This window comes from Budorcas taxicolor, chromosome 2, assembly GCF_023091745.1.
Source record: "Budorcas taxicolor isolate Tak-1 chromosome 2, Takin1.1, whole genome shotgun sequence".
Classification (NCBI taxonomy): Eukaryota; Metazoa; Chordata; class Mammalia; order Artiodactyla; family Bovidae; genus Budorcas; species Budorcas taxicolor.
The window spans coordinates 90,803,982-90,876,070 of NC_068911.1; the positions used below are offsets into that span (position 1 = coordinate 90,803,982).

The 72,089-nt window shown below is 37.8% G+C and overlaps 1 protein-coding gene across 1 annotated transcript; it reads left to right on the plus strand.

Moving 5' to 3' along the window:
• Window positions 1-28,101: 28,101 nt before the first annotated feature.
• On the plus strand, window positions 28,102-45,280 carry MMADHC (metabolism of cobalamin associated D). Its single transcript, XM_052663469.1, has 8 exons — window positions 28,102-28,187; window positions 28,702-28,761; window positions 31,768-31,912; window positions 36,191-36,408; window positions 38,719-38,824; window positions 39,372-39,502; window positions 43,761-43,847; window positions 44,761-45,280. The coding sequence occupies exons 2-8, from the start codon at window positions 28,753-28,755 to the stop codon at window positions 44,953-44,955; spliced, it is 891 nt and encodes a 296-aa protein (XP_052519429.1). The 5' UTR covers window positions 28,102-28,187; window positions 28,702-28,752; the 3' UTR covers window positions 44,956-45,280.
• Window positions 45,281-72,089: the final 26,809 nt, after the last annotated feature.

Below are 72,089 nucleotides of genomic sequence, written 5' to 3' on the forward strand. Positions count from 1 at the left end.
TTTCAAGCAGTTTGCTGTTAGTGTATAGAAATTCAACTTCTTTTTATATGTTTATTTTGTTTCTTGACACTTTATTGAATGTGTCTATTAGTTCTACCAGTTTCACTAATGCAGTCTTTAGAATTTTATATATATATATGGTCATGTCACTTGCAAACAGGGACAATATAATTTGTTCCTTTCTGATTTTGATGTTGTTGTCTTTCAGTCATTAAGTCATTTCCAACTCTTTGTGACTCCATGGACTGTAGCCTACCAGATTCCTCTGTCCATGGGATTTCCCAGGCAAGAATACTGAAGTGGGTTGCCATTTCCTTCTCCAGGGTATCTTCCTGACCAAAGATCAAACCCATATGCCCTGCATTGGCTTCTTTACCACTGCATTTACCATCAAACCCGTATCCACCTGCATTGGCTTCTTTACCATTACCTTTCTGATTTAGATGCTGTTTATTTTTCTTAACTGATTGCCCTTGCTATGACTTCCAGTACTTTGTTGAATAGAAGTGGTGAGAGTGGGCACCCTTGCTTTGTTCATTGTTTCAGGGGAAAAACTTTCAGCTATTTACTATTGAATGCCATGTTAGCTGTGGGCTTTTCATATATGGCCTTTTTAATGATGAGGTGATTTCCTTTTATTCCTTGTTTGTTGAGAGTTGTTTTTCTTAATCATGAAGAGATGCTGAACTTGAGCAAACATTTTCTGCATCTATTGATATAATCATGAGACTTTTACCTTTTATTCTGTTTGCACAGTATTTCACATTAATTGACTTTAGTAAGTTGAAATACTCTTCCATCCTAGAAATAAATTCCACTTGATCATGAGGTTTGAGCTTTTAATTTGCTTTTGAATTCATTTAGGTAGTATTTAGTTGAGGATTTTTCTATATTCATTAGAAGTGTAAGTCTGTAGTTTTTCTTTTTTTTTAAATTAATTTATTTTAATTGGAGGCTACTTTACAATACTGTATTGGTTTTGCCATACATCAACATGAATCCGCCATGGGTGTACACATGTTCCCAATCCTGAACCCCCCTCCCACCTCCCTCCCCATACCATCCCTCTGGGTCATCCCAGTGCACCAGCCCCAAGCATCCTGTATCGTGCATCAAACCTAGACTGGCGATTTGTTTCTTATATGATATTATACATGTTTCAATGCCATTCTCCCAAATCATCCCACCCTCTCCCTCTCCCACAGAGTCCAAAAGACTGTTCTATACATCTGTGTCTCATTTGCTGTCTCACATACAGGGTTATTGTTACCATCTTTCTAAATTCCATATATATGCGTTAGTATACTGTATCAGTGTTTTTCTTTCTGGCTTACTTCACTCTGTATAATCGGCTCCAGTTTCATCCACCTCATTAGAACTGATTCAAATGTATTCTTTTTAATGGCTGAGTAATACTCCACTGTGTGTATGTACCACAGCTTTCTTATCCATTCGTCTGCTGATGGACATCTAGGTTGTTTCCATGTCCTGGCTATTATAAACAGTGCTGCGATGAACATTAGGGTACACATGTCTCTTTCAATTCTGGTTTCCTCAGTGTGTATGCCCAGCAGTGGGATTGCTGGGTCATAAGGCAGTTCTATTTCCAGTTTTTTTAGGAATCTCCACACTGTTCTCCATAGTGGCTGTACTAGTTTGCATTCCCACCAACAGTGTAAGAGGGTTCCCTTTTCTCCACACCCTCTCCAGCATTTATTGCTTGTAGACTTTTGGACTGCAGCCATTCTGACTGGTGTGAAATGGTACCTCATTGTGGTTTTGATTTGCATTTCTCTGATAATGAGTGATGTTGAGCATCTTTTCATGTGTTTGTTAGCCATCTGTATGTCTTCTTTGGAGAAATGTCTATTTAGTTATTTGGCCCATTTTTGGATTGGGTCATTTATTTTTCTGGAATTGAGCTACAGGAGTTGCTTGTATATTTTTGAGATTAGTTGTTTGTCAGTTGCTTCATTTGCTATTATTTTCTCCCATTCCGAAGGCTGTCTTTTCACCTTGCTTATAGTTTCCTTTGTTGTGCAGAAGCTTTTAATTTTAATTAGGTCCCATCTGTTTATTTTTGCTTTTATTTCCAATATTCTGGGAGGTGGGTCATAGAGGATCCTGCTGTGATATATGTCAGAGAGTGTTTTGCCTATGTTCTCCTCTAGGAGTTTTATAGTTTCTGATCTTACGTTTAGATCTTTGATCCATTTTGAGTTTATTTTTGTGAATGGTGTTAGAAAGTGTTCTAGTTTCATTCTTTTACAAGTGGTTGACCAGTTTTCCCAGCACCACTTGTTAAAGAGATTGTCTTTAATCTATTGTATATTCTTGCCCCCTTTGTCGAAGATAAGGTGTCCATAGGTGTGTGGATTTATCTTTGGGCTTTCTATTTTGTTCCATTGATCTATATTTCTGTCTTTGTGCCAGTACCATACTGTCTTGATGACTGTGGCTTTGTAGTAGAGCCTGAAGTCAGGCAGGTTGATTCCTCCAGTTCCATTCTTCTTTCTCAAGATTGCTTTGGCTATTTGAGGTTTTTTGTATTTCCATACAAATTGTGAAATTATTTTGTTCCAGCTCTGTGAAAAATACCTTTGGTAGCTTGATAGGGATTGCATTGAATCTATAGATTGCTTTGGGGAGCATACTCATTTTCACTATGTTGATTCTTCCGATCCATGAACATGGTATATTTCTCCATCTATTAGTGTCCTCTTTGTAGATGACATGATCCTCTACATAGAAAACCCTAAAGATTTCACCAGAAAATTACTAAAGCTAATCAATGAATATAGTAAATTTGCAGGATATATAATCAACACACAGAAATCCCTTGCATTTCTATACACTAATAATGAGAAAATAGAAAAAGAAATTAAGGAAACAATTCCATTCACCATTGCAACGAAAAGAATAAAATACTTAGGAATATATTTACCTAAAGGAACTAAAGACCTATATATAGAAAACTATAAAATACTGGTGAAAGAAGTCTGTAGTTTTTCAACGATGTCTTTATCTGACTTTGGTAGCAGAGTAATGCTGGTCTCACAAAGTAATTATTCCCTTCCTTTCAATTTCTGGAAGAATTTTAAAAGGCATAAATTCTTCTTCAAATATGTGGTAGAATTCACCAGTGAAGCCACCAGGTCCTAAGCTTTTCTTGGTTGGGAGGTTTTTGACTATTGATTCAATCTCCATACTCATTATTGATCTGTTCAGACTTGTATTTCTTCATGATTCAGTCTTGGTAAGATGTATGTTTCCAGGAATTTATCTGTTTCTTCTAGGTTGTTCAGTTTGTTGGTGTTCACAATAGTCTCTTCAGATTTTTATTTCTGTGACATTAGTTGTAATGTATCCTCTTTCATTTCCAATTTTACTTGTCTTCTTTTTTCCTTAGTCTCTAAATTATCAATTTCATTTTTCTTTAAAACACAAAATTTTCTTATTTTCAATAATTTTATATTGCTTTTCTATTATGTATTCTATTTCTGCTTGAGTCTTTATCATTTCTTTCTTCCTGCTAATTTCGGGATTAGTTTTTTTTGTTTGTTTGTTTGTTTTTTTTGCGAGTTCCTTGAGATGTAAAGTAGTTTATTTGAGATATTTATTTTTTAATGTAAGCATTTATTACTAATAACTTCCCTTGGTACTGATTTTGCTGCATCTCATAGGCTTTAGTGTGCTATATTTTCATCAGTCTCAAGGTATTTCCTAATTTCCCTTTTGATTTTTTCCTTTGACCCACTGGTGGTGGTCCAGGAATATGTTGTTTAATTTCATTTGTGGATTTTCCAGTTTTTATCTGTTACTGATTTCTAGTTTTATTCCACTGTGGTCAGAAAAGGTATGTAATATGATTTTAATCTTCTTAAATTCGTTAAGACCTGTTTTGTAACCTAACGTGAAATATCCTGGAGAATGTTCCATGTATGCTTAAGGGGAATGTATATTCTGCTGCCGCTGGGTAAAAATGTTCTCCAGGTGTTGATCAGTTCCATTTGGTTTACGCTGTTATTCAAATCTGCTGTTTCACTGCTTCCCTGATTTTATTTGTCTATCTGTGTTCTCTTGCGTATTATTAAGCTTCTTTAAGATGATTATTTTTAATTCTTTGTCAGATAATTTATAGATATCCGTTTCTTTGGAATTGGTTATTGGAGTTTTAGTATTTCCTTTGGTGCTGTCATGTTTGCCTGATTCTTATGATCCGTGTAGCTTAGTGTTGGCGTCTATGCATTTGAAGGAGCAAACTCTCTTCCAGTCTTTATAGGCTGGTTTTAGTAGATAAAGACCTTCTTCTGCTGGGTCCCTGGGCTGATTGTGTTGCCCCTAGAATTTCAGTTCAGTGGAGTTGGAGCCAGGTCACATCACTGCTGCTAGTTTCACAGTGGGGTCCATGTTGTCAGTCCTATTAACCAGGGACTCAGGTGGAATGGGTCCTGTTTGGTCTCTGAGTGTACAACACTGTTCACAGGACCATGTCATTAGGGCTAGCACTAGGACAAGGGTCCACTTCAGGGTCTGCAGCTGGATCCACAGGCTTGTTACAAGGTGCATGGACAACTATACTTCAATTTAAAAAACTTTTGTACATCAAAAGACACTATCAAGAATAGGAAAAGACAACTCCAGAAGTGAAAGAAAACTGCACATTATACACCTCACACGAGATTTATATCCATAACATAATAAGAACCCTTGCAACTTAACAACAGAAAGATTAAATAATGTGATGGACAAAGTAATTGAATAAACATTTTTCCAAAGAAGATATAAAATGGCCAATAAGCACATAAAAAGATGCTTGACATGATTATTCATTAGAGAAATGTGTGTCAAACCATAATTAGATACCTGTTCATAGATACTAGGATGGCTATAATATAAAAGACAGGCAGTAACAAGTATTGATAAAGATATGGATAAATTTGAACCCTCATACACATTGATAACAGACACACAAAATATTGCACCTACTTTAGAAAATAGTTTGGTAGTTTCTCAAAAAGTCAAACATAGACTTACCCCCTGATTCAGCAATTCCACTCATACTCCCAAGAAACAAAAATATTCAAAACTTTCACATGAACGCTTATAGCGGAAGTATTCATAATAGCCAAAATGTACAAACAACACAGAAGTCTATCAACTGATGAAGGGATGCAGTGGTGGTTGTTGTTGTTCAGTTGTCCAGCTGTGTACAACTCTTTGCGACCCCATGGACTGCAGCATGCCAAGACTCCCTGTCCCTCACCATCTCCCTGAGTTTGCCCAAGTTTCTGTTCACTGCATCAGTGATACCATCTAGTCATCTCATCCTCTGATGCCCTCTTCTCTTTCTGCCCTCAATCTTTTCCAGCATGAGAGATTTTTCCAATGAGTCGTCTGTTTGCATCAGATGAGCTAAATACTGGAGCTTCAGTTTCAGTATCAGTCCTTCCAACGAATATTCAGGGTTGCGGTATATCCATACAATGGAATACTATTCAGTTATAAAAAGAAATAAATACTAATACATACTACAACATCAATGAACCCTGAAAATATTAAGCTAGGTGAAAGAAGGCAGACATGAAATGACTATATTATATGATTAATTTACTTGAAGTGTCCAGAATAGGCAAACTCGTAAATATAAAAAGTAGATTGATAGTTTCCAGGGATTGTATGGAAGAAGTAATGCAGAGTGACTGTTAACATTAGGTGGCTTGTTTTCAGGGTGATGATAATGTTGTAAAATTAATGATGGCTGCACAATTTTATGTACATCTAATAAACACTGAATTTTGCAGTTTAGAAGGATGAACTTCATGGTATGTGGACTATAGCTCAATAAACATGCTATCAAATTTTTTTAAAGCCTGCACAAAAGCTTTTAAGTTTAATTAGGTCCCATTTGTTTACAAAAATATCAAAAATTTTATTTGGCATGTAAGCTTCTCAAGAAGCTACTGTAAAATGCACTCCTCTAATAAAAGAGAGTAAATTTAAAAGAAAGAAACATAGGAAACAAGGGATATAATATAAGAAAGAGGAGGCCCATGAAGGAAAATCCCAGGATGACACTGTGCTATAGAGCTAGAGAGCAACTGGGATAACACTGGAGCAGGTAAAAGGTATCAGGAGAGATTTATTCAAAAAGATGAATGTGATAGAACCCTAAAAGGCCTGAAAATTTTGAAATGATATTTTCAAAATCAGGGAAGAGTTTGGTCTAAGTTAAGAGATAAAATCATAGAAAAATAAAAACAATAAAACCTGACTTCAGGGAGATCAAAATGTTGTTTGGAAAAAGAAAAGTGATCATGGTACACTACTTGGCTCATCCATGAGTATTAAATAACATACTCATAAAAATATAAAGGTATAAATATACCTTGATTACTGATCTAATCAGTCATGTTAAGAGACAGGCAAGACTAGAAAAGGACTAAAGTATGGTCAAAGCAAGTAGCTGAAAAGCATTAATCCTCATCCTCCAGAGTGGTAAGTCAAAACATAATGCTAAAAATATTTTCCACTTAAAGTCTCTTTCCCTTGACTTTGTAAGTACTCATACCTTCTTTGTGTTCCTATAGTTGGAGCACAATGTTGACCATATTAAAGATACTAAGGAAAATATTTTATGGTAAATCATTACCTGATTGTTTATTTGAAGAGGGACTATATAACAATGCTAAAATGTTTGATACTAACTTTATGTAAAAGCTTCCTTAGAAGTAGTTCTGGAGTGAACAAAATATATTTTGAAAGTAGATGTTAAAATCTAGAACTACCTTTTTCAATTCTGCTTATGGTATTCTCTTCACAGAAGAATTATAATATAATATGTAAGAAAACATAAGCTTTAAATATAATTAAAAGATTGTGTCATCTGACCATGTTTTCTGGTGGACAGTCAAAAAAAGAAAAAGAATTTAGTATGAAAGCTACTGAAAATCTCACTATTCTTTCTATTTACAAGCATTTGTTTGTATCAAACACATTTGCATCTTCACCTTTCTTTATATGGAAGCTCAGAATCCAACACTTTAAGACCATGGAAAGACTGTAGGAGCATAGCCCATACACTAGAATTCTGAGTGCAATGGCTATCTGAATCATTCCTGTTTCTCTATCATCAAATCCTCTGAAAAGCCTTAGTTGTTATCTCTCACTGCCCCCTTAGAGCTTTCTAACTTTCTTTCCTTACAAATAAAAAGTCTCCAGAGATGTGAAAGATAAAGTATAAGCCTAATCAAAGGAAGACTGATTACTTTTTTGACATTCTGTAAAAAGAGCAATCACATCTTAAGCAGCTAAAAAGCTTTCTTTATTCATTTTTAAAATAAACCTGTTTATTGGATCATTTGACTTTAACAACTCCTTTGATTTAGAGAGGCAGATTCATTATAATTGGTATATAGAAATTCACGTCAAAGAGAAATATATTAAGAATCATTGTTAAAAATTGCAATTGGCCAATATAACAATTTTTTTCTATTAATCCTAAGATTTTTCTTTTGAAGAACATTTTAAATATTATTTAACACTAACTTATTGTGACTGGGGATTTGAACCATTTTTTCATGATAGCAAAAGCTACCACAGAACAGAAAAATCCTCCCAATATACCATTCCATATAACATTGGGAAACATTGGGAAACAACTTCTGAAGAAGCAAAGAATTTACATATTATTTCCTAGAAAAATATCTCAAGATGAATAATAATAAGGAGCAGTTTTATTTGAAAATTCAAGATACTTTCAAAGATAAATAAAAGAAAATGTTAAGATTATAATCCTTACAGAGTTTTAAGCTATCACATTCACATGTATGCACATTTACATCATTTTGAATGGCATTAATATGCTCATAAAAAGGTAGTACTCTCTTTAAGGGTGATTTAGATACTAAGTTTTGCACTGAATCAAAACTAAAACAACAAGCCAAAGTAAAATTCTAAGAGAAGCTGTTTTTAAGCAAGTAGAATTGAAAGGCAATAAGTATTCATCTATTAGGAAGTTAAACGTATAAATCTTCTAAAGTGAAGTCAGAAGACTAAAGATGCTTTTCATTTACCTATACCACTGGACACATTATTAAGGAAGTTGGTATGTTAGATATACTTTCTGACCCTTCCTGCCAACTGTTTGCCAGAGAGAAAGGTAATGAATGAACTTTTTGGACCTCAGTTATTCCATCTAAAATAAGGAAAGCAATACATTTTAAAATTCTAAGACTTTGTAGAGATTGTAGAAGAAAAGGACTCCACATTTCATGATATTTTTCCACCATAGTTGATGTACAGTTGAAAGAACAACCTAATTCAGAGGATCTTTGTGATTCTTTTATTTATCATTGCTTGAGAATTACTGGACTACTCATATATGTGCTGGTCTCATCATTAATTTTCTGGATATCCTCTTCTATCATAAATTCTGGGGCATTCATTGGTCTTTAATAGCAGTGTGTCAACAAATAAGAATCATCTTCCAACTCCATCAGTATATATACAAACACTATTGTCTTCAAGCCAAAACGGAGATTAAAAAAGGATGGATTCACCACAATAATCACCCTCTGTGTTAAAACTAATTAAAAAATCAGACAAAATTTAGGAAACAAAGACTTACAAGCATTGGAAAAGAGGCAGTATAAGACTGTGACCTGAGAGGAAGAAAGCATGCAATGGAACCGCAACGTTCATCAGCTTACTTCCCGGATGCAGTTTTAAGGCAACAACCCAGACTCAAGCAGTCTTCCTGAGCTGAAGACGCAGAGATCAGACTTCAGGTGAACCAAGAAAGTTAGAACTTGTGGAACATAATACTTCAGAGAAAGTAGCTGCAAACAAAAGAAGTCCAGAGATCTGCAGTGGGGTCCACTTGAGACTTTGGCTACCCATCTGTGCATACATCTGAAGAAAAGGGTCACAGTTAGAGAAACAACCACAAGAAAGGAGGAGACAGAAATACCCCTGTGAGTCACAGAGGGGTCTGTGAGAGATGAAATAGTTCATCTCCCCTTAAGCCTGAATGGAACACACACACACACACACACACACACACACACACACACACACACACACACAGCATCAAGTAGGATTCTCAGAAGGGTACTGCATGTCAAGGCACAATGTAACCAAACTGCTGGAAAACTAATGATAAAAAGAAAATCTTATAATTGTGCAGGAAAAATAAGACACTCTGTGACACATTACCTACAGGGCTTTAAAGAAAAGAATAACACCAGACTCTGAAGCCAAATAGAGTGGAAGAAGGAAAATTAAAAAAAAACAAACAAACACTGTATACCTACAGTTCTTTATCAAGGAAAAATAGCTTTCAAAAACAATGAATAAATATGTATTTTAAATGAATAAAAGTGAAGAATTCATCACCAACAGATTCACCAATAGAGCAACACTCCAAAAATGGTAAAGGAGGCTTTGTAGGTATACCTAAAATAACACAAGATAGGAAGCTAAAACTTCATAAAAGATAGAATAAAGCCATAAATGATAAATATGCAGAGGAATGTAAAAGAAAACATTCTTACTTTTAAACTATCTGAAAAATATAATTGATTAAGGATCATAAGACTACTACAAGCAACTATACGCCAATAAAATGGACAACCTGGAAGAAATGGTCAGATTTCTTAGAAAAGTACAACATTCTAAGACTGAACCAGAAAGAAACAGAAAACATGAACAGACCAATCCCAACCACTGAAATCAAAACTGTGATTAAAAATCTTCCATCAGGCAAAAGCCCAGGGCCAGATGGCTTCACAGGTGAATCCTACCAAAAATAGAATGAGCTAACACTTATCCTGCTCAAATTCATCCAGAAAATTGCAGAGGGTGGAAAACTCCCAAACTCATTCTATGAGGCCACCATCACCCTGATAACAAAACCAGACAAAGAAATACAAAAAAAAAGAAAACTACAGGCCAATATCATTAATGAACATAGCTGCAAAAATCTTCAACAAAATTGTAGCAAACAGAATCCAACAACACATTAAAAGGATTATACTTCATGATCAAGTGGGCTTTATCCCAGGGATTCAACATATGCAATCAGTATATGCAAATCAATCAATGTAATATATCATATTAACAAACTGAAAGATAAAAACCACATGATCATCTCAATAGATGCAGCAAAAGCTTTCAATAAAAGTCAATACCCATTTATAATTTTTAAAAAAAAGCTCTCCAGAAAGTAGGTGTACATGGAACCTACCTCAATATAATAAAGTCCACATATGACAAAATGTTATTCTCAATGGTGAAAAACAAAGCATTTCTTCTCAGATCAGGAACAAGACAAGGGTGCCCAATCTTACCTGTACTAATCAATACAGCTCTGGAAGTCCTAGCCACAGAAGTCAGAGAAGAAAAAGAAAGAAAGGGAATCCAGATTGGAAAAAAAGTAAAACTTTCACTCTTTGCAGATGACATGATATTATACATAGAAAACCCTAAAGATACTATCAGAAAATTACCAGAGCTAATCAATGAATTTAGTAAACTCACAGAATACAAAATTAATACATAGAAACCCCTTGCATTCCTATACACTAACAATAAAAAATCAGAAAGAGAAATTAAGGAAAAATATCCCATTCACCACTGCAGCAAAACAAATAAAATACCTACCTAGAGAAACCTATATGCAGGTTAGGAAGCAACAGTTAGAACTGGACATGGAACAACAGACTGGTTCCAAATAGGAAAAGGAGTACGTCAAGACTGTATATTGTCACCCTGCTTATTTAACTTATATGCAGAGTACATCATGAGAAACATTGGACTGGAAGAAACACAAGCAGGAATCAAGATTGCCGGGAGAAATATCAATCACCTCAGATATGCAGATGACACCACCCTTATGGCAGAAAGTGAAGAGGAACTCAGAAACCTCTTGATGAAAGTAAAAGTGGAGAGTGAAAAAGTTGGCTTCAAGCTCAACATTCAGAAAACAAAGATCATGGCATCTGGTCACATAACTCCATAGGAAATAGATGGGGAAACAGTGGAAACAGTGGCTGACTTTATTTTTTGGGCTCCAAAATCACTGTGGATGGTGACTGCAGCCATGAAATTAAAAGACGCTTACTCCTTGAAAGAAAAGTTATGACCAACCTAGATAGCATATTCAAAAGCAGAGACATTACTTTGCCAACAAAGGTCCGTCTAGTCAAGGCTATGGTTTATCCAATGGTCATGTATGGATGTGAGAGCTGGACTGTGAAGAAAGCTGAGTGCCGAAGAATTGATGCTTTTGAACTATGGTGTTGGAGAAGACTCTTGAGAGTCCCTTGGAGTGCAAGCAGATCCAACCAGTCTATTCTAAAGGAGATCAGCCCTGGGATTTCTTTGGAGGGAATGATGCTAAAGCTGAAACTGCAGTACTTTGGCCACCTTACGAGAAGAGCTGACTCATTGGAAAAGACTTTGATGCTGGGAGGGATTGGGGCCAGGAGGAGAAGGGAACGACCGAGGATGAGATGGCTAGATGGCATCACGGAATCGATGGATGCAAGTCTGAGTGAACTCTTGGAGTTGGTGATGGACAGGGAGGCCTGGCGTGCTGCAATTCATGGGGTCGCAAAGAGTCAGACATGACTGAGTGACTGAACTGAAATGAACTGAAAGAAACAAAAGACTGGTACGCAGAAAACTACAAGACACTGATGAAAGAAATCAAAGACAACACAAACCGATAGAGAGAGATACCATGTTCTTGGATTGGAAGTATCAATATTGTGAAAATAACTATGCTACCCAAAGCAATATACAAATCCAATGCAATCTCTATTAAACTACTAATTTTTCACAGAACTAGAACAAAAAAAAAATCACAATTTGTATGGAAATGCAAAAGATCCTGAATAGCCAAAGCAATCTTGAGAAAGAAGAATGGAGCTGTAGGAATCAAACTTCCTGACTTCCGACTATACTACAAAGCTACACTCATCGGGACAGTATGATGTTGGCACAGTTCAGTTTAGTCGCTCAGTCGTGTCCAACTCTTTGCGATCCCATGAATTGCAGCACACCAGGCCTCCCTGTCCATCACCAACTCCCGGAGTTCATTCAGACGCACACCCATCAAGTCAGTGATGCCATCCAGCCATCTTATCCTCGGTCGTCCCCTTTTCCTCCTGCCCCCAATCCCTCCCAGCATCAAAGTCTTTTCCAATGAGTCAACTCTTCGCATAAGGTAGCCAAAGTACTGGAGTTTCAGCTTTAGCATCATTCCTTCCAAAGAAACCCAGGGCTGATCTCCTTCAGAATGGACTGGTTGGATCTCCTTGCAGTCCAAGGGACTCTCAAGAGTCTTCTCCAACACCACAGGTCAAAAGCATCAATTCTTCGGCGCTCAGCCTTCTTCATAGTCCAACTCTCACATCCATACATGACTACTGGAAAAACCATAGCCTTGACTAGACGGACCTTAGTCGGCAAAATAATGTCTCTGCTTTTGAATATGCTATCTAGGTTGGTCATAACTTTTCTTCCAAGGAGTAAGCGTCTTTTAATTTCATGGCTGCAATCACCATCTGCAGTGATTTTGGAGCCCCAAAAAATAAAGTCTGACACTGTTTCCACTGTTTCTCCATCTATTTCCCATGGACTGATGGGACCGGATGCCATGATCTTCTTTTTCTGAATGCTGAGCTTTAAGCCAACTTCTTCACTCTCCTCTTTCACTTTCATCAAGAGGCTTTTGAGTTCCTCTTCACTTTCTGCCATAAGGGTGGTGTCATCTGCATATCTGAGGTGATTGATAATTCTCCTGGCAATCTTGATTCCAGCTTGTGGTATTGGCACAAAAACAGAAATATAGACCAATGGAACAAGATAAAAAGCCCAGAAATAAACCTATGCACCTATGGGCACCTTATCTTTGACAAAAGAGGTAAGAATATACTATGGAGAAAAGACGGTCTCTTCAATAAGTGGTTGCTGAGAAAGCTGAACAGCTACCATGTAAAAGAATGAAATTAGAACACTTCCTAACACCATATGCAAAAATTAACTGAAAATGGATTAAAGAATTAAATGTAAGGCCAGAAACTATAAAGATCTTAGAGAAAAACATAGGAAGTACATTCTTTGACATAAATCACAGCAAGATCCTCTTTGACCCACCTCTTAGAGTAATGGAAATAAAAACAAAAATAAACAAATGGGACCTAATTAAATTTAAAAGCTTCAGTGCAGCAAAGGAAACTATAAACAAACTGAAAAGACAACTCTCAGAATGGGAGAAAATAATTGTAAATGAAGGAACTGACAAAGGATTACCTTCCAATATATATAAGCAGTTCATACAGCTCAGTATCAGAAAAACAAGAAGCCCAGTCAAAAGATGGGCCTAAACAGACATTTCTGCAAGGAAGACATACAGATTGGCCAATAAACACATGAAAAGATGGTCAACATTGATGATTATTAGAGAAATAAAAATCAAAACTACAATGAGGTGTCATCTCACACCGATCAGAATGGCCATCATCAAAAAAAACTGTAAACACTAAATGCTGGAGAGGATGTGGAGAAACCCCACTGCACTGTTGGTAGGAAAATAAATTGATACAGCCACTATGGAGAATAGTATGGAGATTCCTTAACAAGCTAGAAATAAAACTACCATATGATCCAGCAATCCCACTACTGGGCATATACCCTGAGAAAACCACAATTCAAAAAGACACATGTACCCCAATGTTCACTGAAGCACTATTTACAAAAGCCAGGACATGGGAGCAATCTAGATGTTCAATGACAGATGAATGGACAAAGAAGCAGCAGCACATATACATATACACAAAGGAATACTATTCAGCCACACAAGGGAATTAACCTGAGTTAGTTATAGCCAGGTAGATGAACCTAGAGCCTGTTACACAGTGACGTTAAGTCAGAAAGAGAAAACTAAGTAAACAGCACATATTAAAGCATATATATGGAATCTAAAAAAATACTACTGATGAACCTATTAAGAGGGAAGAAATGGAGACAGAGACATAGAGAACGGACTTGCGGGCACAGCGGGGGAAGGAGAGGGTGGGGCAAATTGGAAAAGTAGCATTGACAGATAAACACTACCGTGTGTAAAAATAGGCAACTAGCGGGAAGCCGCGATATAACACAAGGAGTTCTGCCTGGTGCGCTGTGATGACCTAGAAGGGTGGGACAGGAGGAGGAAAGGAGGCTCAGCAGGGAGGCAGTGTGTGTGTGTGTGTATATATATATATGTAAAACTATGATTGACTCGCACTGTTGTATGGCAGAAACCAACACAAACTGCAAAACAATTATCCTCCAATTAAAATTTTTTTCTAAATAAAATTGTTATAAACATGAAATAATTATATAAAAATACATATAATGGCCTGCTTAAGGCACAACTGATAACATTATACTTTGGGATTTACAGCAACTGTGGAAGTAAAATATATGACAAGAACAGCACAAAGGATAGAGAGATAGAGGTGTACTGCTGTAAGGTGCTTATACGACACATGGAAAGGTACAGTATCATTTGGGAGCGGACTGTGAGAAGCTGAAGGTACATATTGCTAACCCAAAAGAGACTAATACAAAACAAAACAAAGAGGTATAATCCAACAATGTAAATAAAATATAATCATAAAAAATAGTCAATTAATCTCAATAAAAGGAAGGGCAAAAGGAAAAATGAACAAAGAACAGGTGGGGCAAATAGAAAATAAACAGCACGATGGTAAATTCAAATGCAACCATATGAATAATGACTATAGTTTAAGCATGCCAATTAAAAAGCAGAGATTGCCATATTGACCCCCCACAAATGACTGCAGAATTCTTTAAATAAAAGGCATCAGTTCAGTTCAGACGCTCAGTCATGTCCAACTCTTTGCAACCCCATGAACTTCAGCACGCCAGGCCTCCCTGTCCATCACCAACTCCTGGAGTCCACCCAAACCCATGTCCATTGAGTTGGTGATGCCATCCAACCATCTCATTCTCTGTCGTCCCCTTCTCCTCCTGCCCTCAATCTTTCCCAACATCAGGGTCTTTTCAAATGAGTCAGCTCTCCACATCAGGAGGCCAAAGTATTGGAGTTTCAGCTTCAACATCAGTCCTTCCAACGAACAACCAGGACTGATCTCCTTTAGGATGGACTGGTTGGATCTCCTTGCAGTCCAAGGGACTCTCAAGAGTCTTCTCCAACACCACAGTTCAAAAGCATCAATTCTTCTGCACTAAGCTTTCTTTATAGTCCAACTCTCACATCCATACATGACCACTGGAAAAACCATAGCCTTGACTAGACGGACCTTTGTTGGCAAAGTAATGTCTCTGCTTTTGAATATGCTATCTAGGTTGGTCATAACTTTCCTTCCAAGGAGTAAGCATCTTTTAATTTCATGGCTGCAGTCACCATCCACAGTGATTTTGGAGCCCAGAAAAATAAAGTCAGCCACTGTTTCCACTGTTTCCCCATCTATTTGCCAATGAAATGGTGGGACCAGATGCCACAATCTTAGTTTTCTGAATGTTGAGTTTTAAGCCAACTTTTTTACTCTATTCTTTCACTTTCATCGAGAGGCTCTTTATTTCTTCTTCACTTTCTGCCATAAGGGTGGTGTCATCAAAGGCATACATAGCTTAAAAGCAAAAAGGATGGACAAACATATAACATGCTAATACTAATCCAAAGAAAACTTGAGTGATAATATTAATATGAGACAAAGTATACTTCAGAACAAAAAATATTATCATGAACAAACAAGGACATTTCACAATGATAGAGGGGTAAATTCATCAAGAGGCTATAAGGATCCTAAATGTATCCATAACTATTAGCAGAATTTCAAAATACAAAATGTAAATCTGAAAGGTGACAAACAAATCTTAGTTATAGTTGGAGACTGATATCTCTCAGAAATTAACAGAATAAAGATTCAGAAAGTCTGGAGGACACAGAAAATTTGAACAAGGTTATCAACTAACCTGACCTAAAAAAATACATAAAACACTATATTCAACAACAGGCTTCCCACTGGTAAGGAATCCACCTGGGTTCAGTCCCTGGGTCAGGAAGGTCCCCTGGAGTAGGAAACGGCAACCCACTGCAGTATTCTTGCCTGGGAAATCCCACGGGCAGAGGAGCCTAGCAGGCTACAGTCCAGGCAGTCGCAAAGAGTCAGATATGACTGAGCATACACACACATATACACACACTCTCTCAACAACCGCGGAAAGCACAGGCTTTCCAAGCACATGCTGCACATTCACCAAATTAGGCCCTATGCAGGGGTCATCAAGGGTCTCAATAAACTTAGGAGCATTGAGAAGACACAGAGTGTGTTCCATGTCTGCCAAGAGCCGAGCTAGAAATCGACAGGGGCTATATCATGGGAGATCCCCAACTATTTGAAAATCAAACAAGACAGTTCATGAACAAAGTACTAAGGAAAGACAGAAAAAATTAACCAAGTAATTAAAGCAGTCAAAATTTATGGAATGCAGCTGAAGCAGACTTTAGAAGAGAAAATATAGCAAATGCTGAGGTCTCAAATCAATTATCTAAGTTTCTACCGTAAAGATACTGGAAAAAGAATGGAAAATTAAACCCAAAGTAAGTGGGGCAAAGTAATAAAGAGCAGAAATCAATGGTATTGAAAACAGAAAAACAGTGCAAAAACAATGAGACCAAAAACTATTACTAGGAGAAGAGTCAATGAAATCAATACACCTCCAGTCAGACTACTCAGGAAAAGAAAAAAGACACAAACTACCAATAATTAGAATGAAAAGGGGGCACAATTACATTTTCTAAGAGATTAAAATGCAGATGCCTGTCCCTGAAAGTTTATAATCTAGGTGATAAGACAAGCTCTATGTACATAAAACAAGGGGCAATCTTACATCAACAGCAATAATAAACAACAACCACCAATCACTTATTAAATGCCAGGAAAATTTTAAGTACTTTAAATATATCAAGTCATTCAATCATCACAACCCTAACAGGTAGACACCAGTATTAATACTACACTACAGATTATAACCTTATGCATTTGATTAATAGAGATATGATGAAAGTAGATAAGATAATTGAGTACTTTAAAAATAGGAGAAGAAAATAGGATTGTAGCGGCCTTGGGAATTTCTTATGGAGGAGAGAAGGCTTAAACTAGCTCTTGTAGGTATATGCTGATGATTACCAAGTTTTTCACAATAGATATCACAATCTAACACTATCAGAGAGTTAGTATTTCAGCAGAGCAGTATAAATCAATTCTTCAGCTGTTTCAACGGACATTGATTGAACATTTACTATGTTTCACACTTTGGGATCACAGAAATGGATAAAAGAAGGACATCTATTGACTATATATATTCAATATACACCATACCGCTAAATGTCATTGGGTTGTAGTCCTCACATTCAAAAAGCTTGTAATCTAGCTAGCTCTGTGTGTGTGTGTGCATATGCGCATGTGTAAGCCAATCAGAAAGTAGCTGAGCCTAGGTTACAATCACGAGCTCCCTTGAGTATTATTCTATGGTGCAGTTTCCTAGTTTCCTGCTTTCACAGCAGATTAGTGTGAATTACCCAGAGAAACGTCTTAAAGGAAATGCCTTGGAGCTGAATCCTGAAAAGCGGGGAGACAGGGCATACCAGCATGTATTAACAGGGTGAGAAAGGCTCAGATGAGAACAAGCATAATCTGCTTAGCTAACAGTAGGTAATGTCAGGAGACAGCTGAAGATAAAACTGACCATGTAAAGGGGGCAAAAGGGATACAAACTGGGGCATGAAAATTAACTTAAATCCCACATTTTTGTTGAGAATATAGGCTTAGTAGATTTCATCCCCAAATTCTAATTAAATCATTCTGTTTTACTTAGGCAGGAAAAGGGGCATAAATACAAGAGGAAATTCCCAAAACGATGAAGAAAAGGTTTCAATGATCATTTGATATGCAAGTGATTTTCTTGGAATTCAAGAAATATCAATACAAATTAAAACAGAGAAAAAACTTTACCTGATCCAAGATTCTATATACTTTTCTAAAGACAAAAGCTTCTTCAAGCAATGAGCAAGCATGCATCACCGATGCCACCCAACATCATCAAACTGTAAAGAAAACAGGAACCTATGCCGGAGTAGGATAATCACTGATATTCCCATGGGCTGGTGAAGGGCCTGCTCTACTCAAATGACAGGTACTGGGCTTTCAGCATGTTCAGGGGATACTCCCACTGCAATCAGTCAGCAGATCAACAAATGTTCTTAGTGACGGGAACACGCAGTCCAGGAGTACAGCCTTACCCCTCACTCGTGGCTCAGATCACCTAGTGGAATGTCGCTCTCCTCTCTGGCTTCCTCTAATGGCCCCAAATACCAAGTAAACAACTTCACCATATCTGTATCTAAATTTGGATACAGGTATCAAGTTTGGGAGCTAGATGAGACTAATTAAGTGCTTTGCAGAAGTGTGAAGTTACCTCTTAAAATGGAAGAAACTAAAAAGAAGGAAAGCACTAGTGGTGGTTCTGACCCAATCCCTACCCCTATTGACGTTTCATAAGATCACAGTGGAAGGCACAGTCTACCATAAATTGAAGAGCTCTGTGTTAACAGCAGGAAACCAAAACTCATCTCACAACCCCTCCCCCACTAATTCAGCATCTCTTCCACAGATTCCAAAATCCTCATGTTGCTATATATCGCCACCTAGCGTCCAGAGCCCGATATTACCATTGTTATTTAGTCGCTGTGCTGTGCTGTGCTTAGTTGCTCAGTCATGACCAATTCATTGGAAAAGACCCCCATGCCAGGAAAAACTGAAAGCAAAAGAAGAACAGGGTGACCGAGGGTAAGATAGTTGGATGTCATCATCAACTCAACGCACATGAGTTTGAGCAAACTCCAGCAGAGTGAAGGACATGCTGCAGTTCACAGGGTCACGAAGAGTTAGCCACGTCTTAGCGACTGAACAAAGTCGTGCCCAACTCTTTTGTGACCCCATGGACTGTAGCCCACCAAGCTCCTCTGTCCACAGCTAAGCCTAAAGGTGCCATTTTTCTTCAGTTACCTTCCCAGGGTTTCCTGTTAGATTTGGCTGTTCAGGACATCAGGAATCCTAGGGTGATTCCTCATTCTACTCCAGGGTATACCCATGAAAGTGTAATTTTGAATTTATTTTATTGAGTTAAACCCCATCTTTTATATTATCCTCAAGTACTTTGAAACTGCAAATAATTCCTCAAGATAACTCTTTCTCAACACTTAGCATATACCTCACTCCCCCCTTTCCTTCTTATGCTTCTCCTTCATTGGGCCATGGACTCTCTCTATCTAGTCTATACATTTTAATAGCATCATTTGCTGCACGATTATAATTGGCAAGAGAGTGTTGTATGTTGTATCAGAAATGCATCAGGATTGTCTGTAACGTCAACATCTGAGTGGCTTTCATTTTGGCGATTCAGGCTTTCCCTCCTTCTAGTCCCACAACTACACAGTAGGAGAGATATTAATGAACAATCAAAAATCAAAAGAGTAACAGACTATCACAGAAATGAAAAATAATTTCAAGGATTAATTAAGAGGCCCTATTTCCCTCCAAGCAGTCTTTAGAGTATAAGCCCAAGCAAGCCATTTCTAGACAGGAAATATAAACATTTTGAAGATGTGAGCTTTCAGTTAGCAATAACTCTCTGAAACCATTTTTAGACCTACATTTTTTTGAACCAGACTTTTTCCATATCAGGCAAAATAGAAGGTTCAGGTGTAGAAATATAAACATGGAACGATGTCCTTAGTTTGCTTTGAGTTAAATTTGCCAGACTGCCATGCAATATCTAAGTCCTACTTATACTAACAAATTATGCACTGTTTATCTGAAACTCAAATGTAACCGAGAGTCCTATATTTTATCAGTCAACCCTATATGAAGCAAACTAAAAGATCTAGTTGGGGAAAATAACTAGGCTCTTAGCAGAACCAGAGTCATTTTTATGGAAAAGGTGCTTTGGTGAGGGGTTCAAAGACCAATGCCAAAGCAGAGGCCCAATGTTGTAAGCATTCAAATAATATTTTGCATTTATTTAATACTTTAAAATTTATTAAACATTTCATAAATTTTGTATTACCTGGGTACTGCTCATGACAGCCCTTATGTGGGCGTTTTTATGCCTATTTCAAGGCTCACAGATGTTAAGGCATCATTATGCAGATCTATACGGACTTGACGAAGAAGACAGAACTTGAATCCAAGTCCCTGAGTATGGTGCAGTGTTCACAAATGAAGACAATGTTCACATGAACAGCACACACAAGCCTTTCAATCCCTAACCTGCAGATGAAAATTAAATATCTGGCAAACCCAGCATAAAATTAACATAGTAACGAAAGGTCAGGAAAAGGAAAAGATACTCTAAATGAGTCACTGAGCTGCCTTACATACTTTGCCTGTGGACTCCAGTTTGGCTTTTTAAACCACATACACTCATTTTGCTTCCCCAAGTACAAAGAGACATTATTCTTTAGACGTACTTTTATTCGCATGTACCCAAAATTTCTACATCTCCAACCACTTCTCTTTGTATGTCACTCATATGTCCTAGAGGTCTTTAATAAAATCACAGGAAAATCCAACTCTGTTTAACTTACAGTTCATTTTCCCTAGACCTATACACTGAAAATTTAGACGTTCTTATAATTCTTTTAGCTGTTAATGATCAGGGCCGTTTTTAAATTGTAGAGTAGCGGCAGCTAGTGTTCACAATGGGTATTTCACTTCTCCCCAGCACAGTTTTATCTTTTACTTGTGGTCCTCAAATTCCAGTGTTCATAAAAAACAAAAGTTCCCTGAAGGGTTAAAATATAGTTTCCTTAGCCTGTTATAGATTCTGATTCTATATATACATGGGGTATGTACATTATGCAAGGCCCAAAGCTACCGTCTCTTTTCTATCTCCTGGTGAATCTCATTCAAGAGAACTTTATTATACATATGAATCACTATGGATCTTGTTAAAACACAGATCCTGTGGCAACAATTTTGGGTTGGAGCCAGAGACTCTGCCTTTTTAACAAGCTCCCAGGTAGCATTATACCCTCGTTTCAAATCGAAGCATTTCCACTTTCTCTATGTAGCTAGATCACCACAGCCTAAATCCTAAGTTTACAAAATGTGACTTATGGATGCTTCTCACTCAGTGTTTAGTCAGATTTTCCTTAAATCTTCTCATTGCTATTGTCTGCTCTGATTTTATGCTTTAAGTCCTAAAACGCAGCCACCATGACCTCAAAAAGAAGTAGCTCAGAACAAAACAGGCCAACATCCTGAGTCCCACGTAAATCCATGCCTGTTCCTTTCTAGACCAAACCATTTCCTGGTACCAAATAGAGAGGAGGGCCTAGGCAGCAGCATCAGCCCTGATAAGCCTGTGCACATGTATGGGAACCACAGCTCCTTACCACACCCTCATCTCCCCATGAGGATGGAGTGCAAAGATGATGACGAACGATGATGCCAAACAATGATGATGAGGAAGATGATATCAGCTAACATTTGTTGCACACTTGCTAAGTGCCAGGCACTGTGCTAAACTCTTTACAGGGACTGTATGTATGTGTGTATCATACAATCTCATATCTTCACATGGACTATCTTTACATGGATTATCTCATATATATCACGTACGTCTATGAAGTTGGTAATATTGTCTCCATTGTAGTGATGAGAGAGACAAAGAGCACATCGGCAATTTTTACATTTAATATCACAATTAAAGTCCAGTGACAGCATGTATAAATCACATTCAAGCTAAAAAACAAAATATTACATTGAGGGCTCTTCCTCCCTTATGTCCCAGAGACAAATAACATTCACCCTGTAACATTACTCTGTAACAGCCACGTATCACCACCTAGCAATGGATAGCTGGAACATACAAGGGGTTTCCAGGAATATCTTGAGTTTTTAGAAATGGCCAAAACTATGCCTGTTTTAATGTATCAAACACTGAAGAACTTTTGCAGCAGATACAGGCAACTTAAAAATATGTGTTCTCAACAGTTGCGTTCCATAACCAAATCAAAGAATAAAAACCAAGTGTTCACATATTTTTTCCTTTATTCATACCATTTTAAAATTTATAAAATTATCCTTTTTTACTCATTATTTTGTTGCAACCAGCTAATAGTTCCATGCACCTTTCTAAAAAAGAAAACACAGAATATTACTTTTAATGTGCTTTAGATATGAATGGCTGAGCAGAAAATATTCCCTCTTGTCTCTTTGCTTTTATAATCCTATTGTTTTTACAGAAAGAGTTAGCTGCAATACAACAGTCTTTCCAAGCTGAGCATGCAGTGATGACTATATATTTCTCACTTTGCTTAAGTATGTATCCTTTGTTATTGAGAATTAGTAGAAGCCATGCAAATTTTTTAAAAGCTGTGTTTTTTCAGAAAGTATTAATGCAGGCAGCTCTGACAAAGAGAGATGAGAAAGAAAACCCCAAGGATTACATATAGGCCTCTGAATAATCTCATAATCTGGTACTTTGATCAATCATTATAGTTGTATGAAGGCCCTGCTTTGTCTCTGAAGAATAAGAACAATCCAAGAGAGAGAGAGAAAGCAAATAAATAAGGGAAAACTGGGATAACAGTTGAGAGACATACTCACCTCTCGTTCTTCTCCTCCTTTGTTTTACTGTCATGGAAGACAGAGATTTTGGAGCCAGACAAATCCAGGTTTGAAACTCATATTCATCACTGCATGTAGCTGTGTGGCATCAGGCAGTTTACTCAGCCTCTCTGAATCACAGTTTCCTCGTTTATGCTATGGAAACACGACTACTCCCCCAGCCCAGCTGCTGGGTAGATAAACGCTCCTGTAGGAGAGAGCCTGGAAATAGAACAGAAAGAGGCTGTGACTTTCGGTTATTGTTGTTTAGTCACTAAGCCGTGTCCAACTCTTCTGTGACCGTGTGGACTATAGCCCACCATGCTCCTCTGTCCATGGGATTCCCAAGGCAGGAATACTTGGGTGGGGTCCCATTTCCTTCTCCAGGGGATATTCCCAACCCAGGGATTGATCCCAAGTCTCCTACATGGCAGCAGATTTTTTACCACTGGGGTATGCTGGCTATGGGGCTTCCCTGCTGGCTCAGAAATAAAGAATCTGCCTGCCATACAGGAGACAATGTAAGAGATGCTGGTTTGATCCCTGGGTCTGGAAGATTTCCTAGAGGAAGGCATGGCAACCCACTCCAATATTCCTGCCTGGAGAAGCCCATGGACAGATAAGCCTGGCAGGCTACAATCCACAGGGTCAGAAAGAGTCAGACACAACTGAAGCGACTTAGGACACACACATGCTGGCTAATGGCCACCACTCCTTCATCTGTTCAACTTTCAACAAATTATTGATCATCTCACTGTGTCAGGAATACAGTGAACTCCCAGGACTACAGTGAACAAAACGAAAAGTCTCTTCCCTCAAGAGATTGTGTTTCATCCCTTGAATACCCAGTTATCAAAATTCCGTTCCTTCCACCCACTACTCCACTCAAACTCCTCTGGCAAAATCATCATTGCCCTAGTTATCAAATACAATGGATTGGTTTGGGCCCTCAACAACACTTTTTGTAGCATCTAGGCCACAGGACTAGAAAAGGTCAGTTTTCATTCCAATCCGAAAGAAAGGCAATGCCAAAGAATGCTCAAACTACCGCACAATTGCACTCATCTCACACGCTAGTAAAGTAATGCTCAAAATTCTCCAAGCCAAGCTTCAGCAATACATGAACTGTGAACTTCCAGATGTTCAAGCTGATTTTAGAAAAGGTAGAGGAACCAGAGATCAAATTTCGAACATCTGCTGGATCATCGAAAAAGCAAGAGAGTTCCAGAAAAACATCTATTTCTGCTTTATTTACTATGCCAAACCCTTTGACTGTGTGGATCACAATAAACTGTGGAAAATTCTGAAAGAGATGGGAATACCAGACCACCTGACCTGCCTCTTGAGAATCTGTATGCAGGTCAGGAAGCAACAGTTAGAACTAAACATGGAACAACAGACTGGTTCCAAATAGGAAAAGGAGTACGTCAAGGCTGTATATTGTCACCCTGCTTATTTAACTTATATGCAGAGTACATCATAAGAAACGCTGGGCTGGAAAAAGCACAAGGTGGAATTAAGACTGCCAGGAGAAATATCAAAAACCTCAGATATGCAGATGACACCACCCTTATGGCAGAAAGTGAAGAGGAACTCAAAAGCCTCTTGATGAAAGTGAAAGTGGAGAGTGAGAAAGTTGGCTTAAAGCTCAACATTCAGAAAACGAAGATCATGGCATCTGGTCCCATCACTTCATGGGAAATAGATGGGGAAACAGTGGAAACAGTGTCAGACTTTATTTTTGGGGGCTCCAAAATCACTGCAGATGGTGATTGCAGCCATGAAATTAAAAGACGTTTACTCCTTGGAATGAAAGTTATGACTAACCTAGATAGCATATTCAAAAGCAGAGACATTACTTTGCCAACTAAGGTCCATCTAGTCAAGGCTATGATTTTTCCTGTGGTCATGTATGGATGTAAGAGTTGGACTGTGAAGAAAGCTGAGCGCCGAAGAATTGATGCTTTTGAACTGTGGTGTTGCAGAAGACTCTTGAGGGTCCCTTGGACTGTAAGGAGATCCAACCAGTCCATTCTGAAGGAGATCAGCCCTGGGATTTCTTTGGAAGGAATGATGCTAAAGCTGAAACTCCAGTACTTTGGCCACATCATGCGAAGAGTTGACTCATTGGAAAAGACTGATGCTGGGAGGGATTGGGGGCAAGAGGAGAAGGGGACGACAGAGGATGAGATGGCTGGATGGCATCACAGACTCGATGGACGTGAGTCTGAGTGAACTCCGGGAGTTGGTGATGGACAGGGAGGCCTGGCGTGCTGCGATTCATGGGGTTGCAAAGAGTCGGACTCGACTGAGCGACTGAACTGAACTGGATATACCTGAGCAATTATCTTCTTCATGCCTAGAACACTCTCTCTTGATTTCCTTTACCCTCTAACTGAAAATTTTCAGTCTCTATTACTAGTTTTTTTCTACTGCCCCTTTCATTTATATAACCTAATCTTCTGACTTTTGCCCTTTTTCTTTTACACGCTACACTAGTGGTTCTTGATCTTTTCACTCCTGAACTTTAAGAATCTGAAGAAGCTATGGGATGACTTCCTAGGGGGTGGAAATGGATCTGCTTACAAATATACAAAAATTTGCATACATTTTCAGCAGTTTCACAGACCTTTTTCTCTTAACGCCCACTACTGAACTCCAGGTTAAGGAGTTCCTATGGATTTAACTGCTACCCATATGTCAATGACTCTCTAATCTCTGTCTCCCACATAAACCACTTTCCTGAGCAACAGGCCTACTGTCCAATAACTTACTAACAACTACATATGAATGCCCCTCCGGCATCTCAGAATTCAAGATATCCCAAGCCAAATTCATTATCATTCCCCTAAAACCTATTTTCTTCCTAGGAGACAACACCTATGGGAAAGAAAACACTATTTTTAAACCTAACAGACTGAGATTTAAATCCAGCCCTGGAAGCTTGAGAAATATACGTAAGCCATTTGTGCTTTAATTTCTTCATATTTAACATGAGGATAATAGTATGTCCCTTTTCTGGATTGTTATGAGAATTAAAGAATGGAAAAATCCCTATACGAGTGCCACCACATAGCATACATTCCACAAATTAATATTCCTGGATTCCCAATCTCAGCAAAAGCAACTCTAGTCACCAAGAATCCTGTCAAAAATGTAGGAATCATCTTCAATGTGTCCTTTACCTTGTCTGCAACTAATGGACAGCTACACAGTCCTGATTCCTCAACTTTGCCCCTGCCCTTAATTCAGGGTGTCATGTTCTTTCTCATGGGCACAGCAATAGTCTCTTAACCACTTGCTCCAGGTCCAATTCCACATTCTTCCAACCTATCCTGTATACTGAAGCCCAAGGATCTTCCCAAGACACATATCTGATAATGCCATGATGGCTTAAATTTGCCCAGTAATCCGTTGCTTCCAGGATTACATCTACCTTAATAGTTCCCTGAAGACTGACTATGATCTGGCCCCTGTCTACCTCCAACTCAATCATTTGATTATTTGTGGATATCCTCAACTGCCCATAGTGTTTTGGATTCTGTATCTCTGTCCACACTGCTTCCTTTGACTGAAGGTCCTCACCCCTGTAACGTCTTTTCTTGGCATTCAGACAAACAACTACTCATCTTTCAAAATGCTGATCAAGCATCACCTACACTATGAAGTTACTCCTGACAGCCTCCTGCCATACTGCTGTTCACTCCCACCTCCATCTGACAGGTGATTTTCTATCCTGGCAAAGATGAATAACATATGGTTCCCAGTCTCAAAAAGCTTATAATCATCATTCAACCAAAAATCACATTATATAACCTGGACTAGTAAGCTGACTTGAAGGTGAAATGATCAGGAATGAAAAAAGAATGAGTTGTAAGTAACTCAAATACTCAGCTCACTGGTGTGTTTGTGTGCTCAGCTCACTGGTGTGTGTGTGTGCTCAGCTCACTGGTGTCTGTGTGTCTGTGTGTGCATGTGCATGCTACATGTGTTCAGTTCAGTTCAGTTGCTCAGTCGTGTCCGACTCTTTGCAACCCCATGAATCACAGCACGCCAGGCCTCCCTGTCCATCACCAACTCCCAGAGTTCACCCAAACTCATGTGCATTGAGTCGGTGATGCCATCCAGCCATCTCATCCTCTGTCGTCACCTTCTCCTCCTGCCCCCAGTCCCTCCCAGCATCAGGGTTTTTTCCAATGAGTCAACTCTTCGCATGAGGTGGCCAAAGTACTGGAGTTTCAGCCTCAGCATCAGTCCTTCCAATGATGTGTTAGCTACATATTAACTGATTTAATATTCATGAACTATGAGTTGCACACTATTATTACATTATTCCCATTTTAGAAGAGAGGAAACTAAAAGCATAAAGAGACTAACTTTAACTTGCCCAACATGACCCATCAAAAATATCAGTATGAATGAAGTATGGACTTCAGTTAACTTTGTAAAATACAAATGACAAATTAAAGTGATATACTTTTCAGTTCTAATGGAGGTGGTTGAACGTATTATACAGAGCCTATTATACAGTGTTAAGTCAGAAAGAGAAAAACAAATATCATATACTAATGCAGATATATGGAATCTAGAAAGATGGTACTGATGAAATTATTTGCAGGACAGCAGTGGACACACAGACACAGAGAACAGACTTATGGACAGGACTCAGGGGAGGCGGGGAGGAAGGAGAGGGAGGGATGGATAGACACAGGAACATGGAAACATATATTACCATATGTAAAATAGACAGCCAATGGGAATTTTCTATATGACTCAGCGATCTCAAACCTTGGCTTTGTAACAACCTAGAGGGGTGGGATGAGAAGGCAAGTGGGAGGGAGGTTCAAGAAGGAGGGGACATCGGTATACCTATGGCTGATTCATGTTGATGTTTGGCAGAAATCAACACAATACTGTAAAACAATTATCCTTCAATTAAAAAAAAATTTTAAGTGTATACTTATAAATACGTCGTGGGATATATATTTATTGCGCCTATTAAAAGTCTGGCACATAAAGGGAAAAAGTGCTCTATTCTCAAAAACATTTATTTTCGAAATTAAAAAAAAAATAGATACAAAGAACAGAAAACTGTACCTCCTTTGAGCAATAAAGTCTTGGGGCAAGAGGAGGCTTTCAAATACATCGGTGAGTTAATGATCGAAATTAAATGAGTGCCAAACGCAGCTCTGGAGCCTTGATCTCCATCCCACAAGTCCTTATCCACACCTCACCTTTCCTCCTCGTACGTGGGGGCGGTGGACTAGCCAATGAAAGGGCGGTGCTACGTGGGCCTCCCGTGCGCGTGCGCAGCATCGGCTCGAGGATCATTCCCATCCATGCGCTCGAAAGCAACTTCTTCAGTCTGGTCACTGCCAGCGTCAGCGCTACTCCCTCTGCCGTCGCGCCGCCATTTTGAAGACGGGAAGAGTACGGGCCTGGGACCGCTGGAGGCGGCTGTGGCGGCGGCGACTGGTACGGACGGTTTCCGCCCGCGTTAGCCCCTCCAGATCTGCCCATCTTTGGGCCACAGCTCTGGGTGTTGCCCCTATACTCACAGGGCCCCTGTCGCTGTCCCCGGTCGTCCTGTCACTCTGTCGTTAGGATCTTTTTCGCTTCCTCAACCTTCATCTTTGCTGGAACCTTTGCTCACAGCTTGTTTAGAACCTTGATCGGTGTTAAAATACCTACTTGGAGCCTCAGGACTCCATCCTGGTGGACGGCCCCTCTTTCCTCCCCCGGATCTAGTCGGAGTTGTCTTCCGCAGACACACCGGGCGGGCTGAGAACTGCAAGGCCTCCTGTGGGCAGCGACTTGTGCCCTGTGGGGGCAGGGGGCGAATCCCGGCCTCCTGGGGTCCGGGGACAGCTTGGACTTTGGTCCTGTCGCGGAAGAAGGGACACCCAGTAGACGATGGTGGACATTACCCGAGTGATCTGTTGTTAGAGCTTAATCCGTCACCGGCCTGTTTTGTTTTGTCCTTTCCCAGGAATAACTTTACAAAAGGGAAGATAATTTTCGTCTGCCCTTTCCGCCAGAAATGGCCAATGTGAGTAAATTAGTCTCTTAAGAAGCAGTACAGTGATAAATTATTTTGGGAACTCGTTAAGAAATGGAGGGGCGGGTTTAATTATAATGGCATTGATGGCATAATGTTTCTTGTACTTAGAGAATCAAAAATGTCAAGGGAAACAAGGGGTGTGAAATTAGGTCAATATGCCTTGACGGTAGCTTGAAAACAAACATATTTCTCAATACTTTTATTTATTTATGCAAATTCCTTTTGAGAAATAAATTCAGTGCCAGCATCCTTTGGGTAATTTAAAAAAAAATTATTTTCGTAAATACTTAGAATCTATTTTTAAGCCGGTTTCTGTTTGGGTAGGTTTTGTAGCCGTTTTAGTATAGGAAATAACCTTACAAATACTACAAAATGAGAGCAGGAGAGATTATTCTCATAGGCCAGAGGTATCTATTCACGGTAACTGTCCAGTGATTTCTTAAACGCATCGTGCCATAGGGGTCATAAAACATACATGATAACTATTACAGCAAGAGTAGAAACTAATTTTAAAAGTTACACAGAGGTACAATACAGATTCAGAGCTTTGTGGAGAGGGGAAAGTGGGGGTTTGGGTTCATTTAATCAGAGAAACATTTGAATTTTAAAAGATGGGTGAGATTATCTAAATCTCACCCAGAACAGGTATATTCAAAGATACCCCCAGCCCCCCGCCCCACCCTCCTTCAGAAATCAAGAAGTCATTTCTATCTTCTTGAATGTAAGATATGTGAAAAAGATAAGTGGGAAATAAGGTTGGATTGTGGATTTAGGATCAAGTAACAAGAGTCTTCGGAGAAGGCAGTGGCAACCCACTCCAGTACTCTTAACTGGAAAATCCCAGGGACGGGGGAGCCTGGTGGGCTGCCATCTATGGGGTCGCACAGAGTCTGACACGACAGGAGCGACTTAGCAGCAGCAGCAGCAGCAAGAATCTTGGGGCTTTCCCAGGTGGCTCAGTGGTACAGAATATTCCTGCAAAGCAGGAAACTCGGGTTCCATCCCTGGGTCAGGAAGATCCCCTGGAGTAAGAAATGGCAACCCACTCCTTGCTTAGGAAATCCAACGGACAGAGGAGCCTGGTGGGCTACAGTCCGTGGGGTCACAAAGAGTCAGATGCGACTTAGCAGCTAAACCACCAGCAAAGAGTTTTGAATGATAGACTTGGTAATTTGGACTTTATTCTTTAAATTTTGGTGATTTAATTAGAGTTGTGTGTTAGGAAAACTAACATGGTAATGTGACAGTTACCCAGGATTGTATTCTTGTAGTTGAATATGATACATTAAGTAATAATCTAATGATGAGACTGCAGGGCCAGGGGAGGATGCTTAAGTGTTCAGGTGGACAGAATGCTCTGGAGACAGGCCTTGCATTTTGGAGACATCTGGAGGAGGTTCATTTTATCTGGATGTCGAAGAAAGAGTTGGAATTTGTCCAACCTAAGAGGAGAAGGAAAAGGGCATTTTAGTGGAAGAAATCTTACGGCAGTTTAAAAGACAGAAATATGGAAATGTTGGGTAGGTATTTTTATGTGACTGAAAAGTGGAGTAAGAGAAGGGAAGATAAAATTAGTAAGAAATTCTGTCAGAGCGGTAGAAAGACCAGTCAAAGAACATAGGTTGGATTTCAGAATACTATATGAAAGGGAAAAAGAATGATTCCAAAGTATCAATTGGCTAGACTATTTCAGCCTCTTGGTGACTAGTTTTCATACCACCTCTCTAATCCCACTCCTTTCTCTCCTCTACCCTTAGTTGTACATTCCTTAAAACATCTTTTATTTTGATCAGTTAACTCTCTTCCTCCCTGCCTACAGGTTAAAATTCTGATTTATTATCTTGTAATAGGCCCTTTCCTGTCTGTGTCACAAAATATAAAGCCTCTTATAGTTGCTCATAAGTTAAATTTCAAGCCTGTTCTTTACTGCATTACTTAACATCCACCTTCAGTGAACCTGTCACTCTTTGAAAAAACCTCCATACCTTTCTTCCTAAAAGGCCTTCATTGAAATGAGTGCCTAAATTTCTGTTTCTTCACAACCCAGTATATCCTCCGTGAAACTTTTCCTATGACCTCAAGGATCTCTTAATTGTTCAAATCTTTTAGTAGAATTCCACAGATGATATGGTATTTGTTCTTACGCGTTTTCCACTAATCTAAGAGTCAGCAGTGTTTTAAAATATAAAGGGCCAGGTAGCAAATATTTTAGGCTTTGTAGGCCAGAGTCTCTGAAATAACTGCAATTATGACAAGAAAACAGCCACAGACAATACATAAATGGGTGTGGCAGTGTTACAATAAAACTGTATTCACCAGAACAGACAGGAGGCTACAGTCCGCTATAGTTAGCAAACCCCTGCATTAAGTTATTCTGACTTAGCTATTTTGATTAAGTTTATACATGAAAGATGTTCACACATTTATATTGTAACTGACCTGCGTCTAGCAAATGAACATAGGAGCAGAAAAGGTATCAAGAAGATGTGTGCTAAACTGGAGGAAAGTGGACATAGCCGTAAAATCAAGAGAAAGATAGCATAGGAGATAATCAGTACAATCTAATAGCAATAAAAGAAGAGTGTGAAAGTAAGTAGGATTTTTTTTCCTAGGAGAGGTTTTGAAAGTTCTTTATTTTGAAAATAGAAGAATCTTACTAGCTGTGCCACTTTTTTAGTGTTGCTGCTGAACACAGGACAGCTTTTCAAAGTTCCTGTTCTTTCTGTATGGCACTCTTGATTCTGGCCTTGCTAGGAAAGCCATATATTTTTACCCAAATAACTTAGTACTTGTGTGTGTGTGTGTGTTTTTAATATTTGTGTTTATTTTTAAAATTATAAATATGTGTGATGCTCATTCTATGGCAGGTGCTCAATAACAGTAGAATCAATGTTGGTTTTAAAAGATACATTGCAAAGTGAGGATTTGCCCGAGATTGTCTGTGTTAGTATAACATTTATATCAGAATAATTTTGGGTTTTGTGTCATTCTTAGGTGCTCTGTAACAGAGCCAGACTGGTTTCCTATCTCCCAGGATTTTGCTCTTTAGTTAAAAGGGTTGTCAATCCCAGAGCCTTTTCAACCGCAGGATCTTCAGGTTCTGATGAGTCTCATGTGGCCACTGCACCTCCAGATATCTGTAAGTAAAACTTATTTTTGCTTTACTTAAAATTGTTTCATAACATTTGTTATGTTTCCTGTAATATTTCTACTTGAAGTTTTACTGATCTTCTAAAGTTGAGTTTATCCCTTTGAAAGTAAAATCAGAGCTCTGCCTAAATATTTATGCCAGAAAGTTACAATACTTAAAAAAATAAAAGAATGAATATTGGTTTCTAAAACTTACTTTCTTGAACTTTAGTTTTTTTCTAATCTATATTCAGACACACACAGTCTTCCCTGAAACAAATCTTTTTTTGATCCTATTAAACTATGTTACTACTACTTGCCACTCTTTGCTGAATTTCCTAAATATAGCCATCACTTCAGAGAAGGCAATGGCACCCCACTCCAGTACTCTTGCCTGGAAAATCCCATGGACGGAGGAGCCTGGAAAGCTGCAGTCCATGGGGTCGCTGAGGGTCAGACACGACTGAGTGACTTCACTTTCACTTTTCATTTTCATGCATTGGAGAAGAAAATGGCAACCCACTCCACTTGCCTTGAGAACCCCAGGGATGGGGGAGCCTGGCAGGCTGCCATCTATGGGATCACACAGAGTCAGACACGATTGAAGTGACTTAGCAACAGCAGCAGCAGCCGTTACTTTTTACTAACTAGTGTTTATTAAATCAAAGTCTGCTTTTTCTTATCCACTTTGTATACCACTATATCACATTAATCATTCTCAGTTCAGTTCAGTCGCTCAGCCGTGTCCTACTCTTTGCGACCCCATGAATCGCAGCACGCCAGGCCTCCCTGTCCATCACCATCTCCTAGAGTTCACTCAGACTCACATCCATTGAGTCCGTGATGCCACCCAGCCATCTCATCCTCTGTCGTCCCCTTCTCCTCCTGCCCCCAATCCCTCCCAGCATCAGAGTCTTTTCCAATGAGTCAACTCTTCACATGAGGTGTCCAAAGTACTGGAGCTTCAGCTTTAGCATCATTCCTTCCAAAGAAATCCCAGGGTTGATCTCCTTCAGAATGGACTGGTTGGATCTCCTTGCAGTCCAAGAGACTCTGAAGAGTCTTCTCCAACACCACAGTTCAAAAGCATCAGTTCTTCAGCACTCAGCCTTCTTCACAGTCCAACTCTCACATCCATATGTGACCACAGGAAAAACCATAGCCTTGACTAGACGGACCTTAGTCGGCAAAGTAATGTCTCTGCTTTTGAATATGCTATCTAGGTTGGTCATAACTTTTCTTCCAAGGAGTAAGCGTCTTTTAATTTCATGGCTGCAGTCACCATCTGCAGTGATTTTGGAGCCCAAAAAAATAAAGTCTGACACTGTTTCCACTGTTTCCCCATCTATTTCCCATGAAGTGATGGGACCAGATGCCATGATCTTCGTTTTCTGAATGTTGAGCTTTAAGCCAACTTTTTCACTCTCCACTTTCACTTTCATCAAGAGGCTTTTGAGTTCCTCTTCACTTTCTGCCATAAGGGTGGTGTCATCTGCATATCTGAGGTTATTGATATTTCTCCCAACAATCTTGATTCCAGCTTGTGTTTCTTCCAGCCCAGCGTTTCTCATGATGTACTCTGCATATAAGTTAAATAAGCAGGGTGACAATATACCACCTTGATGTATACTCCTTTTCCTATTTGGAACCAGTCTGTTGTTCCATGTCCAGTTCTAACTGTTGCTTCCTGACCTGTTGCTTCCTGACCTACATATAGGTTTCTCAAGAGAGGTTTATAAAGCACACTAAAATACTAAGGGAGGGCTCTTAGAAACTTTACCTAATGTATTCTGAAGTGATTGCCCATGGAATCCTTGTTTCATTCAATACATTACTTACAGTGTAATGTCAGTTCACTTGGGCATGCAAAGCCTCCCCTAGTTTTCTTGCCTCAGTTTTCTAACTCCATCTCTGATTATTCTTCAGTTTTCTTGATCTGAAGGCCAAACATATATCTATCATAAATTAAAGGTCTGTCACTCAGAATAGTTAAGGGTTTGTATTATGAATATACAACTTGGCTGCCCTGTCCATGGGTTCTGCATCCTCAGATTCAGCCAATCAGAGATTGAAAATATTTGAGAGGGTGGGGAATTCCAGAAAGTTCTAAATAGCAAAACTTGAATTTGCCATGTGCCAGCAATTATTTACATATCATTCTTTGTGTTCAATATTATAGGTAATCTGGAGATGATTTAAAGTATACAGGAGGATGTACGTAGGTTACATATATGCACATACAGTTCATTCTTGAACAGCATGGGTTTGAGCTGTGCATATCCATTTTATACCCTAGTTTTTTTCCAATAATAACTAACTACGGTATTACACAGTTCTCGGTTCCTTGACTCTGAGCATGTGGAAATGACTAAACAGAGAGCTGACTGTGAATTATACTCAGATTTTTGACTACAGGGTTTGAACAACTACCTCTTGAGTTGCTCAAAGGTCAGTTGAACTATACCCTTTTTATATAAGGACTTGAGCATATGCAGATTTTGATATCCATGAGGGTCCAGGAAGCATTGCCCTGTGAATACCTAGGGAGAACTATATGAAGAATTTTTGTAGATCAATAGGGCAAAAACAAGCCAGTAGAAAACCAAACAAAAATTTCAAAAATGAGTTTTAACAGGCTATTTCTGTAAGAGAAAACCTAAATGACCAGTAAACATTTGAAAATATGCTCATATCCAATATTAATATTGAATATTTATTTGAAGACACATCTGAATAATCTATAAAACCCACGTTGTTCAGAACAGCTGATAAGTTTTAGTTTGTGAACTGACTCCAGTCGGTCACTGGTGGCTGTCTAGAGCCTTATCACTCAGTGTGATCTGCAGACCAGTATAGCATGGCCTGATATAGCATCAGCATCATCTGGGACTGGTTAGAAATGAATTTTGAGCCCCACTTCAGATCTGGTAAATCAGAATCTGCATTTTGAGAAGTTCTCAGATGATTCTTAATACTTAATAGTTTGAGATGTGCTGGGCTAGAGTGTTTGGGTTGAGAATTATGTGACAGTGTCTGGGTTCAGCAGGGAAAAGTTCCATAATTGATAGGTAATGTGTGTCATAGGTATGGAAGAGAGATATGGGCATCACATAGGGGCAGCTATAATGACATGACCATTTTTAGTCACTTAGTTCTAGCAGAATATTTATAAATACTTTTATTGCCAACTAAAGTCTGCAGCCATCCTTTCCTTTCTCTGAACAAAATTCCTACTCTGTGTATTTCTTCATTTGGTTTTCTGAGCTACTTTTTCTGGATCTTTTTTAATTTTTCACGTTAGGGTTTTTTTTTTATAGGAATAAAGTAATGTGTATTCTTCTGTAAGTATTTAATCCATATTCATGCATGTGACTGGTAAACAGGGCATTATGTCACTTTGGTTGGTACAGAATTTTTTCGAGTCCATTAATGTTTTGTGCCACCAGGTAGCAGCAGTTGAATGCCCCTCCCCAAGGGTTCCCTGGTGGCTAAGATGGTAAAGAATCTGACTGCAGTGTGGGAGGCCTGGGTTCGATCCCTGAGTCAGGAAGATACCCTAGAGAAGGAACTGGCCACCCACTCCAGTATTCTTGCCTCAAGAATCCCATGAACAGGGAGGCCTGGTGGGCTACAGTCCATGTGGTCACAAAGAATCGAACACGACTGAACGATTAACATACACACACTCCCCAAGCGTAACCACTATTAAGTCTGGTATCTTTACTTTCAAGTATTTTTTTTTTTTTTCTGTATTTAAAGCATTATTATAAGCATGTAAAATAAATGTCACATATACTGTTCTTGGACTTAGCTTTTTCTTTTAATGTCATTTATCCTGTGAATTTCTTTCACCATATGTAAAGATTTACTAATGACTGTTAAGAATTACATAGTACAGAAGTTCCCAGATGGTCTAATGGTTAGGATTCCAGGCTTTCACTACCATGGTCTGGGTTCTGTTCCTTTCTAGGGAACAGAGATCCCACAAGCCACACGGTGAAGCCAGACAAAAAAGAATTACATAGTATAGATTACAATGCTTTATTGAATCTGTTCCCTAATAAGGGAATTAACTATGAGTTGGCAGCTGGTTGCTTCAACTAGTGTTTCGGAAATACCATGAAACCAACTAGCATATTCAACCAGTAAAGCAAACTTCAAAGATCTATTGTTTAGGTTAAAAAAAAAAAAAAAACCTTATTGGAAGAACAACATTCCTTCACAGTCTTTCAGTCTAATGCACTTAAGTTGTAAGGAGAAAATTGCTCCTTTTGTTGTTCCTCTTCAGGCTCTCGAACAGTTTGGCCTGATGAAACTATGGGACCATTTGGACCTCAGGATCAGAGATTCCAGCTTCCTGGGAACATAGGTTTTGACTGTCACCTCAACGGTACAGCATCACAGAAGAAAAGCCAAGTTCATAAAACTTTACCTGATGTTCTAGCAGAACCTTTATCGAGCGAAAGACATGAGTTTGTTATGGCACAATACGTGAATGAATTTCAGGTATGTTGTTAATATCATTCATTCTGTTTTCTAATTATTACAGCTGTATTTCTGATAACTATGAGCATATTACTTTCATTGAAAAAAAAAAAACTAAGTCCAGTATATACAGAAAAAGCATGTATAGTTTTTAAAACCTTGGTATTGTCCTATACATGGTTTTGCTATATAATTTTTCACATTGCAGTCTCTTAGGTAATTGATTCTTCAAAATATCTTTTTAAATAAATATTTATTGTAAACATAAATAACTTAATTTCTATAACTGGAAATTTAGATTTTCTTTTTTTCATTTTTACAAACAGTAATTATAATCTATATATGGACCAAATTCCAACTAGTTTTATATTCCTCTAACCATTTAGAAACTTAAGAAAATTTTGAGATCTCTAAAATTCTTCAGATATAGTAAACTAAAAAGTAGGATTTTTAAATAGGTTTTGTAAAAACAATTCCTGAGAGGTTTTTTGAGTTTTTTAGAACTGGTATTGCATGTGAATTCTTAAAATGAGTTTTAAAATTAGTATTGCATCCTTGCTCACTCAAATGGGAAGTTACATGCATTTCAGAGTTTGTCACACCCCCTGATCCTTACCATTTTTCATATTTCTATGTAGTTTCAGGTGAAGATTTTGATCAAAACGATATTATAAAAAGTAATAACCCCTCACAGTCTCAGTAACCTAACACTGGGACACAGTTGACCTCCCCTTTTTATCTCAGATAATTCCTTCTCCGTCTTCTTGGCACCTCCTCTGTCTACCAGTTATACAATATTTCCCAAATGTCTGTTCTTCATTTTCGCCTTTGACTTGCTCCCTGGTCACTTAAGTCCTCAGCTTTCTGCATAGACTATGTCTTCATATTTCCTAACTTACTGTTTCTGTTTCTGACGTTGCTGGTTCTGTATTACTTGCCAAATATCTTTATCTGGATGTCTCAGAGGTACCAAAATTAGGACTGGTACACATCTAGTACTGAATGAGCCGTTTTTTCTCTCAAAACTTGTCTTTATTCCCATGTTGTCAGTAGTATAAGTGACTTAGTCATCCTCACACTGTCCCAGAAGTAAAGATGACAGTGACAGCCTGCCTGCTCTTTTCATCATTCCCCCATGTACAGTGACAATTACATTGCTTTCATCTCTGAAAGTAGCCCTTAAATTTGTGTCAGTTTAGTTCTCAATTCTGCCTTATCTCTGTTTTTAGAGGCATTATCGTAGGATGGACTGTGGAGATAGGATAAATCTGTATACGGAGATTGACTCTTATTTATTGATACTTAATTTCGTGACCTTGAGAAAGTTACTTCACCTTTCTGAGACTGTTTCTTTATATGTAAAATAAGGACAATTTATTAATATTATTTAATTTAAAATAAAAGTCAAAATTTTGTAATGTGGCATAAATGGATTTCCATAGTTTTGATCCTTTTCTCACCTCCCAACGATTTCCTACTCCTACATTCTAATCATAGCATACTTTTCATTTTTTGAAAATTACACCTTTCTTTTTGACCATTGCATGCCTTTGCACTATTATTTCTTGCTAGACTGTTTTTTTTCCCTCTGGGATTCTTAATCTGTATTCTGTCCATTCTTTTATATGTCAGACACATATATTAGTTAACATGTAACTCAAATGTGATTTCAACCTTTTCCTGATTTCTCCCAACAAAGCAAGTTTCTTCCCCATTTATACCTCCAGAAGACTTCTTCACAACTCTATAGCACTTTTCATATTGGATTGCATTTATTTGTTCATGCTGTTTTTCTTCTCCTAACCCTTATATACCTAAGAGTGAAGACGATTTTTACCATTGTAGTGTCTGCTCCTGTTATAATGGCTGATGTATAATAGGCACCCATTAAATTTCAATTGAATAAGAGCCTCTAGACTTTTCCTGTTGGAGAGATTATATATTTAATCACGTTGTTTTGTAAGTTGGTGTTCTTAATGCCCATTTTACAGAACAAAAGAAAGGATAATTAGATATAACAAAATATCAGAAGAGGTAACATTATAAGATATAATCATGGCATTTTTAAGTTTTTTAACCAACTTCTATTAAGTCTAGAATATCAGTAGGTATATATTCCTTTTTTTTTAATTCAACATTTTTAAAAAAATTCTCAAATTACATTCATTATAGAGAAAAGTTTGAGTATGTAAGAATACACTGATTATTACCTGATCACCAGCTAGATTAGGATTATTAAAAAAGCTTTCTAGGACAAACAAGTTTATAACAGGCAGGATATTTTCTTTGAACTCCAGATTTTGTTTCTATATATTTCTTATTCCCCTAAAGGGTAGTGATGTACCTGTTGAACAAGAAATTAACAGTGCAGAAACTTACTTTGAAAGTGCCAAAGTAGAATGCGCAATCCAAACATGTCCAGAGTTGCTGCGAAGAGGTATGTCGTGCCTTATTCATTTTGACACTAGTGTGTGTCAGATTATGTCACTAATTTAAATATGTTGAAAACTGTACTCCTTAGGAATTAAATGTTTTGTAACTGAATATTTTAACATGTCTCGCTGGAAACGATGATTGCCTGGCCAAGAAAAAGATTAGCAAATGTCCCCTGACATCTGACCTCATGCTACCATTAGATAGGATTAGTAGAATTTTTAGTAACTTTTTCCTTAAAGTCATCCTACTCCCAGGTAATTACTGAGAAAAATCTTAATAATAAACTTTTTTTTAATTCCAAGACTAACAACATGTAACCCAATTTACTCTTTGGAATTGTTTGCAGTATATTTTTGGTTCATCCAAAAGGAACAGAAGTAAACCAAAACTAAGTTTATTTCATCCTTTTAAAAAATAATATGCATTTATAAACCTAATTTGGTACCATAATGATTTGACTTAATCATCATTTTTCTAAAGTGTTTTAGGCACTGTTTCTTTTTTCAAAAAAAAATAATTTTTTCCTGGAATTTTATTCTTATTTATAGATTTTGAATCACTGTTTCCAGAAGTAGCCACCAACAAACTAATGATTCTGACTGTAACACAGAAAACTAAGAATGATATGACTGTTTGGAGTGAGGAGGTAGAAAATGAAAGAGAAGTGCTCTTGGAAAAGGTAATTCTTTCGATTGCTGACTGTTTAATTTTATAATCTTAGTGAAACACCAGTGAATACTGTTTTAAAATGATGGCTGTCTTTTCTTACCATTATTAGTTCTCTCCTAATGTATGTCAGTATTTTAAAAATGTACATGTTTTCTGAAAATAAAAATGCCAGAGTTTTTTTTTTAGTATCTTTGAAAAATTTATATTCTGTCCAGTACGTCCTCAGTTTTTTGTTTTTTCTTTAATTTTTGTCTGTCTTAGGAAGGTTGGAAATGCAATAAACAACTCTTCATAAAATTAACTCTTCATACCCACCCTGTCTCCTCTCTCATCCTTTTCTCTCCCTCCATGCCGCTGTCTCTTAAGCATGTCAAGTAAAAAGTGACAATTACCTAATCCTTCTTCAAAGGGTAAACAATAGCAGTGTACAGTACAATAATAATACAATAGTTGTACATACCTACATTTTTCCCATCCTTTGCTTTTAACTAGAAAATATGTTTTGACACCTTTCCTTCACATTGCTCATAGATTATATTTCATTCTTGTAAAATCTGTATAATATTAGATTACATGGGCAAACCATAAATCTTTTAAATTATTTAAAAAATTTTTAGTCTTTCATAAGTTGAAAATCAAACTTTTGCTTTTATAGGCAGTGAATATATTTGTACATGTATTTTTATGTACATACTTACATATTCCTAAATAGGGAATTGCTAAATCAAGGGGTATATTTATTTATTTTAAGTTATAATATATACTGTCAATTTGTCCACCAAAAAGATCATCCTATTATATAGGCTGTTACTCTTACCCTGGATATTAGCATTATTTTTCATTTTTATCAACCTGAGAAATAAGTGGTAACTTAAAATCTCATATTCAAAAATTATATGAGTTTGATTCCTTTGTATGTATGACATTAAGATTAGCTTACTTAACTACAGTTGAAAAAATTCTCTTTACTAATTTACATGCAGAATAATATTGGGAGATTTTTAATGTTTTCTTTAGTGTTGGATGTATGGTTCTCACAACTTATAAAAATATTGTTTACATACTTTAACAAAGTATTTTATGATAATGACTTCACACTTAAATGTCCCAAATACAGCTTTGCTAATAAATTCCAGGTAGTAATTAAGTCAGGAGCAAGTTATATGCTAGTTAACAAAGAAGTTACAGAGAGGCATAAGACATTGTCTCTGATTTTTAGAAGATCTGAATTTGATGAGTTGAAATTTAAATATACAATAACTCAGTAAACATTTTCTGTTTATATATTAAGACCAGGAGTAGTTTATCATCACTATCATTTAGATGCTGGAGAGTTTGCTCTCACATGTACATTGCATTGTAAGTCCTACTTTTTGATTCATCTAAGATTCTGAGCCTCATTTGATACTGACCCAAGTATAAATATAACTCCGTTTTCTATAACAAATTTTCAGGTTTTTGAAATGACACTATACTTTTTCATGTGATTTTTAATTTTATAGTGACTAAAGCTGTTTTATTTTTTATGGAAAAGAAAACATCTCTTTCTATTTTAGATATGTTAGTGATTATTTTAGGATCACACATGTAGATATTTTATCTTTTGTGATTTAAATCTATCCTAGTTTTTTCCAGCAGATGTCAGTGTTTCCTATTGAGCAGAACAAGATAAACATTTAAACTGGTTCTTTCTGTGATCATTTGGCATTCTTAATCTTTGCAAACATTTAAATACATTGTTTTGTTCACCTTGTAGTTTTTGTTTGTGTCTTATTAAATTGATACATAATTTTAATGACTTTTCTAGACCATATTCAGTTTTCCTGCTTTTTAAGAATTGCAAGGATTAATGAAATACAGCAGTAAGTGCAAATATTACATAGATAACCTAAAGAATGCAGTATTTGTAAATTTTTTCATTAGTTTACAAAAAAGTTTAGGCATACCTTGGAGATATTGCTGGTTCGGCTCCATCACAATAAAGCTGATATGGCAATAAAGTGAGTTACATGGATATCTTGGTTTCCAGTGCTTATAAAAGTTATGTTTATGTTATACTATAGTCTATTAAATGTGTATATAGCATTGTCTTAAAAAATGCATACCATAATTTTAAAATACTTTGTTGCTAAAAAATGCTAACCATCATCTTAGCCTTCAGTGAGTCATAGTAGTAAAACATCAGTAAAGGTCAGTGACTACAGATCATCATAAATATAATAATAGATGAAAAAGCTTGGAATACTGAGAGAATTACAAAAATGTGACACAGAGACATGAAGTGAGCAAATATTACTGGAAAAATGTCACCAATAGACTTGCTGGACACAGGGTTGCCACAGGCCTTCAACTTGTAAAACAACCCGTTATCTGTGAATTAAAATGAAGTCCAAAAAATGAGATATGCCTGTATTTAGAGAACATAGGTTAGTTTACGTTCTATATCTATAGGAGGGATCAATAAACTTTTTCTAAGGAGCCAGATGGTAGCTTTTTAGGTTTTGTAGGTCATAGGCTCTCAACTACTCAGTTTTACCCTTGTATTGTTAAAGAAACCATATAAAGTGAAGTGAAGTCGCTCCGTCGTGTCCAGCTCTTTGCGACCCCATGGACTATAGCCCACCAGGCTCCTCCATCCATGGAATTTTCTAGGCAAGAATACTGGAGTGGGTTGCCATTTCCTTCTCCAGGGGATCTTCCTGACCCAGGGATCAAACCTGGGTCTCCCGCGTTGCGGGCAGACACTTTACCATCTGAGCCACCAGGGAATCCCTAAGAAACCATAGACAATATATAAATGAACAGGCATAGCTACATTTCAGCAAAACTGTATTTATACACACAGGCAGCAACTCAAGTTTGATGGCCCTCTGACTATCACTTCCTCATCCCTTATTTAGAGTATGGCCCATGTGCCTAACTTTAGCTTGGACTTTGAACCAGCTGAATGCCAGAGATGCTCAGTGGGGTCTCATCAGTCGGGGTGGGCCTGAAATTCATGTTACCCAGCGCTGCATGACCCCTGATAACACTATTCAGCTGCAGCCTTGCAGCTGGCACTCTGCTCGACCTCAAGAAATCTCACCCTGTGTCTGCACAGCTCAGCATGAGGCTACTGAACCAGGAAAGACTGTTCTACAGACTGCTTTGAAACCCTATTGTGCATCACGCTCTTTTCCAGCACTCTACCCCACAAAGTCCAGATGCTACAGCAGTCCAGACCTGTTGCTTTCTACTGCCTCAGCTCAGTGACACTGTCACTTTGCTTGGGCTCCACTGCTTTGTCCTGCAGCAGGAAAGTGTCCTCAGACAGAAGGCTAAAGCAGATATGGGGATCACCTTATTTGTTTCCCTTCTCTTGAAGACTACAGTTTTGTGTCTGCCTATTGTTCAGTGTCTCAAAACAGTTGCGTCATGTATTTCAGTCGTTTTTGTAGTTTTCAGCAGGTGGCAAGTTTGATAACTGTTACTCTATTATGACTGAAAGTGGAATTGTGCCCTTGATTTTAAACACTTACAGTCTGTCCTTTTTTTTTTAACATTCTAATCTGGTTCTAATATTTGTTGTCTTTTTCACTGCTTAGAGTTCTGGTAAGCTAGTCTTTGCATCATAGGAGTTAACATCACAGGATTTTGAATAGGTAATGCATGTACGTGGTCTGTATTATTTATACACTACATAGGAAAATAGAGAAGCATATAGTGAAAAGTAAGTATGCTGTCCAGCCCTATACCCAATCTGTCCTTTTATCCTATTTTCATGTGCCTTGTCAGAAATATTTCATGACTATGTGACTGGATAGGTGTATTTTTGAAGGACATACAAATACGTACCTGTTTTTAAACAACTTCCATTCAAATGAATGGTTCAGATCTTTTCATTATGAATATTTTGTTTTCCCTTTCTTATTTTGAAATTTCTTTATTGATGTAAAATAGCAACTATAGTTTATAATCCTTGACAAATTTGGGAGTTAATAGCACAAAAGTGATTAGAAATAGTTCCTAAAACAAATAATTTAGAAGAAAAAAATGTACAATTTAGACTTTAAAAAAATGAAAGTTTTATATTAACCATTAATCGTTTGGACTGGTGAAAATAATCTTAAGACTATAAGTCCTAATTTATCATTAGTTTTAATTTTTTATAAATCTTGTGTTCTCTATCTGAGGCAAAAGATATTTATTTTAAAATTTTTATTGAAAAATAAAACAATCTGTAGTGATGCTATCTTGAGCATAATATATTTGTGTCTTTTTCTGTGCAGTTCATCAGCGGTGCTAAGGAAATTTGCTATGCCCTCCGAGCTGAAGGCTATTGGGCTGACTTTATTGACCCATCGTCTGGTTTGGCAGTGAGTAATTAAATACATTTTGAAAGCCAGATTATAAGTTGAAGTAGGAATTATTTTTTTATAATTATAGCCTAGGTAAATATAAATCATTTAGGACTTCTTGAAAACCCTACAATTTTATGCACAGAAGTATAAGAATCAATTGAATTCACAACTTTGAGGGACCTCTGGACCTCACTCCTGGTTAAAGTTCTCCATCGCTTTAAATCTTTTTTATTAAAAATAATTTCAAATTTTATTTTTTCCATCCTTACTGATAGATGTTATTCAAATTAAATTGAATTAGTGTGCTTACTGTTAGTTAAAATTAGCATTCAGTAGTTTCATTAAGGAAGAAAATTAGTTTTAGAATTAAGAAAATTTGGATGGTAAAGAAATACTTAGAAAAGTAACTTTTTGGAAATTAACATTTATAAAGCTATACTTTAAAAAAAAATAATGAGCCACTATTATCACATTTTAAATTCTGTGTATGTCTTTCAGTTACAAATAGTAATAAATTTTATTTTAATCTTAAGATAGAAGTATATATTGTTTCTTCTCAAAGTTAAGATTTAGTGAGTACTAGAAATGAAAAACACCCTGGGCTATAATTTCTTATCTTAAAAATTACAAAGGTGAACCATAGATGATTGCCTAAGACTCATGTCATCTCTAAAGGTCATGTGAAGTTATGCATTTGGTTCTAGATAACATACAGTCTGCCAGATCATTCACATTTCCAGAATACACAGGTATTGAGGGGAGAGGTTTTAGGACAGTTAGGTGTTGCATGTGACCCTTTTTATTTCTTAGTTGACCTTCTAAATATTTGCATTATTTATACAGATCTGTGTTCATGTTTACATAAAAATTATTACTCCATTATCTTTCTTGTTAATAAAAATATGACATCATTTTTTATTTCTTCCAGTTTTTTGGACCATATACAAACAACACTCTTTTTGAGACAGATGAGCGCTATCGACATTTAGGATTCTCTGTTGATGATCTTGGCTGCTGTAAAGTGATTCGTCACAGTCTCTGGGGTACCCATGTGGTTGTAGGAAGTATCTTCACTAATGCTACACCAGACAGCCATATTATGAAGAAATTAAGTGGAAACTAGCAGTAGGGTTAATTAATTTGATCTTCTGCTTGTCTGTAACATTTGGGATGATCCACAAGCATTGTCAAAGGCTTCCGTTTTTAAAATTTACTCCCTTGTAGGTATTTATTTCAACATTATGGATTTACAATATTGGCAAGTGGTTTATGATTTTTAAATTTCAGATACTCATATTATCATTAAATACATGTTGAGCACATCCACATTGTACAGAATGTGATAATTAACATGTAACCAGGGTATGATCTCATACTGTTGCTTCTCCCCTTAATTGGAAAAACCTCACTTTTAATTATACCTCTCCAAAAATAAATCATACATTTGGCTATGATCATACGTGTTTTTTTTTAATTGCAGTCTTTTTAAAATACAGTTCTTAAAGTTTTTTTCTTTTTTTAAATAAATGCAATTGAGAATTCTGGATTCAGTGTAGATTTAACTTTTAAAAATTTTTTTTTCTTTATTGTCAAGTGTCCTGGTACCAGTCTGAGTATTACTTTGAAATGTATATGCAGAAAAAGAAGAATAAGAATAATGCTACATGTTTACATATAAAAGAATTTGAATGTCAACTTTATATAATAGTAAAAAGTAACTCTTAACTCCTTGGTGAGACAGGTAAGTGTTTTGTTCTCAGACAAAACTATTACTCAGCTGCTAGGTCTATTTCTCTAATTTTAACATAGAAAATGCAGTAGTTTACAGAAATGCCTTAGGGGGAACAGAACTTGTTTTTACAACATTTTAAACTCGGAATTATCTTGGATTTGTCTTTTGTCAATAGGAATAGAGATAAATCTCAGGAGAACAAGTAACTTCTGCGAAATGAATTATTTGAAATGGATTTTTCTGTTTTTGTTTTTTTTTAATTAAATGCCTGTGTTTTAAATGAACACATGAAGATGACCAACTTTAGTTTATAACTTCATTTAAAATTCTTTGCTTAATTAACATGTGGCCTGATAATGAGTATTGCTTACAATTCACAGAGTAAGACCTACAATGTTCTCATTCGTTATGAAGAAGATAAAGTAGTGACTCCCATAGTGTTTTGAAAAAAAAAAAAAAACTTTGAAGTATAAATGCTCAATAAATTTTCATCTATGTAAGGAGGACCTAAATCAATACAGAACATTTTGGCACCTCAGAGGCTCATCCTGTTGCCTTTCAGGCATTTCCTCCCCTTACTTATCCCTCATATAAGCAACCACTATCCTGATTTCCTACAGTATAAGTTGGTTTTCTGTTTTGATGCTTACTATATATATGAAGTCATATATACCATGTTCATTCTGGCTTCCTTCACTCAGCAATGTGAGATTCCTCCTTACTGTGCATAATTATAGATTGCCTGTTTGCATAGCATTTGTCTTCTCAGTGAATTGCAACAGTTTTGCCCCCAGGGGAAATTTGGCAATGGTGAGATAGTTCTTGATTGTTACAGCTTGCAGTGGGTGAGTGCTATAGGCATCCAGTAGGTACAGGCCATCGATGTTACTAAATACCCTACAATGCAAAGGACATCTCGCACAAAAAGAATTATTTGGTCCACTGCCTTTCACCACTCATTTCAGTGTGCATATTGCTTATTCAGGCATTTCTGACCTTGCACCCTCTGCTTTAACAGTTTTGAAATGCTGTCTACTGGTTGAAAAGCATACTTCCTATCGATGGCTATGGCTGTGTACTGGATTATATTGGGTAGGGTAAAGAGTGGTGGGGCTCCTTTTCTCATCTTGATTTGTAACAGGATTTGTAAAAAGAAAACTTTTAAGAAGCAGTAACTGCCAGTTAAAATTTTTATTTTCCTTGAAATGTTTTAAGCAGATTTAGGTTTGGGATATATAATCCAAGGGATTCTTACTAATCCTAGTAGAAAGTAGTTTAACTTTTATGTACTGCGATAAAAAAATGTTGCAGGTATCAGTTTCATCACATTTGTTTGATTAGGACCCTGTAAAGGAAGAATTGGTAAAATTTATTGTCTTAAACAGAAGTTTGCTACCTTTTAAAGTAAGACTGAAACTACCTTATGACCCAGCAATCCCACTGCTGGGCATACACACCGAGGAAACCAGAATTGGAAGAGACACATGTACCCCAATGTTCATCGAAGCACTGTTTATAATAGCCAGGACATGGAAACAACCTAGATGTCCATCAGCAGATGAATGGATAAGAAAGCTGTGGTACATATACACAGTGGAGTATTACTCAGCCGTTAAAAAGAATTCATTTGAATCAGGTCTGATGAGATGGATGAAACTGGAGCTGATTATACAGAGTGAAGTAAGCCAGAAAGAAAAACACCAATACAGTATACTAACACATATATATGGAATTTAGAAAGATGGCAATGACGACCCTGTATGCAAGACAGCAAAAGAGACACAAATGTGTATAACGGTCTTTTGGACTCAGAGGGAGAGGGAGAGGGTGGGATGATTTGGGAGAATGGCATTCTAACATGTATACTATCATGTAAGAATCGAATCGCCAGTCTATGTCTGACGCAGGATACAGCATGCTTGGGGCTGGTGCATGGGGATGACCCAGAGAGATGTTACGGGGAGGGAGGTGGGAGGGGGGTTCATGTTTGGGAACGCATGTAAGAAAGATTTTAAAATTAAAAAAAAATATTAAAAAAATTTTTTTAAATAAAAAAAAAAAATAAGACTGAGCTATCGAAATTGATTTTAGACCTATCACTGAAAAAATGTTTTTGTTGTGAAATTTGCATTTTGACAAGAATTTATAGAAGATAAATGCTGAAAGGGGTCTTTCCTATCACCTGACCCACCTCTATCCTTTTATAATAGAATGAAAAACAGGAACATGCATCAGATTACACAAGCTAGTGTTAAGACCCAGTGCTGGAATTTGGCTGCGACTTACATACATACATATAGAGAGACTCCTCATAGTCACTATCAAGAAGTTTATTAAGCGATTAAAAATATCAAAGAGTTGCAGAATTTGACTTCACATTAACTAATACTGCTGCCACATTTCATAGATAAACTTCTAAGTTCACTCCCCTGAACTCTGCATGCTCTGAATTTCTTTGAAAATTTATTGAAATGTATCAAAAATTCAATTACAGATCTTACACTTCACACAGTAGTTCTCTAACAGGTTTAGAACTCATTTCTTGGGCTTCTGTCACTTGTACCATCAATATAATCCTTACATTTGAACAAAGTTCTGCTTTTAGTTCTAGGCTCTATTTCCTCATCTTAGGACTGGTTCTCTTGTTGTTCCAAAGCAGAATTTATCTACTTCAGCACTGCTGACATTTTGAACCAGATAATTGTTTGCTCTGGGAGATGTTCATGTGCGTTATAGGATGTTCAGCAGCATCCTTGGCCTCCATCCTCTAGATGCCAGTAGCAACCCCTGGTCATGACAAAAATATCTCTAAAAGTGGCCAAGTTTCCCCTAAGGAGCCAAATATTTATCTGAAAAAAATTTAACCAACGTGTTCTTTATTTTATATGACAGTATCCTATCCACAATTGAGAACTGCTGATTGAATATACCTTCTAACTCAGCAGTCCTCAACTTCAGCTGTACGTTTGAATTAGGTGGGAGTGCGTTTAAACACACTGATGATATGACCCCCACACTCACAGATTGTTCTGTTAGTGTGGAGAGGCTTGAGCATCATCATTTTTTAAAAGTTTCCCAAATGATTCAGATGTACAGTCAAGATTCAAACCATAAGTCTGTTTTGAAAACAATAGAGATTAAAGAAGCATTTAAAGAAATAACAGGATATGATCATGGATTTAATGCATTAGGGAGATACAGGAAACAAAAAATGAAGTCTCTAATGTTCTGCATTAAGAGTGAGCTGATTGGGTTCAAATTCAAGGATTCTTTCTCTACTAAGGCTTTGCTAACTGCTCCATCCTGTCTTTCCTTTCCCTTCCTTTGTTGAGCACTTAATTTATATCATGCCATTTTGGATTTACTACTTGTACACAGTTCTTTTATATTTTTTGTTGCCTTCTTCCTGTACTTGAAAAGTTGGCATCCAGTTCCCTAGTAAACACCACACTAAAAATGCAGTAATGATCTTCATTCTCATCTCATAACTACCCAGAATATTTTAAACTGTTTTATAAGTATTCTTTTCCCTCTTTTTTTCTGTGTCGGTAGGATATGAGAGTCGTAATTTAGTTATTCAGAAGATTCAAATTCAGTCTTTGAGCATTTGCCTTCTGATCATATTATTGGAAGCTATAATCAATGTTGCTACTATAAATCTACAGTAATTAGTGATATTGACACAAGGATGGACAAACCAATGAAGAGGAAAGAAAGTCCAGGAAATCGACCTGCATGTTAGTGGTTACCTGATTTATGACAAAGGTGACACTGCAGTACAGCAAGAAAAGAATGATCTTTTCAGTACATATTGCTGGGTCGATCGGGTATTCTATAGGGAAAGTGTATGTTTTGCTTTCACTGTACACTATACAAAAATCACTTCCAAATGAGTTGCAAATCTAAATGTGAAAGATTAGACAAAGTTTTAGGGGAAAAGAGATCTTTGTCACTTTGTAGTAGGTAAGGATTTTTTTTTTTTTAATGACACAGCACTGACCATACAGGGAAGAAAACATTATATTAGGATTAAGAACTTTTCAGTTCATCAAAAGACATCACCTTAAAGAAGGCAATCAACAGAATTAAAGTTATGTGTGTGTGCATGTATATATATATATATATATATATATGTATATCAATCCAGATATATATATATCATATATATATGTATATCTCATATATATCTTCATCAATCCAAATATATACCCAAAAAGAGACTTGTTTCCAAAATAAATATAAAGAACATGTAAAATCATCAAAAAAAACAACAGAAAAAAGACAAACATCTACAAAGAAAGCAATCCAAGTGACTAATAAACATGAAAAGGTGCTCTCCTTCATTAATCCTCAGAAATGCAAATTAAATCCACAACATCACATCACTGCAGGTCGTCAGAATGGCTAAAGTTAAGAAACCAAGTCACAAAGATGTGTCATTGCAACTTATTATTGATGGAAAATGTAATATAAACACTTCAGAAAACTTTTTGGTTCTAAAGCTTAGCTTAGCTTACCTGGGACCTAGCAATTCCTCTCTGAGGTATAGACGCAACAGAAATGCATGCATCTGTTCACCAAAAGACACGAAAGTCTATACCAGCGCCATATATAATGACCAGAAGTAGGACACTGCTCAAATGCCCAGTAGCACTGAAAGGAATGTATCTATTGTGGTGTACTTACAAAGTGAGATGCTATATAATAATGAAATGAATGGTTTATGACTACTTGGAACAAAGTGATGACACTAATAAGGATGAAAGAAGCCAGACACCAAACAGTGTGTACTGTATAATTCCACTAATAGGAAGTATAAAAGCAACACTACTGCTGGAAGTCAGAGTGATGCCCTCCCTTGTAAGGGGAAGCGTAGTGACAAAGGAAAAGGAGACTTCGGGGGTATTGGCGACGTTCTTTTTTTTTTTTTTTTTTTTTTTTTATTCTTGTTAATATAAATTTATTTATTTTAATTGGATGCTAATTACTTTACAATATTGTATTGGTTTTGCCATACATCAACATCAATCTGCCATTGGTATACACGTGTTCCCCATCCTGAACTCCCCTCCCACCTCCCTCCCTGTATCATCCCTCTGGGTCATCCAAGTGCACCAGCCCCAAGCACCCTGTATCATGCATCAAACCTAGACTGGTGATTCGTTTTATATATGATATTATACATGTTTCAATGCCATTCTCCCAAATCATCCCACCCTCACCCTCTCCCACAGAGTCCAAAAGACTGTTTTATACATCTGTGTCTCTTTTGCTGTCTTGCATACAGGGTTATCATTACCATCTTTCTAAATTCCATATATATGCATTAGTAAACTGTATTGGTGTTTTTCTTTCTGGCTTACTTCACTCTGTATAATAGGTTCCAGTTTCATCCACCTTATTAGAACTGATTCAAATGTATTGTTTTTAATGGCTGAGTAATATTCCATTGTGTATATGTCCCGCAGCTTTCTTATCCATTCATCTGCTCATGGACATCTAGGTTGCTTCCATGTCCTGGCTATTATAAACAGTGCTGCGATGAACATTGGGGTACACGTGTCTCTTTCAATTCTGGTTTCCTCCGGTGTGTATGCCCAGCAGTGGGATTGCTGGGTCATAAGGTAGTTCTATTTCCAGTTTTTTAAGGAATCTCCACACTGTTCTCCATAGTGGCTATACTAGTTTGCATTCCCACCAACAGTGTAAGAGGGTTCCCTTTTCTCCACACCCTCTCCAGCATTTATTGCTTGTAGACTTTTGGATCGCTGCCATCCTGACTGGCATGAAATGGTACCTCACTGTGGTTTTTTTTTCTTTTTTTTTAAATTTGAGTACAGATTCCATGGGTGGTTTAATTGTACAAATTCATAACAGATAAGTGCACTTTTTTGTATGCATATTTTACTTCAAAAGTTTTTTAAAAATACTACCAAATCCACTCATAAGATACTAGTAAAACCTGTTTCAAAGATAACTGATACCATAAAAAGACCCTGAAAATTGAATCTACTTTTAAAGAAGGAATTACAATTTATAGTTAACTCAGAGAAACTCTGAAACAAATTTATGGCTTTTCTTTTTAAATATTTAGGTATAATTTCAACTGTACATTAATCTCTAGATTAAATGAAGAACCAAGTTTTCAAGCATTTCACTTTTCTGACACCTTTATATTAGACATTTTATACTTTTTATAACGTGGTCAATTTTGCCAAGAGCCTAAAGAATTTTCCAAGAATGTCTTAATCCTTGGATAGTTAATCATTCTCTTTTAGAGTTCCTAACATTCCGTCAATCTTGTAGATTATCTCTCTTTAATTATTAATTGATCTAACAGTTGTTTCATCGTATTTGATTATTTCATGAAATGTTTCATTTTTGTCATACCTACAATTTTACTGTAGTGTATTTACATGAAATGCCATAGTCATTAAATTTGGTTTCTTAAAACGAAAACATACAGATAAGGTCGCGATTCTATATTCTGCTTTGATCTTATTGTCCTATATAAAAAGAGGCTCTAATTGCTTTAACTTTGTTTTGTGTAAGATTAAGTTACAACTTCTTGCCCATTCTAGTCTAAAGGAACAATATTCCTGTATTTTAAGTAAACAGCAATTTAATGATACAAAAATAGGCACTGAGCTTTTTAAACACTGTTTTGTCCTTACAATCTAGGCCATTCTGCTGTAAATTGAATTTTCAATAGTTTTTGAATAGTAAAAAGCCATGCTTATTACAAACTTCATGAAAAAGTTCCTACCAAAGGTTGAGTTTTGTTACTGGAAGAATGTTTCAGCACAGCGCATTACTGAACACAGATGTTCAGTAATAGATAATGTAAAACAAACGCTGACCGATTTAATAATGGTTCAGAATAGTAATTCAGATTTCATGGGATCAAATTGGAACTTTGTGTCCATTTTCACTGAAAAACCTTGGATGGAGAGAGCTTCCAATTAGTTTCATATTAATTCAATCTATTTTGCAATTTCTGTGCAATAGGGGCAGTGTACTCAATGAATATATACTGCCTACCTCCCAAATATTGCATGGTACTTACTTATACTAAAAAGTTACTTGCTTTTTTTTTTTGAAAATCGAATTTACTTGAGACCTCTGTATTATTCTACGTGAATGACAACACTGCTGTCAAACACTACGTATTTTTAATGGTGAGACGAGGAATTTTAATAGAATTACAAACTAAACTTTTTAAACATACGTACTCTTATAGAAAAAGATTACAAGCTTTGAGCACCCTGGAAAATCAGCACTTGCGGGGTTAAACCTCCAAGACGTCATCATTTTTCAGTTTCAGGTTTTCACCTTTGAATGTTCATGGTGCTGTTCACTGACTGCTTATTTCTCCTATTCATTGTGAAATTGTGACTAAGTTAGATCCTTAATACTGGAATCAGCAATATTTTGTGGAAGAATTTTATTCTCCACAGTCCTATTTAATAATAGAAGGCTTGAGATCCACTTGTAATTTGAGCATGTGACTCCGTTTACCCTTAAAGTCATTTTAAATAATACAAATTCCGTCTGTAATGTCACACAATCTTAATTGTAAATTACTGGGTTTGGAGCAGTTCAAACTGAGTTAAATCACCAGTAGGGTCAAAAGAAAGACTTAGTTCTGGCACTGAGTAAACAAGCTGGGAAAGAGAAGGGGAAACCATATTTATTGCAGTGTAACTCTGTTATAGTAATAACGATTTATCCTGTATTAAGCCTGGGTGCATTAAAATACCTTTGCAGAGTCAAGGGGTCACTCACGGGAGGTAAATTAACTCAACTGGGATGCTGGAGTACGAATTAGTGACCTGGAAGAAGCAATTAATCTCAAATGGATGAGCACTTGGCTCTTAGATTTATTCTCCATTTATAATTCCCTTGTTGCTCAGCTGGTAAAGAATCTGCCTGCAAGGTGGGAGACCTGGGTTGGAGACCTGGGTTTGATCCCTGGGTTGGGAAGATCCCCTGGAGAAGGGAAAAGCTACCCACTCCAGTATTCTGGCCTTGAGATAGTCCATGGGGTCTCAAAGAGTCAGATATGACTGAGCAACTTTCACTCACATAATTCCCTTAGAATCGAATGTAGATCAACACACAATGTATTAATACTTTTATGCAAATAAGCCCAAAACTCTACACTGACTCAAGACAATTATGTCTCCAAGTGGCAAAAAATTGTTTTAGCATATTGGAAAAAAACTGAAAGTTGGTCAAGGAATCTACAATGGTGATACAACTAGTATTAAAATTGAAACTATAGGAAGTTTTATGGATTTTGTTTTGAAAGTTTTGTTTATAACAGTTGACACAGGTTCTGGCAAGCAAATTAGAATGTGGCAATTAAGTAAAAAGACAAGATACACTCAGAACTCCTGGCCTGCTTCTCAGACTGATCCTGTTTTCCATTTTACAATTAAAATTTGTTTTCACTGACAAAGACTCTCTAGAATATAGCCACTTTTCTGATATTAGGATTATTATGAAGGATAATTGGAAAAGCACTGAAGTTAACACATTTCATGTTAGATGTAAAAATCAATTTCATTACAGTCATTTCTGATAGTAGATTTCTATTGTTGGTCCTTGATGGTGTGCTTCCAACCAGCGGAAGAAGCTATTGGATGTCCAGGGTTGCCTTTAGCTGTTGGCCTTTCCACTGTGCTCTTGCATTTCATAGCACAGGGTGAGCTAATGTAATAATGAGTGTCCTTTTACATAGATGCTTACATGCACAATCAAGCACCTTGTGGACAAAACAACTTCTAAGAGCAAAATAGCTATATATGTGAGGTATGCTTATCTAATTTAAAATGTTACATTAAAATGGATCCACAATGTGAATATCTCACTTGGGTAAGAACCCTGATTTTGTCCCTGAGACTTCACCATTATTCAACCCTCTGCTGATAGACATTTAAAATGATAAGCTTGCAGTGATACAATTTGGACAATAGGTGTCACCATCTGATTACCTAGAATTCCTCAAATTTGTGACTTCTAGTTTTGCAAAGCATTTGGGATTTCTGATATTGTAAAGAATATCTTACCTTATCAATTCTGCCAGTTTGAAATTTAAACTATTTTGTTTAGAATGAAAGATTCCTGTGCGTTGCTAATGACTTCTTTTCTTGGCCTTTTTTATTTTCCTAACACTATTACCCACATGCCATTGTTTGGTCTGTGAAGCTAATTATATTATCTTTAAAACAGAAATTGAATCTCCAGTGCAGTTAGTCAAATTGTCAAACAGTTATAAACATCATGTTTTTCCTTTTTAAGTTATGTGTTCCTATAAAAGCATCAGTGTGTCACAATGCACGTAGTGGCTAGAATCAGAAAAGAAAGCTAGGAAGGACACCAAGCTACTATTACATTAAGGAAGGGGCAGCAATGAGACTTGGTGTGAGGCGGTCGATTTACACTCACCAGCAAGGCACACCAAGAAATCCTGCGGTAGTCAGGGAATGCTGAGTTTAGCCAAAAGTTCTGATATGGTCTCAGATTTCATATTAATTTCCATTTGTTAGCAATTATTTGATGTCTCCTGTCTCTTAATAAAAGAGACATTGTCTCTGAAATACTGTGAAAGCAAAAAATTAATAATAGTAAACTATTAGGCTTTGGAAATATAGTAATGTATTACAGTTTTAGAATTATTAAAAATATACTGTAAAATACAGAAAAAAGTATGAAAAAATGAGCCTATTGAATTTTTATGTTATTATGCAGAATTTGGAACACACTATCAAAATCCAAAATGTCTTTGGAATCATAAAAGAAAATTCAAAATTTCTATTCTAGTTCTTTGAAAAGTGAGGTATGTGGGAATAGACACGTTCATTGAACATTACGGTCATGGAAAGTGAGTAATAGAACCTTACATAAATAGTTTATAGCTGTACAGGGAAGAAAAGAAAAAGGCATAGAAATATTGATGTGTTTGGAATATATTGAAACCATCTATCCTGCCCTTTATTTTTTAGATGAGAAAACTCAGATCCTTAGAGTCTTACGTGATTTACCAAACGTCACATTAAGATCCAGATTTCTTGAGTCTTCAGTCTTTGGAACTACTTCTGTAACTGGCAGTTTCTGATAATTCGGCTAGGTAGTTTTGAAATTACTCTTTTATTTTCTATGAACAAAAGAATATTCAAGTATAACAGAATTTTATGACATCAACTTGCATTACATGATTATCTATTTGTAATCTTAATTAGGAACCGGCCCCATTCTCAAGGAGTAAACTAAAAGTTGCTCACAGTATTCTTGCTTTATTTGGGCTGCTGCTGCTAAGTCACTTCAGTCGTGTCCGACTCTGTGCGACCCCATAGACGGCAGCCCACCAGGCTCCCCTGCCCCCGGGATTCTCCAGGCAAGAACACTGGAGTGGGTTGCCATTGCCTTCTTTGTTTATTTGGGCAGTTCCGCTTAATTTATCATATCAGAGATGCTAGGAATGGTAAGAAGTTCTGTCTATCATTGATGCTAGAGGGAAAGACCAATATCTTTGATAAAATACTATATTTGCTCAGTAATGTCTATATTTTATAACCATACATCTATGGCTATAAGCAAGTAAACATTATTGTTGAAATTCCTTGTTCAGCAATGTTATAAATCTGAAACTCCTGTTTTTTCCACTGACTTTTCTCTTTTTTTTGAGCATGTCAGATTTCTTAGGAGAGTAACTCATGTTATAGTGGTATGGGCAAGAGAGATAGAGAGGGCTGTTAATTTAATCTTGAACAGTGATTTGAAGTAGTCAATTATACATGAGATGTATTTATTAAAATACTTAGGTTACAGCAAGCAAGCCCTTTGCTAGTTACTTCAGTCATTATTTGTGTCACTACATAAATATGAAAATAATTGAGTAGTTTTAAAATTTTATAATTCACTGAATATTTCAAAAAAAACCCATACCTTTTCTTTGCTTTTTACTTAATCATCCTCCCCTATACATGTGCACTCTGGATTAGTAAACTTTGACTTTTTATTCTGATGCCCTTTATGTCTGCTCCAATTCATAGCACTTATGGCACATCTAGAGTCTTCGGAGGAGACAAAATTTGACCTGACCCAAGAGTGCAGGTAGGATTTGAAGAGTGAGAAGAGGACATTCAGGCCCCGCAAATGTTATGTGAAGAAGAGCACAAAGCACTGAGTGGACTGGTTTCCCTGTAGTTTCTTTGACGTGCAAGGCAGAGAGATGAGGTTAAAAAAATAGTTTGGGGCTGGATTGAAAGGATTTTCTGTCCCAGAGTAAGGAATTTGCATTATATACTGTCGCATTAAACACAGAGTTTTTTTTCAGTAGGAGAACAATTCTGTTAAGTCAACACAGATAGATCTGGCGGGATAGGGAATGAATTGTAGGAGAGACGTAACTGGCAACAGGAAGACTACTATTGTGATCGGAAAAACCTAAATAAAGATGGCAGCTTTTGAAAATGGGATAAATATTTCAAAAGAAGTACCAAAAGCAATTGGAGGCTAACTGCTCCCTTGACCTTTCTCTCACCTTGTTCCCACACGTAGCAACCCAAATAAAGACTGTAGTTTTCAGCCTGGAAGATGGAGAATAAGAGTAGTAATAACCACTAACGTTTCCATGGTGCTTACTATGTGCCCAGCACTTGTCTAAGTGCTTTACACATAATAATTCATTTAATCTTCTTAACAACCCCATGAAATAAATATTATTTCCACTGCACAGATGGGAAACTTGAAGCAGTGGAAAGAGAGCTTAGATGATATATTTAGACACACGAATAATGAGTGACAGCCAGGTCTGGAACATAAGCAATCAGGCCCCACAGTCTAATGCCTGTCCTGAAGGTCTCATGAATAAGTACTAGTTTGTGGGTTATAACTGGTCCTCAAATTTAGGTACAGTAAGCCGAAATGGTGGTGAACATCCAAATGGGAATATCTAGCAAGTGCTTGGAGGTGGGAATCTAGCATTCAGAGAACAGTCAGTATTGAAGATACAGAATTAAATGCTGTGTGTCCTTCACTCAACTAACTTGAATATTGAAAACACTCTATTACTGAATTTGAGATTAGAATTTAACCCACTGACTTTCCGTAGTCCAGGGGAGGGGATGTGGCTGGATGTGGGATCAAGACAAAGATTCTCAGCCTCATTGGGAATAATGCTGACAGACTTCCTCACCAGAGCTTTCAGAAGCAATATTCTACTTGTCTTTTATTTTCTCATGTTTGATATTGGATGGCAATTTGATATCTGATCATGTGTCATTTTCATTTCTATCTGTTTCTAGGAAATCACCCAGAGTTAGGTGGTTCAGACGGTAAAGAATCTGCCTGCAATGCAGGAGAACCGGGTTCAATCCCTGGGATGGGAAGATCCCCTGGAGAAGGGAAAGGCAACTCACTCCAGTATTCTTGCCTGGAGAATTCCATGGACAGAGCAGCCTGGAGGTACAGTACATGAGATCGCAAAGAGTTGGACATGACTGAGCAACAAACACTTTCACTAGGAAATCAAGTGGCTTATAATATTTTCATGTTCATTTTAAAAGTTCTAACCCGGTTTGGGCTTCTGAAATTCTCAGCATTACAACATGCCATGAAATATCATTGAGTTCAGATATCCAGACACTTATTAGGAAATCAAAGAGCTTTATAGACTCACTGCTATTAAGTAATAGGCTTTGGAAGACCCCTAGTTAGAATTTGGATCTTAGTTCTGCCACTTAGAAGTTTTCCAACCTTGGGCAAGTTACTTTCTGATAACATCTATCTAATGGGAAGATTGTGTGGTTTAGGAGAAATGATGTGTTTAAGTCATTTGTTACCATTCCCTAAGGAAAAGGTCAGCAAATTTTAGCTGCTATTATTATCTAATCGCTGTGTGCAAATTTTGTGAACATCTAAACAATAAAAATTACTCCCCAAATGAATTTCCCTAGAAGTATAAAACCACTTCAAAAGGAGGTGTGCTTGGCAGAACACTTTAGTACTTAATCTAACCACAACTTTGCAGAAAGAAAAATAAAACCATCACCAACAATTCATAACATCCAAAGCGAATAAAAGGACTACTCCCACTAGCTGTTAATACACAGATAGTGTGTTAACTTAGGTAATCATAGAATTCACTGCTTTAGATTTAATCAGTCATTACATGCCCAGGGAAATCTGTCAGAAACTTTTTATTGGCATTTTAAATCATTTCCCTTTAGTTAGATGAGCAGTTACCTCAAAAGCCAACATAGACACACACACCAGATCCAACTGACTTCTGTCTCAAAAATTTACATACATACATATATACACTGTGAGAAAAAAAATAGAGATGTTTAAACTGTCAATATTTATAATGATGGATGCTGTGTGTTTGCAGAGCCAAGTTTTAAAAAGTTCTACCCTGGCACAAAAAGTTTCCTATGCAGATATTTTTCTAAGTCATTATAAAGTTCAACCTGTGTGATAATTCTATTTATAAGTCAGTAAGGCATTAGAATTAACATTTTTTTTTTACACAGACATTAATCTGTTGAAATTTAGATAAGTGTCTTATTTAATATTCACAAAAACAGTATGGGGTAAGTGATGGTATCTCCAATTCATGAGGAAGAAATTGAAACTCAGAGAAAAAAAGAAATATTTAGAGTCACAAAACTTTTAAGTAATGGACTAGGATCTCAACCTCAGGACTTGTTTATATGAAAGCCCCAATTTTTCACATTGGATTACCTTGTGAAAATAATGGTCAAGCTTCTCACTTTTGGAAATAGCCATTGAATACTTTACTGGAAGGAGTTCTCTTGATTATGCAAAAGTGATTTTAATATCATTTAAAGTGATTTTGAAAAGTGATTATTTTGAGCTACTTAGAAGTCATAAATGGAAAGACTTGATGGTACAAGATTATATGGCAGGTGGTTCAGAGTATGTTCTACTGCCTTTGGAAACTGAAAGTTCAAGAAGCTTTTGAGTTCTGGTTTTAGTAAAAGAGCACTATTTTTAGACTGACTAATAAAACTTAGATGAAATTAAAACTCTTAATATTGCAATCCCTGTAATGACTCACAAATAAAGTAGAATATCTTTACTCATATATAATTCATATATTATTCAATATAAGCACCTGCTTGTAAGGTTTAGTGAAGAATATTGTAAATTTTTCTATTTATAAAGAATTTTTAACAAGAATTTTTCTATTTATAAAATGATCACAGGGATTAATTAGAAAACAATATTCTAAAAGTAGTCTTAATAAGTATAAATGACCATGGTTGTCCTCAATAACAAAGATTATAGACCTCTACTTGCATGTGTGTGCTCAGCCGCTTCAGTCGTGTCCAGCTCTTTGTGATCCTGTGGACTATAGCTTGCCAAGCTCCTTTGTCAATGGGATTCTCCAGGCAAAAATACTGGAGTGGGTTGCCATGTCCTCCTCCAGGGGACCTTCCTGACCCACATATGCATATGCCCACACATATGCAAACATGCACAGGTTTGTTTTGTCCTGACATTATTTTATTAAAATATTTAATTAATATTCTGATGCCTAAATTACTACCATATTTTTTCTTAACTGTTACAATTCTATCTATATTTTTTATGATAGCTAGTATTCAAATTAGAAATATAAAGTTTGGAAGCAGAAACTCTGTTGTTCTAAATTAGATATTCATTGCTAAATTAAGGACATATGTTTCAGGGATTCTTAACCTTTTTTCATGTTATGGGTCACTTTTTAAAATAGGGGCTGGTGCATGGGGATGACCCACAGAGATGTTATGGGGAGGGAGGTGGGAGGGGGGTTCATGTTTGGGAACACATGTAAGAATTAAAGATTTTAAAATTAAAAAAATAAAAAACTTAATACTAAAAAAATAAAATAAAATAAAATACAGTTTTTAAAAGCTTCAAATTAAAAATCTGTTATTTTGAAATACACTTATAAAAATGTTTTTTAACTTGTGATAGAATACATGTGCTTTTATTAATGCTTTAAATTACAAGATTTAGCAGCAGGTCTAATAGATACTGTAATTTTGAGTTAGTGATGACTATAAATAGTAATATGAGATATTTGCAGCAACTATAATGTGATAGGAAAAGATCTGTGTTTTGTATCTGTGACAAGAGAGCTTCTAATAATACTTAATTTGTTACTTATATTCATAATGAAAAGAAATGCTAAATTTCAGTTGAATGTTACTGAAAATAAAAATATTATTTTTCTAACTAAATTTATTCTACACATGGACCCCACATTAAGAAATCCTGTAACTAATCTGTTTTTTTTTTTTTTTTTAAGGTTTGTATCAGCAATTATTACTTACTGACTTTCATGCTTTGGGCTCCTATGATAATACTTAGAGCATTTAAAGTAGACTAAACTGCTATAGGGGTTTCCCTGGTGGATCAATGGTAAAGAATTCACTTGCCAAGCAGGAAACCTGGGTTTGATCCCTGGGCCAGAAAGACCTCCTGGAGAAGAAAATGGCAACCCACTCCAGTATTCTTACTGGGGAAATCCCATGGACAGAGGGCTACTGTCCATGAGGTTGCAGAAAAGTCAAATGCAACTTAGCAACTAAAAAAATAACATTATAAACAGCTATGACAAATTGAGCTAATATGTATTTTGGAATCTAACACAATGGAAGTCTTATTTCTCAGTCATATAACACTAAGTCAGAGGGCCTTGATGTTGTCTAAATTCTGCTGATCGAAGGGGAAGAGTAGGGAGGGAGCCTGCCAGCTTCCTAAACATCTTTGGCCCAGAGGTGGCACACATCCCCATCACCCACTTTCCCTTGGCAAGAATTAGTCACGTGGCCCCATCTGGGCACCATTTCCTAGTAACAGCACTGTACAGTGGAATGGGAAACTCAAAATTTGGGGTGGACAATTAGCTGAATTGACCACAATCGTGTTTTTACTTAGAGTTTCTGTACAATATGCTTTGGGACAGTTTTCCTATTATTATACCATTCTTCACATTCCTGAGGGGAATCCTACTCAGTTTCAGTAGGATTGTGTTTCTCAATTGTTGAGCAGAGTGGGAGGAAAAGCAAATAAACCAACAAACCCACAGCTCTTGCTCTGTGAAAGGAAGCGCCTAAGCTGCAAACCCTGTTGTTGCTGTTGTTGTTTAGTCTCTCAGTCAAAGAGTTGTGTCCGACTCTTTGTGACCCCATGGAATGTAGCCCGCCAGACTCCTCTGTCCTTGAGATTTCCCAGGCAAGAATACTGGATGGGTTGCCACTTCCTTCTCCAGGGAATCTTCCCAATCCAGGAATCAAACCCTTGTCTTCTGTTCTGCAGGCAGTTTCTTTACTACTGAGCCACCAGGGAAGCCCTAAGCTGCAAAGCTAGGAGTCATCTTTGAAGCGTCTTTCTCTTTCCTCCTCAAAGGTAATCTGCTAGTGACCGCTTCCTATTTCTTTTACATCCTAAATACTACTTACATCCAGGACTGCCCTGCCACCACCTCACTTAAGAGCCTCATAAATTCTGCAGCAGCCTCCTGATTGAACCTTCTGCCTGCAGTTTTGTTTCTCTCCCAAGGCCATTTGGTCTTCCCTCGTAGCTCAGTTGGTAAAGAATCCACCTGCAATGCGAGAGACCTGTGTTAGATCCCTGGGTTGGGAAGATGCCCTGGAGAAGGGAAAGGCTACGCATTCCAGTATTCTGGCCTCGAGAATTCCATGGACTGTGTAGCCCATGGGGGTCACAGAGTCGGACACGACTGAGCTACTTTCACTTCACCTCAAGGCCATTTTACCAATATTCTCCAACTTAAGATTTCACACCGCTGTGAATGAAAAAGTTGAACACACACCTCAATACATGCACCTTGATTTATTTAAAAGATGTCTACTTACTCTTTCACCGTTGTGGGTATCATACAATGGCATGATGTGGAAAGATTACAACAAATATAAACAGAATTTCTAAAATTATCTTCCCCATGCCATGGACTATTTGATACACAAGAATAATCATGTATCAGTCTGGGTCTGTCAGGCTAAAGGACACTACAGCAATTACAGGCCTAAAGGACTTAACATGAGAATTTTCAACTTACTTGAAGGAGGGAGAAGCAAGAAAGTGAGGGCTGATCTGCAAGGACAGGTAGGTGAAGGATTGGAGAAAAAGTCACCACTTCAACTTGAAGCAGAAAAGCTGGAGTTCGCAGAAGCCCAGGAAGCAATAGGTCTGATCACAGAAGAGGACCAGGAAATGGGAACTCCTGGGGAGGTCCCTGGAAACTCTGTGGGACCACCCCTGTGACCTCTGCAGTTTTCGAGTATATTGACTTGTGCTTCACCTTGGCCTGTTAAATCGCCACAGCTTCCTCTCATCAGAAACTAATGCGTAACTACTGAGAAGGCGATTAAAGGGAAATCCATTTCACAGCCTTAGAGACTAGGCATGTGGTGCCTGTTGACATCAACTAAGCCAACTCAGAGACTAAAACTGTAGTCTGGATTCAGAATGATTTTTCTAAACTGCACCCGATTTTGTCTTAACTCAAAATCTTCCTATTGCTTTCTTTTGCCTCCAGGTGGTAGTAGGTTTAGCCCTGCAAACTTCTATTTGCATATTTACATAGGAGCATAAAGAAGTCAAATATAATTCTTATATTTAGCCTTGGATCAGCAGTGGGAGAGTGTTGAAATCTTTTCTATTCCCTCGTAACCCTGTACGGAGCCCCTTAGCAAGGGAACTTCAGCACCCCACATCCATTCTATCCTCCAGAACTATAATAAACTTGTATTGTTTTGAGCCACCAGGTTTGTAGTAGTTTGTTACAACAACAATAGGAAAAGAATACACCTCCCTCCCAACCAAAAAAAAAATATTTAATAAAAGAAAAAAACTTTAAACTTATTCTGGTAAAGAAATATGTCAACAAAAGAAATCAACACGGCATGTATGAACTAGCAGCAGTCACTTCGGGGACCGTCTGAAATCTTCATTTATTAAAAAGAAGGCAAGATAATTCAGACACTTTCTGAAGCACTCGCTTTCATCCTCCTGATCTCAGAAGACGTATTTGTTTGAACATAATAAATTGCTACAGCATACAATTGTATTAACGCATTACCGACATGTATTAGACAGAGAAGGCGATGGTACCACACTCCAGTACTCTTGCCTAGAAAATTCCAGGGACAGAGGAGCCTGGTAGGCTGCAGTCCATAGGGTCATGAAGAGTCGGACACGACTGAGCGACTTCACTTTCACTTTTCACTTTCATGCATTGGAGAAGGAAATGGCAACCCACTCCAGTGTTCTTGCCTGGAGAATCCCAGGGACAGGGGAGCCTGGTGGGCTTCCATCTCTGGGGTCGCACAGAGTCGGACATGACTGAAGCGACTTAGCAGCAGCAGCAGCAGGCAGGGTTAAGGATGCATGGTCCTTAAAGTAAAGAACAATATGAAACTCATAAACAGGAAAAGTCAGGATTAGATTTTTATTTTTAAAAGATCACTCTAGCTGTAGTGTGAGGAATGATTTGGAGAGGGTTCAATCAAAATAACACTGGTGGAAGATGAAAACTTGGACTAGTGATAACTTGGATAGTGATCATATAGGTGGAGACTTGAGAGAGAGTTCAGAGATGAAATGATAAGTGGGTGATGACTGAAAATGGATGGTTGGTGAGGACTGAATGTGGCTGGTGAAGGAGAGGCAGATGCCAAGGAATATGCCTTGTTTTCTGTCTTCCTTTTATTGGATGGTGGTGCCTTTGAATGGAACAGAAAAGAAACCCACTGTGAGGGAATTAATGGTGTTTGTCAAAATCCAGCCAGAGCTATTGAGAAGAAAGTTGTATGAGCAAGACTGCTGCCTAATAGCTAGCTCTGAGCTGAAGATAATAACCTGGGGGTCATTATCATGTAGACAGTCACTGAAGTCAGGGAGTGGGTGAGATTGACTAGAAAGAGAATGAGAAGCCAACAGAATCAGTCTGAACCTATAGACTAATGACCACAATGAACTTGAAGAACACCAACATTTAGTGCCCATACTGAGTCGATTGAGCCACCGTAAGAGAAGGAGAGGGAGAAGGACTGGTTGGAAAAAGAAGGAACACCAGGATAATCCTCTGTCATGAACACCAAGGAAAGAGTGTTTCAAAGAGAAAGGGGTAATCAGCAAGGATAGATGGTTTAGGTGTTGCTGAGAGATCAGTAAGGATAAAGACTAAAAAATGTTGGTTGTGAAAATTTGATATAAATCCATAGTGAAATATGTCACAAATAGATGACATTACAAAACCCAAATCTGGACACAACCTTTGAATGAGGAGGTGTGACTGATGCTGACTGTTGTTGAATGTGGCTTATGACTGTTCAAAGGAGTTCCTGGTGATTAGGGAACTGAGACTTGGTGGCCTTCCAAGTGGCTTCAGTAATCAGACATGATGCAACCATGTGGAGGTGTTGCGAGGTGCAGTTTTCAAACCCATATTCCCCTGGGTCCTCCCTCTCCAGAACCTCCACCCAGAGACGCCCAGGAGTGTGGAAACAAATGGGGGAGTTCCCCATCATTTTTCGTAGTCCCTGAAATCAAATCAGGAAAACACTCACTTGTGAGTTACCAAATCTTTAGCAATACAAAAATGTATGTATTTCTCAAATAATAAGTGTATCCTTCCCTCTTTCACACATCCCAGTCCCACCTCCAGCACCCTATAAGCTCATGTTCTAGCTCCTGTTTGCTGAAGATGTAACTGGTCAGTTTTGGAGCAGGAGCGGGTAGGTGGTTATCCAATGAGCAGTACAGCAGAACTGATGATGTAAATTACAGCATTGTCCAATCGTTTTTGTAAAATTTTCATAATCCAATAATGACTTCAGTACTGATGGTTATCAGTGAAGTAGGATGGCTATTTTCTGTTATTTAAGGTAATTCAATCTAAGCAGAACATAAACATTATAAAAATTTATACTTTCAACTAAATCTATTTTACATGCATTTGAAAGCTGGCTGTATTTAATCACTTTTTATTACATAAGCTAATGATGTGGATAATGTTGTTGACTTTTTATTCATTTCTTAATGGGTAGTTTCAGAGCTAAACCACCTTAAGTGCCCTTCCTACAGGGCTGCTAAATGCTAAGATCAAAATCGTATAGGAAGATGACAAATCATTCATCAAGAACCACAACCCTAAATTACAGGGAAGATAAAATGGAGCTGAAAGGTCTTTGCAGAATCTCTTGCAATTGCTCAAGAATTAGTAAAGTATATTTCTGTTTGGCTGCATTCAGCTTAAAAGTATACAGTGGATAAAATCTAAGCTATCTCACTAAACTTGTTTTTCCAATTAGTATGATTAACAAAGTTTGACTTCTAGGTTGTGTGTGCTTTTCAAGTTAATCTGCGGTCAGACCTTACTTTTTCAGGGGCTATAATCTGGTTACCGTATTTTTGGATGACATAGGCCCTCTGCTTCTTTCCCTCTTTTACTTCTCTCCCTCTGTTGTTGGTGACTATTTTCAAGATCTGTCATCCCGTGTTAGTAATCCTGCTTGGCAAGGGAGCAGAGAAAGGAGCGGAAACATAATTCCATTCATTTCACCTCTTTGCTAGCAGCAATGGTAGAAGATTTATTACAGGAAGAGGTTGAAAGTATTGGCTGAAATGAAGTTCAGGGAATATGGTACATTTCAATTACTTGCACTCTCTCTCTGTTCTTTAGACAAACAAGCCAGTCTTGGACATGCAGTCAGCTGTTCAAGTCTAACTGTCTCAAGTGCAGGGTCTCCACATGCCCTGCCTTCCCCCCCTACCTGTTCTGTCTCCCCAACTTTGTTAGCAGCCCAATGTGTTACTAATTCTACCTGAAGAGAGACAGCACAAGAAAAGCCTAGCTGCGCATTACACTCACGTCATCGAAGAAGAGTAAGAAGTTGCAGCCTTGGAAACACAGTCCTTAGGGTTAGCTTAGAACCACCTGGGGATCTTGTTAAAAGGCAGATACCCAGTAGGTCTGGACTGTACCCTGAGGTTCTGCATTTTGTTCTTTCTTTTTTTTTTCTTTTACAGAGGACAGCTTTATTGATTGTTTATTAATGATGTAGCTATAACTGATTCTATTTTTAGTGCTGCACAATTAAAAAAGGAAACATAATGTAGAAATTTAGAAATCATTGAGATAGTCAAGGCATGTATATAAAAGTTCGCTAAGTTCAATAACAAATGGTGACATGAAAGGGGTCGCATGTCTTCCACAGTAGAGTCAATTTTTAAACCCATACACTAAAAAGAAAAATTACCAGTGTTATCATGATTATTATTATATTATTATTTGTGTTAATGCCATATAATATTGTTGAGATACAGAAGTGATAAGCAAAGAACTTGTAGCTAAGATAGTTCAGTTCAGTTGCTCACTCGTGTCCGACTCTTTGCGACCCCATGAATCGCAGCACTCCAGGCCTCCCTGTCCATCACCAACTCCTGGAGTTCACTCAGACCCACGTCCATCGAGTCCATGATGCCATCCAGCCATCTCATCCTCTGTCGTCCCCTTCTCCTCCTGCCCCCAATCCCTCCCAGCATCAGAGTCTTCTCCAATGAGTCAACTCTTCGCATGAGGTGGCCAAAGTACTAGAGTTTCAGCTTTAGCATCCTTCTTCCAAAGCAATCCCAGAGCTGATCTCCTTCAGAATGGACTGGTTGGATCTCCTTGCAGTCCAAGGGACTCTCAAGAGTCTTCTCCAACACCACAGTTCAAAAGCATCAATTCTTCTGCGCTCAGCCTTCTTCACAGTCCAACTCTCACATCCATACATGACCACAGGAAAAACCATAGCCTTGACTAGACGGACCTTAGTCAGCAAAGTAATGTCTCTGCTTTTGAATATATTGTCTAGGTTGGTCATAACTTTTCTTCCAAGGAGTAAGTGTCTTTTAATTTCATGGGTGCAGTCACCATCTGCAGTGATTTTGGAGCCCCCAAAAATGAAGTCTGACACTGTTTCCACTGTTTCCCCATCTATTTCCCATGAAGTGATGGGACCAGATGCCATGATCTTCGTTTTCTGAATGTTGAGCTTTAAGCCAACTTCTTCACTCTCCACTTTCACTTTCATCAAGAGGCTTTTAAGTTCCTCTTCACTTTCTGCCATGAGGGTGGTGTCATCTTCATATCTGAGGTGATTGATATTTCTCCTGGCAATCTTGATTCCAGCTTGTGTTTCTTCCAGTCCAGCGTTTCTCATGACGTACTCTGCATAGAAGTTAAATAAGCAGGGTGACAATATACAGCCTTGACGTACTCCTTTTCCTATTTGGAACCAATCTGTTGTTCCATGTCCAGTTCTAACTTCTGCTTCCTGACCTGCATACAGATTTCTCAAGAGGCAGATCAGGTGGTCTGGTATTCCCATCTCTCTCAGAATTTTCCACAGTTTATTGTGATCCACACAGTCAAAGGCTTATAACAAGGCCTTAAATTTTTTAACTTTCTCTTTGGCTTCCTCCCTGTCTAAGTAGAAATATGTATTCTACCAAAGCTTCTGAAAAGCCAAAACTTGATAAATCCTCTTTGAAAACACTGAGGTTCTGAATTTCTCATAAGCTCCCATGAAAACTCCGTTGCTGCTTGTCTAGGAACCCACACATTTTGAGTAGAAAAAGCTTAGAAACCCTGTGGTAGACCTTAATAAGCAGTAACTAAGAACTTATTCTACTTGCATAGAATGGGGGGTATAGATAATAAAGATCTTCCAGGGTATATTTTTGTTTAAATACAGAAAGAGATATTTGTTCAACTGCTCAATCGTGTCCAACTCTTTGCAACCCCATGGACAGCACCAGGCTTCCCTGTCCTTCACCATCTTCCGAAGCTTGCTCAAGCTCATCTCAATTGAGTCAGTGATGCCATCCAACCATCTCATCCTCTATCATCCCATTCCCCTCCTGCCTTCAATCCTTCCTAGCATCAGGGTCTTTTCTAATGAGTTGGCTCTTCGCATCAGTGGGCCAAAGTATGGGAGCTTCAGCATCAGTCCTTCCAGTGAGTATTCTGGGTTGAGAAAGATATATTTTGCTATAAATCAGTGTTTCAAACATGGTTCCTTTTTCAAAAAAGAATTTATTGTGTTCAGAACTCTTAACATGAAATCTACTCTCTGAACACATGTTTAAGTGTGTAATCCAGTATTGCTAACCATAGGTACAATGTTGTAAAGCTAACCTCCAGAATTGTCCTATCTAGCGTAACTAAACATATACCTGTTGACCAGTAACTCCCCGCTTCTCCCTCACCAAGTCACCCGGAAGCCACCATGCCACTCTGATTCTGAGTCTGACTATTTTAGCAAAATTATATATAAGTGGAATCATGCAGTATTTGTCATTTCTGACTGGCTTATTTCATTTAGCCTAATGTCCTCAGGGTTTGTCCATGTTGTCACATATTGCAGAATTTCCTTTAAAAAAAAAAAGGCTGAATAGTATTTCATTGTGTGTTTGTATTACTCCTAGCTTCATCTATGGGAAGGAAGGTGTTGGCACATGCATCTAACACCCCCGCTTTTCCAAGGGGGCTCCCCAGAGAACTAACTTCTGCCTTGCCAGTACTGGAGCTCTGATGGGTGCTGCTGCTGCTGCTGCTAAGTCACTTTAGTCGTGTCTGACTCTGTGCGACCCCATAGATGGCAGTTCACCAGGCTCCCCCGTCCCTGGGATTCTCCAGGCAAGAACACTGGAGTGGGTTGCCATTTCCTTCTCCAATGCATGAAAGTGAAAAGTGAAAGTGAAGTTGCTCAGTCGTGTCCGACCCTCAGGGACCCCATGGACTACAGCCTTCCAAGCTCCTCCGTCCATGGGATTTTCCAGGCAAGAGTGCTGGAGTGGGGTGCCATTGCCTTCTCGCTGATGGGTGCAGCACAGTCTAGTTGCCTGGGGAAAAGGAGATGGCAGCTTGAGCTAGTAGGTGACTTAGCCCAGAGCAAGCAGATGAAAAGTCTTAGCTCTCTGCTTCCCCTTGGGAGGTAAAGAGTGAAATCAAACATGGTTTCATAAAAGCAATAAAACTCCTTTCTCAAAAGAAATATTTAATAAAACTTCACTATGTAAAAGAGTAAAGTGGTTGCATGAAGGACAGATCCCCTAAACCCTACCCTCTTAGCCTTCCTTTCAGTTTCCCTCAGCCAGAAACATCTCAGTGGAACTGTAGTTTCCAAAGGGCGTACATACAAAACCATTGCTCTAGGCTCCAGTTTATATCTCTCAGCCAGTGCCACACAGTAGTGTTCATTCATTCATTCAACACATATTTATTACATGCCTACTGTGTGCCAGGCACATGGTGGGGCTTTACATTCTAATGGGAAAGACCAACAATAAACAGCAAACAAAATGAATAAATAAGTTACATAATATATTAGAAGGAGATACGAGCTACAGAAGAAAGTGGAGAGCAGGGTGAGGTGTATAAGGATCCTGGTGTAGGTTGGGGCAGGTACAGCTGTAAATAGGGCGATCAGAGAGGCCTCATGCATACGTGTGTGTTCAGTCAGGTCTAACTCTTTGCCACCCCATGGACTGTAACCTCCCAGGCTCCTCTATCCATGGGATTTCCCAGGCAAGAATACTGGAGTGGGTTGCCATTTCCTACTCCAGGGGATCTTCCCAACCCAGAGATTGAACCTGAATCTCCTGCATTGGCAGGTGGGTTCTTTACCACTGGCACCCCATGGGAAGCAGAGAGGGCCTCAAGGAGAGGCAAAGACTTGAAGGTGACCCAATGCTACAAGGATGGTATCATGAACTCACAGTAAAAGTTTGATTCTGAGACCCACCCTGTGTGAGGTTGACTTGTCTAAAGGCAATCTGTGATGGGTAGTTTATCCTGCAGGTCCCTTAGCCCGGCCAGCATCGATCAGATCACAGGGAGGCACAAAGCCACACACTGTTTTACACCCTGCCATCTTGCAAAGATCCGTCAAGATTTTGGAGTCAGTATCAATTATTCATTTATTCATTTCTCAAACATGTTTTAATCATTCACCACCTTAGGGACCTTGTACCAGGTACCAGGCTATAGATGCCAGAGGGGCATGTGCATGAAATAGCAATCCCCAAACGGTGTGCTAAGTGCAAGATAAAGCTATGCACATGGATAATGAGAACTCAAGAGCATCAACCCAGGTCTGGGGTTAACCCGGACATGAAGGATGAGCAGGATTTCAGTGATGATGGCCCGCCTCCATCTCAACAAACCTACTTGCTAAATAATGGTCCTCCAGAAGTCTGAAACCCTTTATAAATATCAGGTTTTGATTTGTTGATTTTTTTTTAAATCATTGCTAATTGAAGCAAATTGTTACCTTCAAATATTCTTGGACTCTGCATTAGTGAGATGCTTTTCTTCATTTATAGAGTAATTTATTTTGCTATACATTCATTGTTCATGACACTTCATCATGCTGAAATGCATTTTCTTGATTGTCTGTGGAGTTACCCAGGGGTAATAAATGTGTTGCTACATTTTGTAGACTGAATAATATCCTGTGTGAACGAGCAATAAAGAGAGGGCAGACAGAGGGGTGGGAGAGGAAAAGACACACAGGTGCACAAAGAGAAAGGCAGAGAACAAGCAGAAATAAGCCCCAGAGTGGGGGAGAGGAAAAGCACCTTTATCCACATGACATAGCATCCAAGTGATGCTTCTGTTCAAGTGATACAGCTTTGCTCATGCCAGGAAGACCCAGGGGTCGGCCTGCTGGCGGTCACTGTTGACACCTTTGTCCTGAGACAAGGTACCCTAAAGAGGAACTTGAATGCATCGCACAATCTCCCAACACTGGGGATTCGTGCATTGTGGGGACCAGACTTTTCAACTAAGAGATCAAAGAGGAGATATCCGAACGGAAACTGGATTTGAAAGGATGTCGCCAGAGCTGTACAGAGGCAGGCTGATTCCTTTATCCTCCCAGTCCTGCCCTGGCCCTTCCAGGATGCCATGCAGACCTCCCCTGGCTGTGAACCTTTGGCATCGGGTGTGTGGGCTCCTGGGAGGCTCATGTGCATTTTTCTGCTTGAAGAAACAGTCACACATTGTCCCGAGGGACCAACTCTCTGGCACAAAAGCTTGGTGTGATTTGGGGGTGGGGAAGGGTTCCTGGTGCCTTCTGTTTCCCTTTTATCCACCTCCTTCCTTCCTTCCCCACTCAGCTCTCTCCTCCAGAAAGACACAGCAGCCAAAAATAGCTAGGGCACTTACTCTCAATCTTCTGAACATTAATCAATCACCACCCCAACTCCACCCCCCCAGGCGGGGGAATTTCCGTCACCATTATTCCTGAGACTCTCTTGTGACACAGATGGGCACACAGACATTTCCTGACTGGCCCCACCCCTTCGTTATCATAGATGTCTTTTTAGCTCCGAGGTCATCAATTACAGGACTCTCTCTTGCTTCTCCGAGCAGGCAGCCCAAGCCAGGAATGCTGAGAGAAGCAGTCGCTGGTTTTCAAGTCCAGATTTAC

Coding starts and splice junctions, on each gene's coding strand:
- MMADHC (XM_052663469.1), top strand. Junction 36,409..38,718: donor AATACGTGAATGAATTTCAG/GTATGTTGTTAA, acceptor ATTCCCCTAAAG/GGTAGTGATGTACCTGTTGA. Junction 39,503..43,760: donor GAGAAGTGCTCTTGGAAAAG/GTAATTCTTTCG, acceptor TTTTCTGTGCAG/TTCATCAGCGGTGCTAAGGA.